The sequence below is a fragment of the Epinephelus fuscoguttatus genome, linkage group LG5, assembly GCF_011397635.1.
Source record: "Epinephelus fuscoguttatus linkage group LG5, E.fuscoguttatus.final_Chr_v1".
Classification (NCBI taxonomy): Eukaryota; Metazoa; Chordata; class Actinopteri; order Perciformes; family Serranidae; genus Epinephelus; species Epinephelus fuscoguttatus.
Window position 1 is genome coordinate 19,477,557 of NC_064756.1, and position 72,089 is coordinate 19,549,645.

The 72,089-nt window shown below is 41.1% G+C and overlaps 1 protein-coding gene and 1 long non-coding RNA gene across 2 annotated transcripts in view; both read left to right on the top strand.

The window, feature by feature from the left end:
- Nucleotides 1-19,002: 19,002 nt before the first annotated feature.
- LOC125888947 (uncharacterized) lies at nt 19,003-55,933 on the top strand. The gene is made up of 3 exons (XR_007449383.1): nt 19,003-19,181; nt 37,494-37,656; nt 55,535-55,933. It is a non-coding gene; the product is annotated as an uncharacterized LOC125888947 (long non-coding RNA).
- A 12,623-nt stretch (nt 55,934-68,556) lies between these two features.
- The window catches only part of vps53 (VPS53 subunit of GARP complex), a 34,009-nt gene continuing 30,476 nt past the window's right edge, over nt 68,557-72,089 (top strand). Inside the window, 4 exon segments of the mRNA XM_049575906.1 lie at nt 68,557-68,713; nt 69,224-69,304; nt 71,561-71,610; nt 71,701-71,767. Of these exon segments, the coding sequence (XP_049431863.1) occupies nt 68,627-68,713; nt 69,224-69,304; nt 71,561-71,610; nt 71,701-71,767 (285 nt within the window). The 5' untranslated portion in view covers nt 68,557-68,626.

The following is a 72,089-nucleotide window of genomic DNA, read 5'->3' on the forward strand; positions in this document are numbered from 1 at the left end:
ACTGGCTGTGGATCTAAGGAGGACCAAGACACCGGTGACCCCTGTTTCCATCCAGGGGGTCAGTGTGGACATTGTAGAGGACTATAAGTACCTGGGGGTACACATTGACAATAAACTGGACTGGGTTAAGAACACTAACGCTCTCTACAGGAAGGGCCAGAGCCGTCTCTATTTTCTGAGGCGACTGAGGTCCTTCAACATCTGCCAGACTATGCTCAGGATTTTCTATGAGTCTGTGGTGGCCAGTGCTATCCTCTATGCTGTTGTGTGCTGGGGCAGCAGGCTGAGGGTGGCGGATGCCAACAGACTCAACAAACTGATCCGCAAGGCCAGTGACGTTGTGGGAACGGAGTGTGACTCTCTGATGATGGTGTCAGAGAGGAGGATGCTGTCTAAGCTACGAACTATCTTGGACAATGTCTCACACCCACTCCACCATGTGCTGGTCAGGCACAAGAGTACTTTCAGTGGGAGACTCATACGACCAAGATGTACCACTGAGCGTCACAGGAAATCATTCCTGCCTGTGGCCATCAAACTGTACAACTCCTCCCTCTGAGTGTCCCTGAGACTTTTTCCACACACTGCAATAATCTAATTTAACTTGTGCAATAACCCCATTTCACCCTGACTGTATATATTCTGTTTGTGTAAATAATCTTGTTCAGTTTACAATATATATATGTATATATATATATATTTACGTTTATGTTTGTTAATAATTCCTGTTTATTTAACTATATATTTGTAAATACCATTGTTTAAATTTCTTATATTTTCACGTATCTTTCCTCTCTTGCAAGGAGCACCTGTAACATAAATAATTTCCCCTCGGGGATCAATAAAGTATTTCTGATTCTGATTCTGTATAAACTTCAGTCAGAAATACACTTGGCGGTATGGCTCTGTTCTGGGGCCCCTCTGTTCTTCCTTTGGCCTAAGCAGAAAGACTCTTCCGCACACCTACATGGAAGGCCTTAAGGCAGAGAGAGCACACCTCTCTGCCCTTCCACGTGCAAACAAGGAAAGCCTGAGGCAAAGAGAGCAAACATTCCTGCCCTTCCATGCGCCTACATGGAAAGCCTAAGGCAGGGAGAGCAGCGGCAAAGACCCTCTGGGAACAGAATAGAGCAAGCATCAATGAAAAACAGAAATAACATTGATAAGTCAGACACAGCATAAAAAGGAGGAGCTTTTTTTACATCATAATTTTGGCTTTGGTCATAGATAGAGGGATAGTCTTTAATTTCCATGAGGGAGATTTGTTTTTACATTCTAGACACCTCTCATATGCAACATATTATTTCACACTTTAAACACTGAAGTCCTGCCATAGCAGTCCCTTCATGTGATTTTTATTTAAACATTCATTAACATTGACACGTTTGTCCAAGAGATGTACATTTGCACTAATTTACTGGCCAATGAAATAGGGTTTAATGCCATTCCCCAGTGCAATGCAGTTATTTCAACATTTCCTCTGTCAGAGGAGGAAAGACTTTTATCTGCATGTATCAGGATCAGGCAAATTTACTACCTGCACTAAACTTCGGTGGATAATTCAAATAACTTAAAACACTCAGCTCTTACTATCTATTCACCCACTCTTTTACAGAGCGTTTAATTTCCAGGTTATGTTCAAATGTTGACATACAATTCCCATACGTTTTAATGACATGGGTATAGGCTCGTGATTCCATTACAGGAGAGGTCAGCTCTGAACTCACCAGTGCTTTGGGGGATCACATTTCCTTTTAATTGTCCCTGCTTTCTCTCCTATCTTTCCCCTATTCCCTGTACTGACTCCTTTGACTAAGTCTTTTCCTCTCCCTAATCAGTCTCTTCCCCCAGTTTTTTCTACCCCTACCACTTCTCTCTCTCTCTCTCTCTCTCTCTCTCTCACTCTCTCACTCACTCACTCCTTCTGTTTGCTCTCACTCTTGCTCATTTAAATGTCACACTTTCATTTTAAGTTGGATCATTTTCTCTGCCAGAGGGGGTAAGAGAAGAGAAGAGGAGGAAGACGGAGACACGCATAAAGGAGAAGGCGAGGCAGAACATAGCGGCTGCAAATGTAGGAGTTCACACCTAAATTACAGAGAGGGGAAGGAGAGAAGGAGAGATTTGATGCCGTAAGTGAGCAATATTAGAGAAGAAGGCATGACTCAAGTGAGAAACCTTGCAGTCTTCCCTTATCTCAATGTTAAAGCTGAACCTGACAAGCACAGCCGAGTGGGATAGCGGTTCGGGCATGGTGTGGAATAGTCCAGCATATTAATGACTAGGTTTGACAGCTTTTTTAAAATATGTATATGATGTGTTGGAGCATGGAGCATGGTGACAGCTGCAGTTCAACCAGATGTTATTTTTCTTTTCCAGACATACGCCAGCAGCCCTAAATTTAGTCCTACTGCTCAGTTCTGGCACTGTTGAGGTGCCCTTGAGCAAGGCTCTGAACCCCTGGCATCTTCACAATTACTGCATGTGCATGTGTTTTCCTTTGTGTGTGTGTAATAAAATAACAATAGAGTGAAAGGGCTGAATTTCCCCAGGAGGGATTAGTAAAGTACCTCTTCTTTTTATTCGTTTTCTTCTTCTTAATATCAAATTTTAATGATCCCAGGGGGGAAACTGGGTCATTGCAGCAGCAACAAAATAGATATACAATACTGTCTATAAGAGAGCTAGAAACATACACTGTTCAGAATAACGTTTGAATTTAATTCAGGGTTGGGCACAGGGAGCACTCCTTCACAGAGCACCAAAATGAGAAATTCATGAGACCTTGGGTATCATTAGTATGGCACATTCTGCTACTGCCCTATATTTACATTTGAGTACACTCAAATTCAACAGAACTTATCATATAAGGGAACGGTTCAGCATTTTGTTTTCAACACAAACATCTATCCTTTCCTCGAAAATACCCCTTAGGTACCCAATACTTAAAGTATAAGTAATTTATATTTTCTTGTAAAATATGCAGTGGGTACACAGTCCTTTTGCTAGTTTTCTCTAAAAGTTATTTGTCCCTTCCACTAAAATTCCCAATGGTAGCTCCCTGGTTCCACTGTACCTTCACTCTAAGGTTCTGTACGCGACCTTCAGAGCATTAATATAGCAGCAACCACTATTTGCTACATAAAGATATGGTGCAGTCATACTGTCCTGGGCGGAAAAAGAAGTCAAGCTTCATCTGTAATTGTTACCCATTGTTTTTGTCTGAAGTGGCCTGTGGCCTAGAGGTAGAGCGGGTCATCCATTAATTGGAAGATTGGCGGTTCGATCCTCGGCTCCTCCAGTCCACGTCGAAGTATCCTTGGGCAAGATGGTGGTTCCATTGGTGTGTGAATGCAAGTGAATGGTTACTGAGTTGCAGGTGGCCCCTTGTATGGTAGCCTCGGCTATCAGTGTGTGACTGTGTATATGAATTGGTGAATGTGAGAGCTTTGAGTGGTCGGAAGACTAGAAAAGCACTGTACAAGTGCAGTCCATTTGTTGTGGTTAGCCGTTCCGGCTGTGCGTGCATGTTGGAGGTCATCACCGCCACTTTGTGCTGCGTTTATACGGTAGATACCACTGACATCAGGACAGCGGTTGTCTCAGATTAAGTATGTTTGCTGTAACAGCACTCTTAGTGCTTTTAATAGAATTAGCACAGTTAGCAGCTAGCTGCAGGCTCAGCAATCTCCATGTTGAGAATTACATCTGACAGCTCATATACTTTGAATTTCACATGGAGCCCCTTTAAGTACCAGTGGGAGCCAGTGAGTCTTTTACATGTACTCATTCATATTAGGGGTGAGTTCGTGTACAAAAATCTCTAAACATTTAGAGAGGGTAACTTTTTTCATGTAAACGTGTACACGGGTTTCACCGCTGGGTAGTACTATTGTATTATACCAGTAAAGCCCCAGTTATCCGAATACCAACCGAACGAGCCATTTAACCAACGCGCCGTTTTAATAGAACGGAACACGTAGGCTACTGACCTGTTGTCAAACCCGGTCTCACACCATTTCTTGTCATATTCACAGTTGTTACCGGCCAGCCCTTCGCTTTAAGACGGTGGCCGTGTGGGTGTAACATAGTAGATGTGGGAAGTAAAGCGGCGTATAGAGTGTACAGACGGGAATGCACCGTGAAAATATTACTGTTCATGCTACGGGTGGTTGCAGTCTGTTTACAGTCTTTTTACAGTGTTTAGATAGGCTTCAGTTACAGCATAGTCTCTGTGAGAAGGCCCTGCATTATGTTATGTTATGTTTTCCTGCTGTAGAGGAGAAATAAATGTGCTTCTGCACGGACGTCAGTTCTGCATCCTCATTCTTCAAGCAGAGTTGGTCTGGACTCCTAGAGCTAGTTACCAGCAACGAGCCAAGTTGTAAAGATAACCTACAGAAAAGCAGTGTCTCCCAACTACGGTTCAGAGCGCCAGACTGGAGAAGGTAACACAGTCTATCACAGTTAGTCAACAATTAGTATCACCCCCCTCCCCCCTAAAAAAAAAAAAAAATAAATGTTTTTCGTGTACTAATTTTTCATAACCGTTCATGATCTCAAACACGTGTACACAGACTCACCCCTAATTCATGTGATGATATTACAGGAAGTTAAGAGAAATTATGCTACATGGTAAGTGTCAGGAAACTACACTATATGTCGCGGGCTGTGTTATACAGTAGTGTTACCGAAACTAATTGGTTTATTGTGAGACCAAGGCATTTTTTGGGTCATTCTGTGAAGTTGTTCTTGATTCTATAAGTGTTGCTAGAGTTTGACCTCTTCTGTCATTTTCTGTTTTCCAGGTATTGTACAGTTTGTTTACAGGTTGCCTAATATCAGACAGAACTGGCAACTCGTTAAACTCCCTTTCCATCTTGAGTTTGACATTGCATCCACTCTAACATTTCTCTGTGGGGGAGGGGATTCAGTTTTCCCTAACCATTAGAGACTAAGGTATCCACTTGAACCTAATGTCATTTGGTCCACTCTGATATGTAGCCATGCCAATACATCTGAGGTGAAGATGGGCCTCCATAGCAGCGTCTGTCTTGTCTACAGTGCTTGCCATTGTTGTTATTACTCCTCATTGGCTCTTGCGCATCACTTCACAACAGCTCAACAACAGCATTAGCCCCACCTGTGGCACTGATTGGCTAATGAGTCACCCCGCGGCACTCACTGGTCCCTGGTTCTTTATTTTAACTGAGAAATTGTTGTTTCATGTCATGATGCCTAACAGATCAGTCAGCTGAAACTCGGTGGAGTGGGTGGACTCAAAGGTCTGGACCCAGGCAAGTTTATAGGAGCTTCAGATGGCTGCTCTTTGACTGGAAGCCAGGTAAATAAAGAGTGAAGCCAAATCAAAGAGCCAAAAAATTCTGAAAATGCTTTGTAGAGCTGAGGGGAGCTGCAGAGTCAGGTAATAAGTCTCTTTGGGTTTGTCACTAGCAGCGATGCCATCCTTATTACACGCAGTCATTTCATCCACTGTTAATATAAACATATATGAGTGCAGCCTGTTTTGCCTGGCTTAGCACAAAGACTAAAGGTAGAGGGAAATGGTTAGACTGGCTCCCTCCCCTGAGTTGAAAAAAAAAAAAATACACCTACAAAAACTACAATTCCAAAAGTGTTTAACATTGTCAAACCAGTACTCAGAAATGTATCAATTTATGGATTTAAGGAGATTGATGGGCTGTTACTATTTCTTGGTAAACAACAGCTGGGTGCAGTGACTATTTGTCTCAGTGAGACTGGCAGGTTTTGTACCTTCTTACCTGTACAAAGACCAAAACCTGTGCTCACTAATCTTAATCTGGCAGCCCACGCTACTGTTAGCGATGCTGCCCAGAAGTGAGAAATAGCTCCAAACCAAATAGTTGTTTTTCCATTTCTATTTGTGTTCATCTGAGCCTTGAAGAGGCATTTGCTCCATGGTTTCTGGTGGAGGAAGATTGGTGTTAAGAAATACTGAATGAACCATCCCAACATAGGATTCACATATGTGAATTCGGGTCTAGCATGGCAAAAGTAGATTTGCCTGAACTAGAGCCAGTAACAGATGTCAATGCTCTCCCTCACTTTTTCTTTCGGTGTGTGTGTGCGCGTCTGTGTGTAAGCACTCAAAAGCCGCATGCTGCTTCTCCCTGGCTCCTGATGGCACTCAGCCGGCATGCCTGGGTAAGCACTGGATTGCTTGGCTCTATGTCTGTGTCTGTAAGCATGTGTGTGCATGAGTGTGTCTGATGACAGAAAAGTAAAGTAGAGCAGTACCGTCATAAGATGCTGAGTGAATATTTCTCCCATCTCCATTCCTCTTCCTCTCTGCGCCAGTGTGTCTTTCATTGTGCCTGTTTGCTTACTTGTCTGTGTATCTGCCTTTTCATTTCAAAGTTTGCTCGCCTCTCTGTTTGTTTGTGTGTCTGCCCACCCAGAGGCCTGCATATTTGCACACCTCCGAGCCTGTCTGCCAAACCTATCAGCCCGACTGACTGTTCACACGTTCTGCGTTCCTGTCTCTCTTCCCTCACTGAGTACAATTTCCCATCTGTATTCTTAAGCATCTGCTTATTTGCCGATCAGAATACAATATAGCAGCTTGCTTGTCTGCCTGCCTTACGTGGACTAACATTGTAATGTACATTAACAGTGTCCTGTACAGATGACCTTTTCTTGCCAGTTTCTGAATAAACAATTCCAGGTCATGATAAAAATTTCTGTGTGTGTCATCTTCAGTTCCCCCTCTTCCATTCTCAACCAAGTAAGGGAACTCCACACCATTTGCTCCTGTGAGATTTCAATAAGTTTGTGAGGTGCGCCCACAGCACTTGAGAATGGAGGGAGGAGAGGATCCAGTCCCAACTGCAGCTTAAGACGCGAGATGACTAGAGGAGCGAAATGTACATTTCAACTTAATTTAAGCTTCTCACAGTACTGTAGTCTGCATGAAATGATTATTATTTTATCACATGTTTTTAAATATATTACCTTTTGTTAAATAAATGCTTTGAAATGGCCATTTTTGCCGCTTGGCAGCACTATCAGACTGCAGCTGCATAGTTTGGGTTCTTTTTACTAGTTTTGTTTTACTCAACTTTATTAAGACAATTGTACAACAAGTCTCCAAACCTACACTGCAGCTTCAAGTCTGCTAAATGAAAATTATGCTTCATTTAAATTGAATAATAAGATAATATTTCATGCATTCTGTGACATTTTTCCTGTTGAAATCATGTTATACGTGTATGTATGGGTATGGGATACCGATTAGCCTCTGATGTCACAAAGAGGCAGAGGCATTACTTTTCCCCACTTTTCTCAAAAAGTATTAGTCCAAAACACATCAGTCTATGTGTGAAATGTCCTGTGGATATTCCCAAACATGCTTGTCTGGCTCTTAACAACAGGGGAGTTCTCGCTGTTGTGCCCCGAAGGGCAAAAACTGTCTGGTACATCGTTAGTCGACATTATCTGTCTTTGACCTTCACGTCCTTCTCTCTATACCCTCCTGAGGCCCCAGCTTTTGCTTGTTATGCATCTTTAATTCCTCCTAGCTATATGGAATAAGTAGGACCTGATGAGTATAAAAAGCTAAGTATTGTCTTTGCACAGTAAGTAGTTTTTAAAACAGGGATGGTGGCTTTAATTTTAATAGTCACAAAAGTGTATTAAAGTAAAAGCAAAGGTTTATTTCAATACCCAAATATTGTTATGCTAAAATAAAAATGCAATATTTGCTCAGTGTTTTGTCACCATATGGGTTAGGGGTCACTGTTCAAGTCTAAAACTGTTCAAAAGTGTTTATTTCAATGCCTGAACATGGCCGTGCAAAAGCAAGTAATCCAACATACCTAAAAGCCCTGTTGTTTGTTTGTTTGTTTTGTAACTCTGTAGGAATTTTCTTTAGTCTGTATCACAAGCTATAGCTATAGCTAAGCTAAAGGGACAGTGCACCCAAAAATGAAAATTCAGCCATTATCTACTCAACCATATGCCAATGGGGGCTCAGGTGAAGTTTTAGAGTCCTCACAACACTTGTGGAGATCCTAGGGGAGAGGGAGTAGTAACACAACTCCACCTAATGGAGGCTTACTGTGCCCCAGATTCAAACATCCAAAAACACATAATTGAAACCACAAAATATCTCCATACTGCTCGTCAGTAGTGATCCAAGTGTCCTGAAGCCCCATCAGGAACAGTCTGTCACACTTAATTGGCCTGTGTGAAATGGTGCAATGACACAAAAATAAAGTCCCAGTGTCCTCAAATAAGTACTTCATTATAATAGCATCAGAGTTCGTTCCTGATGCTAACATTTGTCAAATATGTATGCCATATCAAACTAAAAACATTATTAAGCATAAATAAACACATTTCAACCAAACCATTTGATCAGGTTTTGTACTTTGTCCACTTTTGTGTAGGAATCGTCTGTAAACCAAGACGGCTGCCATCTTGTTTTTACATGGATTAGTGTATTGTTGTTCTTGCTACCACTAGAAGGTGTCCACAAACAAGGACAGCAGGTCTAAGTTAAGCAAATGAAGTAAGGTGTAACAAACCCGAAATGCAATATCCTCATATGGGGACGCAGAGTTGCCAAAGGTTACATTTGGATGTTTTGTTGGGGCTTTTTCTACTATTACAGTCACTTTAAGTCCCCCAGCTGTGTCTAAAATGTAAAACTGCACATTTAAAAATGTCCTTCTGCCACTTCCACGTTTCTCTGCCAGCCTCCACCCTATAGTTTATAATTGCCTATGTCTGCATCTGCTTGTAACTGTCATCCTCTCAGGGTTTTGTTTGGTCTGACTACTTGTCTGCATTTGACTTTGTTGATCCTGGTTATCATGTCAATTTCCATGTCAGTGTCTGCACAGTTTGATTTTTGTGTCTTTCCTCTGTCCATTCATCAGTAACCACTTTCTTCTCTTTTTCCCCTTCTCTGCCTTTTCTCTCACTCTCTCTGTCTTTGGCTCCCTCACTCATTCCCTCTGCTCAGCTGTTATTTGAAATATCATGCTTTCCTTCTGAGTCAGGATTTTCTCAGTACGGCGGCGGAGGGGTGAGGGAAGGACAAAGGTGGAGAGGAGCAGCTGCTAATCAGCTAGCATGGGAGGGAAGGGTGATAGGGAGACAGCAGCGGAGAAGAGCTGCTTCTTAACTTCGGGAAGTTTCACCTGAATTTTACAGGGAGGAAAGGATTGGGGAGAGACGGGGAGGGCCAGGGAGGAAAGAGAGAAACAGAAAGGGGAGACTAAGTGGATTAGAATAAAGGACAGAAGGGAAGAGTGGAGAAGAGAAACATCAAAGCTGTTGAGGGAAAATGGTGTCTGGCATTGGAGAGAGAGGGGAAAAGAGACGCAAAATGAGGCTAAAAAAGAACTCAGGGTACTATTACTTATCAAAAAGCTGACAGCAGGCTTAAGTTAGCTGTCTGACAGCCCTACCTAGAGATCTGAACCTACCATCAGTCTCTGTGGTCCATCATAAAACTCAAGTCAAAGTAGGTCCTGAATTCATTTGGGCGCTTAATAACAAGAACGTGCTTGAGTTTCATCATTAATTTGATTTTAAGAAACCGTGCTTGCACAAAGCTCGGTACCTTGGGTTCATGTGCGTGTCATGAATCACATTCTCAATCTTTATTTCAGCATGGTGGAACAATTTCACATTATGCTTTGAGTGCCCTCTATTAGTCACTGCCAAAGACTGGAGTTAAGAAAGAGGGTTTGGCATAACAATCACTTACAAAAAAAAAAATAGACCACAAGGGTGTGTATTGGCTAACATGGACATAAATTCTCTCACAGGCCAGAAATACTTTGGCACTGCCATCAAAAAGTGTCTTTAAAGGAGGCAACTTGGCCCACATTGGAAGACCAAATTTCCTGGCTTCTCAAGAACACACACACACACACACACACACACACACACACACACACACACACACACATAAATGTAGATGTTGTTGAGCTTTTCATCAAACAGGAATATGTAGTTGCACCAAACAGCTGTATTTTGCCATTATAAAAGCAAAGAAGCTGTGACGCAGAAGCAGACCTCAAATCTATGTACTGCCCTTCACCACGTTGGTGGCTTGGGGTTAAAAATGAGAAATACATGTTTCAGGACCTGGAGCAAATCCTGGCCAATAGAACAACTTATTTTCCTGGACGTTATACCTGTAGAACCTGAAGCGACTTCCACTGATGGATTTTTCCACCCTCAAGCTGGCAGACTACATGTAGTGAATGGGCCAAGGTGGAGGATATAGTTTTCTTTATGTCAGCCTGCAGCTTCAACTGTATTTTTAGCATTATGTCACCTGTGGGTCTTAAGCTTTATGATTAGGCTATAATCCCAAGTGCAGAATTTTGTCATGTCTGTACGTTACAAAGTATTCTAGATGCACTCGGTTTCATTTCACTCGTCATATGGACTGTGGTTAATCACCTCATTTTGTCGGAGAGGATAAGCCCATGTTTACCCACCTAAACGGAGAAAAGGTAGAATAATACATCATGTTCATATATATATATATAGAGAGAGAGAGAGAGACAGAGAGAGGAAAAAAAGCATTTTCAAAACGAAATTAATTTACATTTAATTTTACATTAACTCATTTCACACAAAAATACTTGAAATAACCATGTAAACACTCAATCATATCTATAGTTATTACACTAATTAAAAGGAGCAGTGTGTAGGATTTAGTGGCATCTAGTGGTGAGGATTGCAAATTGCAACCAGCTGGTTAAATTTCCTTTAATGTTCATTTTCCAGGAGGTTTTTACCAGGAGCCAAATTATACACAGAGGTCTCTTCTTCTCCCAAACAAACGGACCAGGTCATTAAAACCTGTAATAACACTAAATAAAGAAGTTTCACATTACAAATCAGTGTCCAATGCTGTTCCGCTTGTCGCAGCTTGAGGTTTTTGAGGTTTTTACCAGGAAGCCAAGTTATCTGCAGAGGTCTCTTAGGATGCTTTCAGACCTAGAGTTGTCTTGCTTTATCTGAATCAGGGACTCATTTTGTTACAAAGTTGCATAGTTGCCTAAAGTTGGCTCATGTTCCCACGGCAGCATTTACAAGCGGACCAGATCACATGCCTTGCATAAGAAAGCTGCTCTTGATTGGTCAGAATTTCCATACAGGAAAAATCCAAGAGGTAAACAAAACGTTGAAGAAGAGTACACTTGCAAGTTAAATGTGACACTTTCTAATGTCACAATGGAGGGACAACTATGCAGGTTGATTTTAGCACTGGTCATCGTGGACTATATTGCTGTCATTGTTCATTTTAGTCAAACCATACAGTTTGAAAACGAGGCGCAGCTCCAACTAGAAAACAATGTTTTGATGCATTGGATGTGCTGAATGTGCATATTAAGGCAGTACAGGAGGAGGTGCACATTAATAATCCTCCAGGACTGTAACATGCTCATGTTTAACCCAAACAATGTGTCATGTGACTACAGTTGGTTCAGATCGGGGTGGGAACACATTCTCACCACAAACAAACCGCACCAGAGTTCGTTTGTAACCGGATCGAGACCACCTCTTCAAGAAGGTCTCGGTCCGAATGTGATTGCTGAGTTCACACCTGCCCAAACACACCGCACTTAGGGGCAAACAAACTTGGGTTCGATTGAACTGAACCAATCAGGGCAGGTGTGAAAGCACCCTTACTCTCCAAAACACATGGAACCAGTGATTTAAACCAGTAAAAACTCAGAATAAAGAGGCTGGTACAGAGGGCAGTGCACAATGCAATTGGCTCTATTTAGAGTCAATGTTTGGTTTGTCCATTCTGGGCTATTGTAGAAGCATGGCGGTGCAACAAGGTGAACTCCATAGACGAGTACCCAGCACCTATGTAGCTCTAAATGGCTCATCTACGGTAATGATTTTTATATTCAGGTGATTATTCACTAAAGAAAATATTAAAGTATATTTTATTTCTGCCAGTATATACCACTGAATCCTACTCACTGAACTTTTAAGTTACACAGACAACTGTGCCTTGCAGTCATAAATACACTTCCCTCTTTGTGCCCCAAACTCACAAAGCCAGTACACCCTGACCTGTAGGTTTAAGTGCACTTATGTTTTGGATTTAAGGGTGGATTTTGCTCAGTCATCCTCTTTCTCAGTCACATTTCTCACCAGGATGTGGCTGCCCACTTGAAGTGCAGAACTCTCATGTAATACTGTCAGTTTCCTGGATCTGCTGCTATAGGAGCCAGGGCAGTCTTCCTATTGATTTCTGAACAGAAGGTCTTTTAGAAGTGTGGGTAGCCTGCCAAAACTAAGAAGCATGGAAAGTAGCCTGTGGCGTCATTAGCTGGGCAATTATAGGCACCTATGACCTTGGGTGGCGGTGGGGAGGGAGGGCAGATTTTCAAGTCCTATTTCTGCTCATCTGTAAGTGTTGTTAACATAAAGAGAACAGTTCCATTAAAGCGCTCTCTTTGTCCCCTGACAGTGATCCATGCATGTCTGAGACCCACAGAAACTAAAGAGTGCTTTAAGTCCCATCCTGAGTTGTGGTGCAGCATTTCTGAAAAACAACACTTTGCTCATTAGCTGGTTCTTGTATTTTCTTAACCGTAACCTTGCATGACCAGAAATATGTGATGCCAGATGCACAGAGTCAAGTGAAACCAACTAGCATGGTTGGCTGGTTTCAATACTTATCATGGGGGCATGTGTCTGTCTGTTTCTTTGCCATTCTTGAGACACATGCACACAGTTTTCTATCTCTTTGCATTTGGAGCCAAAAGAAACACTCTCCAATCAACTTTAATGGCGTTTCCGTGCCCAAGTGACCCATTTTGTTTATTCGGCTTATTTAGGATGAGAGAGCGGTACACTTCTGAAAGCACAGGTTGCCATTTGGTTTGATCCTTCCACTGCATGCTCCCATCTGTGCTAATCACTCTGTGCCTCCCCAGCTTCTTTGACTGCGGCCTCATGACTCTGGCTTATCAGTTTGTGTGCAGCAGGTCTCTTAGGTCTCATTCTGTAGTGAAATATTTTGCTGGTCACCGAATCTTGTCGTCCTGCCTGCATCATCTTTGGGAAATGGCTGAACTGTGGTGATCATATCCTGTGTTTCCAACATACTCTCACACCAAACTCATCAGGAACAGCAGCTTGCTCAGTGGCCCTACACTTCAAACTATGATGCTGCAGGTACCCGTCTGTTTTGATTCTGCTTATTACATACTACATAGTCCTTTCAAAAAAAACTTCTGTGTTTATAGGAAACATAGGTTTCAGAAATGACTTAAGGTTTATGCAATGATTCTACTGGGTTAGATCTAGAAAAAAGACCATGTAACCTACATTTGGTATGTAAAAGAAGTTTTGTGAGTAAGTTAACAAGACAGTACTGTGACACACATGCTGCATGATGTTATTTAATGTAAATAACCAAAAAAAAAAAAAGTTGACTTTTGGTTCCACACAGGACAGGAGACGCACGGGGACAGGTCACACAGGCAGTGCCGTTTAGCCCTGTTTCTACCAAGCAGTACGGTACGGTACAGATCAGTTGGGTACACATTTTTTCCATTTCCTTTGTGAAAAGTTGTGGATGGTACCAATGGAACTGTTCTGTACTGTCCCCATTTTTGGTCACCCCTCTGTTGGGGTACCTAGCACACAGATCTGGTACTAAAAGGTGGAGCTGTCAACACTACAGTCCGTTGATTGGTCAATAGCAAATGGTCACTCTGCTCAGGGCTGAGCTGTGGCTGGTTTTGAGGCTCATGTAACCACTGTTCATACTGTGGAGAGTTTTACATACATTAGTAAACTATAATAAAAAAAATGAAAGGATGTTTTGCTGCCTCTCACAGCGAGGACTGAGAAACGGAAATAACTTAATTCAGTGGGCCGATTGCAGCCAACCTTTACGGTGGAACCTCTATTTGTAATGTTACTCAATGTATGAGTTGACGACATGAATCCATCAGCACACCTTGAATTTCAATATGACAACTTTGACCATTACTTTGGTTTTTATTGTCTCTCTTGGATGACATACACTTTTAGTAATGAGTGGATCTTCAAGCGTTTATATTTCGACAGGATTTTGTGAACAGCATATATTCTAATCTTCACTTGGAGAAAAAAAAAGCGTTGTGGAGCGTCGTTCTAAATGCACAATGCACAATGACTAAATGCACAAAGCTGCTTTTTTGTAAATATCCCATCAAGAGAGACTCTCACTGCAGCCTGTTCTATTTTGTTTTCATAATGTCGACGTGCAACCCCATTCTGTGGACAATGAACAAGGTGCAGACTTCCATCTGTGTCACCAGTGATGAGGAAATAACAGCAAGTGCTGGATGGAGCAGTGAGTGTAAACAACCCCGCCCACATTTAAGTACTGTTTGCGGTGAAAAAGCTAGAGGCTAGGTACCATGTCTGAAGGGTTACTTTTGGTTCCAAAGGTACCATACCGAAAGTGTTTGGTGGAAATGTGGCTATTGTTTGACCCATTTTTACGTTCAGGCTGTTCTAATGCACTGTTCATATGTATACCTATGAAAAGTAATGCACCAAAATTTTGTAATAATTTTTTAATTTTGTAAAGAATTTTGTAATTTGTGTATATCCCAGGTAATCCCAGGTTTACAGTGGAGTTAACTGAGTGCCCAGTGTACCTCATACAGACACCAAAAGGATGCCTTGTGCATTGGTACCAGATGCAAAGGGCCACTGACCGAGCTGCCATATTTGATGCCCTGGGGATGAGTGGGTTGGTATTTTGGTGTGTTTAACCTCACTATCGATAGTTCAGTTCTGAGTAAACAGGATTTAAAGATCAGGTTTGTCAAATTTGAAGAAAAAAGGAGCTGTGGTGTTTGTCAGTCTTTGAGATAAGGATTTGTCAGGTTGTCATTTTCTTTGTAATGTCTCTTGAATGTGTTTTCTAAAGCACAGGCCTTAGAAAATAGGACACACCCTTATCAAAGCCTTGATGGCCTCTGACTCTGACCTTTCAGAGTCCACTCTCTATCTGTTGCATCGTCTTGGTGTATGAGAGCTTGTCACACTATCTACCTTCAACTATACAGTAGAGCATAGATGTCGAACTTCCTCCGAATAGTCACTTCAGGCACCTTGGCTGGTAAAAGGTTCTGGGTAGGATTTACTGTGGCAATATCAGATTCATTCAGTTTGTTGCCAAGAGCTTTTATCTCTTCCTCTAAAGCTTTGTGGGACCGCTGCAGCTCTGCAGAATACTTTCATCTCTCGTAGGTGTAGACATTTCTGTTTCCTCCCTAACGGCTCCCCACTGCCTCGCTTTCCATGAAGGACAGCTCATCTCGAACCATTTGGGTTGCTTCCTCTACTTAGGCATTTTTGTTGATTCTCATCCAACTTCTTTTCTGCCAGTTTAATGACTTTTCCACCTTATCTGTGCATCAGATACTGAGAGACCTTCACTATCTGATCCCTGTGCAGCTGTTGAGTGTGGTTGTTACCCAGAAGATACATTGCAAAAATGCAATTCTGAGTTTGGATTGAAATTCACTGCCATGGTATTTTGTCAGGGATGATTTTTTTCAAGTTTATTAAGGTTTTTTGCTTCGTGTGGTTTTGCCAAAATATCACTGCAATATGTCAGCTCTAAAAAAAACAAGGAAAATCAATGAAATGAAAGAAAAGTTTTAAAAACAAGTCCAAATATTTAGTCTCAAAGAACCCACAGATATCTTAAAACTACTGCATCCAGACTAAAAATTTGTCTAAATACAACCAAAGATTCATTTTTTCTCTATATGGAGGAAAATGTGCTTAATTTAGCAAATGCACGCCCATAAAGTATACCCCCGCACCCCCTGCGAGGTGGGGGGGCCTCGGAGTCCAAGGGGCCCCTTCCCCACTCGGTCAACAACTACGTTTTTGTTTGCTTTTTTAGAATTACATAGGAGCACATTGTGATCCTTTTGTCTGTGTGTCCAAAGTAGATATTGGCCTAACAATAAAGCAAACATATATTTCAATCCTTTTATTTTTGTTTGTTTGTTTGTTTTCTAGGGACATAAAAACCACGACAGCTACACTTGAAACAAGTACATTTGTCTAGATACAAAGACATGTTTTGTTTTTGTTGTTGTTTTTAAACTATTATCAGCAGTGATAGGGTTTGCCTTGATGAGGTCTATTTTGATGTAAATTTTAATGAGAATCTCTTTGTAGCCCAACTGGGCTTAAACCAGCTGGCTTTCCAATAGGGATGCACCAAATATTCTGTAACCAAATATATTCGGCCGAATATTGCAAAAAAAACACAAATTCGGTATTCGGTGGAATAAGTTAAAAGCAAGGCCGAATAATAGCGGCGTGTTTTGATAATGCAATCAATCCCACCAATTGTGGGTTGAACGGAGGTCACAGACACAGACGGTAATGTTAATCTATTCCTGTCAAATACGGCGGCCATCGGCTTGCCGGGCAACGGAGAAGTCGGTTCCAATAATATCCTCTTCATTACTTATCAAGGGACTGTCAGGGGAGGAGGGTGGCTGGTTGATTTTTATTTTATTTATTTATTTTATTTTGATCCCCCCTATGTTAATCACTTATTGATGCTGTTTTTGAAGTATGAATAAGTCAATAAGTAATTTATTCCATTGAAATATCATTGATGTATTATAGAAAAGTGATTTATCTTTTCATAAATGACAAAAGGCACATCTGCCTCATTTTCACTGTGAAATCGTGATACTACTCAGAACCATGATATTTTCATTGGTATCACACAGTGGGTCCCAATATTTGTACCGTGACAACACTAATCTGGAGGGGGTTCATCTGCAAAAACTAATGAAAAACTAAACAATGATATTCGGTATTCGGTACTCGGTATTCGGCCAAGCGTTTAATATTATTCGGCTTCGGCCACAAATTTTCATTTCGGTGCATCCCTACTTTCCAAAGTCGGGATTCGACCAGCTATTGTTACTGACAGGACCATCGAAGTAGTCCTCGGAGACATGTCTGACCATGTGTCGGGGTTTGCAGTCCATGCTGTTAGGAGCGGTTGGACAAAGCAACACAATGGTGATGTTTTAGAAACATCATGTTTGCTGGAGGCCCGCCACGTATTGAGAAAGTTCACCTTGATGTGTGGGAACTGTAACTCTACGGCAGGCTCTGTTGTCAGCAGGGGATCTTGCTTTGGTAACCTTATCAAGCAGCCAACATGGGCAATGCATTCTCATCCCAGTTCCTCAAATATTGCCGCTTTGTCAGTGGCCACTAGGTAGCCTCCTGCGTCTGTTGTTGACGTTCCTGGATGTTGTGTCAATTTATGCTTGTTACATGCATTGTGTCTTTTTAAAATACATGTTCATTCTCACAGGAAATATATGATTCTATCTCACACAGGCTTGCCAGTTCCTTGCATTACGTTATTATTGCAGCACTTTAAACTGACACCATCTGGTGGTGTTTCAAACTGATGCTGTCCAGCAGTGTTTCAAACGGTAACCGTCCAGCAGTCTTACACAGTCCCGCCAGCCAGTGGCGTATCATACTGCTATGAAAGGTGCTTTTTTTGCATCTGTGTCTGATGCCGCAATCACTGACAAAGCAATGGTATTTGATGAGTTTGAAATGAGAATGAGCTGGCCCAGGGGGAAGCAGGGAAAGAGTCTTCAGACCCCACCTGAACACCAGCCAAGGGCAGCCAATGGAGGTCCTCTGATCACAGGTCACCATTGCCAAGTGGTCACTGTGTTGTACAATAACAAATCTACTTGTTTTTAGCTGTACTGGTTTATAATTTCTAAATATATAGAGACTAGAATTTCTTAAATTTAAGCACATTTTCCTTCATATTGAGAAATTCCTTCTTTGTATCCAGGCAAATGTACTTGGTTTTAGTGTAGCTGCACTAGCTTTAAGGTATCTGTGTGTTCTTTGAGACTAGATATTTTTGTTTCCAAAAAATATAGAATTGTACAACAGTTCAAATGACTCATCGTGCGTTCCTCAGATAAAAAAAGTGTCTTTGTTCTGTACTGTACTTTGTCGATAGGTATTATTCGGCCGAATGCTGTGCTGTGATGTAAGACTAACAGTAAAACAGTGAATTCCATTTGGTCATAATCTGTTTTAGGATGAGATACTTAAAATATGAAATTCTGACATCAACAAAGTAGTTTTGCAGTTGTCAGTATTGATCCAGCAGCTTTATAATTCTGTTAATTCTAGTTTCAGGCATTAAGTTTCTCAGTAATGAGTTTTAGTATCTTATTTAGTTAATTAAGGACAAATAAGCAAAATGCTTCAACATAAAAAATCTTGTCAGACAGTAAACAATATTATGCCTTGATTTGAGATATTTAATCTTACTTACTTTTCACTCTTTAGCCGTGTAGCCAGTGGCTTTGCCCTCAGTATATCATTGTATGCAGGTCATTACTATTGAGACCACTTGCATAAAGAATCGTTAGTTTTCTTTGTTTACAAGCAGCAAAATCAATGTAGTTTAATTTCAGGAGTGTAAAAACTGCATCGATGTAATGCCAGTGTTTAAATTTGTCTGGCCTAGTTTTCAACACCCACTTTAAAACCATATCTGCTGTATATTTGGATAAACTCCAATTAACATTTGTCGAGTCGACCAACACTTAATTAATATTAGGAAACCCAGATAAAGTTGCTTTTTATGGGTTTGATTAAGGGTCCATCGGAGATGTACTAACCAGAGCACTGACGAGAGGGTGGAGAGAAGAGAAAGATGGAAGAGAAGGGCAGCTGGGAGGGATAAGGGAGAGAAAGGCAGATAATCATGTGTTTGACATTTCAGTGTCTGGTGAAAGAGAGAGGATGGGAGAAAAGAAGATGAATAGACAAGGGATTACGGGTCTGAAAAGGAAGACAGCTTCTCTTAAGATGCTTTCCCTCTTAAATGCAAGTGGGAGGAAGTGAGAGGAGGGCCTGTGGTCAGAAAGAAAGACACGGAAAGTAAGAAAGAAAAAGATGTGAGAGGGGAAAAGAAAGGAAAAGTGAGAGAACCCTCCTACACTCACCAGTCTGTTATTTCTAAAAACGACCCTCCAGGCTCTCAGGATGGAGTGACGCATCTCTGGCTACCTTGGATTTACTTGTTTTCTGACACACACCACACACAGAGACACACACACGTAAGTACACAGAAAACAAAACACATCCATCTTCTGTCACTTCAGAAAACTAACTTGAACTCCCACCAGGCTGTCTATTTAAACACATATTATAGTGTTGACGTACATGTACTGTAACCACAGCGTTTGCAATCGCATGCAGAAGTTTTGTTTCATGTTTTCTGTGTATTTAGATCAAAATATTTTACCTATCATTTCGTTTTTTTGTTTTTTTTTTAGAGAATGTTTTGTTTGTTTCCATTTTCGTTCCCATTTCCCAAACAGAAAAACAAGCATAACATATCCACTTATCAGATTTCATTAGAACTGTCAAAAATGTTGCTTAATCTTTTCCATAATCTGGTTTGTTGGGACATGGCCATGAAGGGTTGTGTGAAAGCCAAGATATGACACAATGAGGCTGAACAGAGAGACAAGAGAATCCAGATCATCATGTTCCCAAAAAACTAAGGGCCTCTTTTAGATTCTGTGAACTAGATGTGGAATTATAAAGTGAGAGTTTGTTATTTGTTCTATCTTCCTGCCATACAATCACTCCCTGGCTGTCTCTTTCTCTCACTTTTAACTCAGCGAGATTACCGCACAGACAAGACAGGCAAAGTAACATGGCAGTTCAAAGAGTTTGGGTTCTTCAAAGAGAAGCTCGGGATAAGCCAAACTCATGTCTCGGTAAATAAACAGAATATTTGCAGGTGGGAGTTGAAATGATATGTATTATTAACTGAACAGTTTATATTTTAAATTATTTTTTTATGTTTTGTTTTTGTTTTTAGATGGTGGGTAAACTATTCCAAATGTTACAGGGTGAATTCTGCAGCAGAAACATGTGTAACACAGTCAAATATACATTTTTAATATTAACTTGCACACAAAATTTGTTTCAGTTGTTATTATCTGACTCAATAGAGTGTGCCAGTAAACCCGGAACTCCGTTTGCGCTTTTAGCACTTCCGGTTCTCTCGTCTAAAAGTCAATACGTTTTTTGAATGGGATTTTGGTAAAATGCCTCAAATAAGGGGGTCCGTGTCATTGGTCCGACCTCCCATTAGTTCGATGTCCCATTAGTTCAAACAGTCCGACCTGTTCGTACTAATGGGGGGGTCCCATAAGTCCGACTGTCCATTCTAACCGTTCACCTCCATTTCAGCCGCGGGAGTGAAAGGCATGCACCGTATCTACAGACTGTTACATATTATGCAACCAGCAATCTGATTTATTGAGAGTTTATACTGTAGTAGTCTCGCTCACCAGACCTTTCTCAAGAAAAGAAAGGTCTGGCTGGGCCGACTCTCACTTTAAGATTGGAGGAAAAAATGCCCCGGCTGCTTGTATTTATTTGAACCAATCACAATTGTTCTGTGTGGTGCCACAGCAACGGTGCGCTTGCAAAAATATTGCCGGGGGGAAACAGGTTTTGGTGTAACATGCCCACAAAAATATCGCCTACAGGACGCGAACCATGGCAGAAAAATGGCTACATCCCCGCAAGATCAAACACAGCAAAAGTTAGTAAAGGACGTGTTGAAAACTGCAACCGGAGGTGGTAGGGCGGGACTTCAGCGGGTGGCTCGTTCCGCCCAATGAGAGGCTGATCTTTGCAGCGAACTTCCACCCACTCAGACTAATACTGTAGTGCCGCATAGCCTAATTCCCGACAGCAAGATTGGTTTTTAAAATAATAAAAAGTCAGTTAACCCTCAGAACTCAGAGCGGTAGCTTTCATATTTTGCAGAATATCTCTAAAACCACGTGACGGAACTTAATGGGTTAAATTGTGCTCAGTAGTTTACGTATTGGTTGTTCAAAACTGAGCGATTATAACCTTTCCAGAAAGTTTTTAATCCAGCCGTGAAGTGCAGAGTTTTTTTTGATAACTTCATAAAGTAAAGCCACTGCGGTATCGCCGTGATACTGTGATTATTTTAATCTGAGGGCCTTTTCTGACAAAAGCAGTTAATTTGGTTGATTAATTACAGAAAAACAATTGACAGCAGTAGAAAGAATATGCAAGAATCAAAAACAATGCTTTGTCCCTGGCCAAGATGCGATTGGAGACAGCATTTCTAATGATCACGTGACAAAATATTGCAGCAATTGAAACATGAACTTTAATTGAACTTACAACTTTTTTCTTTTTTTTTTAAATTGTCAAATTATCCCTCCTTCTGTTTTCTTCTTCCTCCACACCCCCCCTCTCTCTCCCTCCCCTCCTCCCTCCTCCTGTCTTTCCTCCCTCCTCTCCACCCTGCCCCTCTTTCCCTCCTCCAGACTTCCCCCCTCTCTCTCTCTCCCTCCTCCTCCTCTCTCCTCCCTACTCCTCTCTCTCCTCTGTCCTCCTCTCTTTCCTCCTTCCTCTCCACCCTGCCCCTCTCTCCCTCCTCCACACTCCCCCCCTCTCTCTCCCTCCCCTCCTGCCTCCCTCCTCCTCCTCTCTCATCCCTTATCCTCTCTCCTACCTCCAATCCCACTCATAAAAAATTGTGTAGGGAATGCAGCACTGCATCCCAGTACTCCTGGATATTTCTGACCCCTTGATTGTAGTCTCTCTTGAGACGTGCCATCTTTTCCTCCAACCGTCGTCACTTTCTCCTCTGTGTTGGAGGAGCTTGTTCTTGTTGGGCAGCTGTGATGGCAACCTCCACAAGACACTGCTCATCTTTGAGGTGCCTCAAAAAAATCCACAGGCTTGGATGAAGCCTGTGGAGGGTATTGTTCCACCTGCGGTGAAAAGCTAAAACAGAAATAAAAACATTGATAATGACTAATAATACTTTCAGACAGTCATCCTCTCAATGAAAGGAAATCTTCTCTTGAATGCCCAATAGAAATCAAAACACAAACTGAGTTGATTACATTTAATGAAAAGGTGAAACTCTGGGTGACACAAAAGCAAACACGCAATGATCAAAGACAAACACCTATAGCCTTGGCACATTGTGTCACTGTCTAAGGCAGTGGTTCCCAACCTTTTTATATGCGAAAAATTAATTTGGTTTCAATCATCTAATTGTTTTTATTCATATTATGTTGAAAATAAACATTAGATTTATATCACATTTAGGCTATTTCATGTATGAAAATGTTTTAAATTATGTGTGGTGTTTTTATTGTATTTTATTTTATATTCTATTTATTTATTTTACATTTATTTTACAACTATTACTACAAATTTCCCTGCCTACCTATGATAAAATGTTTAATCTTCATTTTTCAAAACGCCCCATAGCAACAGACTCACCCATGGTTTCGTCCTACCGCCGCCATTTTTGACTGTCAGCAGATCACAGCAGACCCGCTTGCATACAAAAACACACAGACAAACTGAAGTAAATCACTATTAATTATGCTTACAGTGCTACTCACCTTGTGATAGCTTGGTCACAGCTGCTTTTTCACGTTTTTTTAAAGCAAAATATAGACTTTAAAAAGAAAAAACGAAGAAAAACGGCCAAGATGGCATCGTTACATATTACATCCACTTAGGGGAAGATTAATTTAATAAAGATAAGATAATAAATAAAGATTTATTTACAGTTTGTACAGTAAGGGGACAGTAATAATACTAATAATATGTAGGCCATTTTAATATGATATATTTTAATGTTAAAGCAGTAATCAATTCTGATATAAATGGTCCAAGCGGCTATATGTATATACATACATTACATAAATACCACACGCAAAATAACTGCGTGGGTCTTGCACAAAACTGCAAGGGATTGGAGTGAAGTGGATGTATATATATATACACACATATACATCCACTTCACTCCAATCCCTTGCAGTTTTGTGCAAGACCCACGCAGTTATTTTGCGTGTGGTATTTATGTAATTTCGTCTATTCTATTTTATTATTCCTGCATGTTGGGGTCCTTAAACAGTATTACAGTTGGATAAATTGGGGCTGACTGGAAAGCTGTGACTCTTGTGGAGTCAGTGAGCCCCTTGTATTCATGTGTGTGCCATGTGTTTACACTCTTGCCTCATAATAGGCATATCATTGCAGTAATTTTATTGTATGAGGTGAGCTGTTTTTAATATTATATACAGGTGAATCGAATGGAATCCCTGCTATTGACGACACAATAAAACATCCATCGGTTAAAAGTAATTAATATTCTGAGTAGTTTTTGAGAAGAGTACTTTGTACTTTTACTTAAGTATTTTTTAAACACCAGTACTTTTACTTGTAACTGAGTACAATTTAAGCAATGACAGTACTTGTAATTGAGTACAAATTTTCAGTACTCTTTCCACCTCTGCCAAAATGGCGGCAGCGCTACCGCAGCGCCCCTAGTGGCTGTTGTCAAAAATTCAACGGACCTTCGCCTCTTGGTATCCATGCTCTTTGTTTATACCTTCAACAAAATTGTTGGTCCTGTTGTCTGTGGTCCTCTCATACACGTTCCACAACGCCGGTGGAAACTGGCAGCCGTCCTCCACATAATTACGGCCAAGGTAGTGGATGAAGCCTGCCAGGTTGTGGAAGCGCTGCATCAGTCTCACTGTTGACCTCTTAGCAGCCAGAAGTCTAAAATTCTGGCGCACCAGTGCCAATGGCAGGTACAGTACCTGTAATGTTTTAGAATTATGAGGAAGTCTTTAAATTGAACATCTCTTAAAGGAATAGGTCACTGAAAAATGAAAATTCAGGCATTATCTACTCACCCCCATGCTGGTAAGTTGTCAGGAACAGTTTTGTGCAGCTCGGTGCATTGCTGGAGTCCCACGGGGAGCCAGCTTTCTGTATTGCTCCAAACAACGGACATTTATGGGGACCTCTGGCAAAACCGAATAAAAGTATCCCCAAAAATCCTTCAAAATGCTCCAAACCTCTTCTGAGCCGTGTTCGATATGTCTGGAAGCCGCGGTGTACATTATTATGTGGAGAAGACGGCATTTCATGTCTGTTTACAGGCTAAATGCTCAGTGTAGCTCATAGCGAGTTTGTGCATGCGCAGGACGTGACGCCCGCGGGTGCTCAGGCTTCAGTGAGCATTTAGCCTGTAAACACAGATGAAATATGGTTAACTTAAGCGAGTTTCAGGTTTTGTTCTACGACATAAAACACATCAGTAAATACCCTACTTGTGAATTTTGAAGCTTTTACGTGTCATAAAAAAGGCGGTTGCTAACAAGTTGCTCAATACGACTACAAACCCTGTCGGGGACATTAAACATCATCACCCCCGAACAGGCGAGAGTGCTGGCAGTCCACCATTACAGCTTCTTATTTAGCTTAAACAGTCCGATTTCCCCATTATACAATGTTTTTAAAATGAAGCGGCCGAAATCAGTTGAAAGCTTAGTGGCGGTGACGTCAGGAGTCACGCGACTGTGGAATAGTCATGTAGTCCGTTAAAGCCTAACGTTAGCTTTTTACTTCTGGCGATCGCATTTAAGCTTCAAATGCAGTATGAAAGGTGTTCATATGTGAAGATTATCTCGCTGAACAAAACCTGTAAGTATCATAAACTTGTGTTAGCCACAGAGATTTTCTGACATAATCCAAAACGCAATGCAAAAATCACATTCACTTTCTCTTCCGGGAACCAGCGCGATGCTAAACTTCCGGGTTTTGACGTCAGCCCTGGCACACTCTATAAACCTATGGCTAAGCCACGCCCCCCTCCACTCACTCAGACAAACTATCAACATTCAGTGACCGGCGCTATGGCAGGTGTCACAGTACATGACATTTTGCAGGAGGCAATTGATGATTTTTGGGGACATAACGATCAGATGTCATTGAGAAGTAACCAAAAGGGCCTAAAATGCGCAGTGGAGGGATATATTCATCATTTTATTGTTGAGAAGGTAGATGAAAAGCTTAAATTACAAGCCAAAATTTACAGGTCACAGCGTACGTTTGTGAACCGCATCTCATTGCCGTCACCATCAAAGACAACAAGTTAAAGTGCCACTCAAGTTAAGGTTTTTGGCTCAGAATATGAGAAAAGGATAACAGCCTTTTTACCATCTTTACCAAGAGTGTCTCTCCGTTAGTTTGGTGCTACAGTATTTACATTGAATCATTCAGCATAACGTTTGCCAACCTTTGTTATCTCTGCCATTACAGATAAGTTAATGAAGCTGAGCTCCAGAAGTTAACGTTAGCTTAACTGGAGCCCTTTGGACAACAGCTAACAATGATGTACGATCACCAAAGTACAAAACTAGAACAAAATAGGCTAATGAACTCCCAGCAAACAAGGTGACATGATGAACAACGCAGCTAAAAGCTAACGTCAGGCTAACTTTAGCTAACGTTAGCTAGAGATGTTAAAGATAACTTTATATTTCTTTCCAGCAAAGTGACAGTATGTTGCCTCAAACACAATGTTGACTTACCTTAAAACAGATGTAGACATCATTGTTAATCTTATTCACATTGAGCTGATATTGTGGTCTAATGTTACCACAAAACTTTATCCAAAGGAGACACTTTTCTCGGTTGAGATGTGGTTTAGGAAAGGGTAAAAAACACACCTCGTCGCCCAGCCACTCAGGATACCTCGTGTTGGAGTTGCATGTACCCCATGCACACCGTTTGACCATTTTTTAAACTTCAAATCTCTTCAAAAGCTCATAAAACCGAACAAAACTGACTTTCTGTAATGCATTTCAATGAACGTCCAGGCAGAGAATGTCCGAGTGTATGAGAATGGCTATAGACACTGTGATTGGCTAATCGCGTTTTAGGCCTACATACATAGACATCGGAACTAGGGGTGCGGGGGGTGCGGCCGCAGCCCCTCCCATCCGCACCCCCACACCCCAGCCTCCCTACCCACTGCATTACGCTTTAAAAAAATAAAGAATCTGAATTTAAACTCAATTTGTCTGACTTACATTTATCTCTTTCATATCATTAATGCATAGATCTATGTTTTTGATGTGATATGCAGCCTGCCTGACTACATACAGTAGCCTTGGCATCCAGGATGTTGTGTCCATCCTGCAAACCTTGCAGCCCCAAACCCGCTCCATGCTGTCGGAGGTGGAGAAGCTCATTAAGCTCTGTCTGGCCCTGCCCATATCTGTTGCGGCATCCGAGCGCTCTTTCTCAGCCTTGCGCATTCTGAAAACCTGGCTGCGCAACACCATGACGCAGGAGAGACTAACACATCTGGCCATTATGAACGCTTATGACCTCATGGATGAAAGCGATGTCTCGACCCTGCTTAAAATCTTCATCAGTAGGTCAGCTGAGAGAAGGTCCACTTTTGGAAATGCATGAAAGCCCTGAGTCAGGAGCGCAGACTTTTCTTTTTTTCATACAAGGTTACAAATAATGTTGTGTTCCTTAAATGGCTTGATTTAGTTGTCAAAGTTTCATTTTCTTAACAGTAAAGATGCCGTGTTCATCCATTCTAGTTCTCTTATAACTGCATGTTATTATAAAATAACTTCAAATCAAATCCTTAATCATTGGTAAGTGTGCGTACTTCCCCCGCCCCTCCCAACAAAAATCCCGCCCCCCCCTCAGATAATAGTTCCAACGTCCATGCCTCCATAGTCAATATGTGGAACATTTCATACTCAGTTTCTGTACCCCTACGTTTACCTTTGGGGGTATCCCACCTATAAAGGGGTGTCTCTCACCTTACCTCTCCCCTTTTGCTGTTGTGCTCCCTGGGAGAGGTGAGCAGCATTGCTCTTGTAGTAATTTCCGTGTTTTAGCCCTGTTAAGCTGTTTAAAAATTAATTTTAGGTTAAGATATTCCTGTGTCACTTAAGTTGTGTAGGGGCTCGAGTTTGTATGGTTGTGTTTGATGGAGGATTTTGTTTTTGCCACTTACTGTCAGGATTTAATGGAGATCACCTCCAAAGATATCCCCAGTCTGGGCCTCTTCATACTAACACAATGCAGACAACACTGGAGTCCAAAATAATGCAGAGGTGAAACACCTCCACCACCTCCCTCCTTTTTCCTTATCCGCTGTGAGGTTTCAAATGACAGAGGGATGTTGTATGCTGGTATGCTGTAAAGCCCTCTGAGGCAAATTGTTATTTGTGATACTGGGCTGTATAAATAAAATTGATCGATTGATTGATTGATTTGTCTGAGTTGACTTGTCATAATTGGGGGGAACCAGTGAGGGCTCATGTGTGTGTTAAACCCACTCTCACGCTGAAGCTGTCAAAATCTGGCGCTTGGGCAGTGACTTGCGGCTTCAAACACTGACGCTGATACTGACACTGACTGACACCTTCAGTGTCGGCATAGTTATAGTTAACGGCAGCTGGCGGCATCAGGGGAAAACCCAGCAGGACGAGAACAAAAGTTAAGGCGGCGAAAGTCCAAGTAGGGTGGGCAGGAGGGATGGTGGATGGATCCAACTAACAGCCAGGAGAGAGGCCTTAACCCAGGCAACCTGTAAGATTTTAAAGCCAAACCCTGTTCTTTTTTCCTGAACCCAACCACGTGTTTTTGTGTTGGCTAAACGTAACTATGTGTGTTTGTTGTTGAAGAAAAAATAAAGTTGATTCACGTTGTTGTACTGACGTAGTGTGTTTATTTTGAAATAGACTGTCTGTAAACGGTAAATTCCCTGTGAATACATTAGTGTATCTTGAAAGAAGACAATGCATCTAACAGGCAGAACTTGACACTGTGTCCCAGAACATCAACCTATGGTATGTGGTTGTGGAAAGTCCATGACCAAACATCAATATGTGATGAGGTCGGAGTGAGAATGTGTTGCTTCGTTGCTGCCATAGTGACCCCTACTGATTGGTCTGGGCACCGTTGTACGTAACCTGTGTTGCCAGTTTTATGATGAAAACTGTAAAAAGGCAATAATTTGACCATTCTGTGACACTTACAGTTAGTCCGCACTCTTATTTTAATGTATTTCCCAACATAAACAGATGATTCATGATTCATGAACACGGCTGTTGTTCTGAAGCTTGAACTTTGTCACTAAGTTCTGCTGTGTTCAAGTCGAGTTGTTTTGAATGCATCACTGGCCCTCTTTTATTTATTTAACTAGCTTAGCTTATGGCCTGAAGTGTTTACATGCAGAATATTAACAGGCTTACAAGACATCATGTCTTGTAATTTAATTTTGTAATAGTAGGCTATTACAAAAGGTGACAGACTGATGGACTCATGGACTCATCCCCCCTTCCACGCATCAGTGCTACGTCAGCGAGGGTAGATTGCAAAGGCTGTCAAAAAGTTTAAACAATTTCCCTCAGAATGTTTTAATTGTAAGCATCTGGTACCATAGTTGAACATTTTTTGATCTGGCAACACTGTACGCAACTCACATAGTGCTTGATTCAGTGTGGCAACCTCCTAATGCTTGACCAAAACACTTCCCTTTTCCATGAAAATAAACTCTTCTATTAATGACTTTGGCCTCCACAACCAAGCAACACAAACAATCTAGAAAAGTATTTTTCTAAGTGTTTTTATCCATTGTTGCACAAAAACAAGGTCAAGGATAACTCACTCAGCAGCTAGGAACTATCTCCATCCACCTATCTGAAAACATCATGCTGTACAGAGGTGAGCAAAATCTTCATATTATCCATTGAAAATTAACTTTTCTGACTCAATGTCAGAAGTTCTGTGGTGGGAGTTCTGCACAGAGGGTTTCCAGGTGCTACATGACAGCCTGGAATTCAGTCAAGAACAAACAGAGTCACTCAGCAGGGAGAATAAAACACTGCATCATACTATAAACAATCTCACATCCTAACTCACCTCTGTCTCAATGAAAAAAAAGGTAATGAACTGACAGCATGAGGGACAATTTTACAGCATAAAACAAAGACATGTATCTATCGTATTCAACAAAAATATCTCATTTGTCTGTAACGACACAGTTGCAAATGCTGAAAAGATGCAGATATGGTGCATATTTATGGCGCAAACACAGATGTCCCATCCTTTTTTTATAACTTTTTCTCCAGCATCTGCAACTGCCCAACTGAAGGTGACTTTAATACAGTTATTGATCCATAAAACACAAGCAATAAACGTACCTGACAAGCCACATAATTCAGTTCATTAGGGAGAGAGAGTAATCATTCTTCCCACCAGTTCAACACTCATATTCATGAATTGAATTCTGAACCAGCAACATATTAATATCAAATATCTCATACTCAAAGATTCACCTATGACTGACCATGCTCCTGTGTCACTAATAAGGAGCTGAAACAGCCAATAGAAACCCATCATTAGAAGGCACTTTAACACATCACTCCTACAAGACCCTGCATTTGACATATAGGAATATTAAAAGGAGGTGTTCATTCTCCCCAGTAAATTATTCTCTTGAGCAGTGGTTCCCAACTGGTGGGTCGTGATCCGAAAGTTGGTTGCAGATCCATTCTGAATGGACCACAAGTGACTCGCAAATGTGTCAATCATGGCGGCTGCTGGTCTTTCAAACAGGGGAAGCTCACTTTAAGTTTACATCATAAAATTTGTCATATTGTAGCGAGGCAGTAACTTACGAAAGGAACATTTAATTGAAGCCGTTTTTCAACCACACTTATGCCATAGAACCACAGCAAAACACACCTCAAAGATTTTCAGATGGGTTTACGAATGGTGAAAAAGCGCTGTCAGTCACAAAGAGGTTCAGCCTTTTAGACAGTTCCTCCAATCATCATGCATACACTGAGCGTCGTCTCCCGTCTACCGCTCCATTAGGTCCCAGGGAAGCTGAGCCTCCAAGGAAAGGAAAGTTTTTGTCGCATTTATCCAATGACCGTCTCGCTTTGCTGCATGAAAAAAACCTGCTCAGCGCTGTCTCATAGGAATGCTTGGAGGCTCCGCATCCACTGTGCTGACACAAGAATGTATGACAGGGAGGTCACGTTTCAAAACTGTTGATAAACAGACGTTTGAACATCATAGTCATGATGTTAAATGCATCCTAGTGCACATTTAATGCAATGTAAATTTTTATTTTAATGTTAATTCAATAGTACATATTTGACCATTTCTTCTATGAAATTCTAGGGGAAGTTCAGCTTCCCTTGTTGTCTCAGAGCAATTGCCCCTGGTGTCAACACACTTTATTTTGAAGTACAGTCAATTTTCAGTAGACATGAAGTGTTTGAGTGCAGTAATAAATCTAAGAAATATCAGGCACATCAAACGGAAATAAATCAAAAACAAATAATGAAAGACTCAGCAGGGAAGCCCACACAGTCTCCTGAAGAAATACATATCTTTTATGAAACTTCACTGCAAACCTGCGTTCAGCAGAATACAGGTTTGTATTCAGCAGTGTTTTACAAATGCTCTTACAAACACATGGACCATCTAAGCACCCCTTTTCACCAACTGACAACTGAAATAAAACAGAACACTTTTGGCAGGCCAAACAAAAGTCACCACCTTGTGGACTCTGCATAGTTACTAAAGCCCCATGCACGCCACTTCCAAATCCAAAGCTTGAAAGGCTTACCGGTGCCTAATTACAGTTACTAAGCTATGATTGGAAAAGTGCTGTTTGGCGGAAGCTTTAGTAAACAGTCAATTAAGATTAAATACTGTAGTTTAAGTTTATAAAAACTACATACCTGAAATATTTCTTGTATTGCTATTCTAGACACTTTATTGATCACTTAATATTTTCCAGGCATCCCCAGACCAACAGGAAAGTTTGCAGTGACAGACAATTTCTCAGCCTGTAACGCAGACCTAGACTGGCCATCTGGAGCCCCAAGAGAATTCCCAATGGCAGGCCAGGAGTGTTAGGCCAGAGTTATAAATGCAAAATGAAATGGGCAAATCAAAGCCAAAACAACACAGGAAGGATACAGTTACTCACTCTGCAGTCTCTGATCCTGGTGAGAGAAGCACCACCACATCAAAAGCACATGAATTCAGCATAGATCAGTGTCAACACTGAAGATATCAGCTGTAATCTGTCTTTTTATTAGTTTGAGCAGTTGATAAGCAGATGTATTTTATCTTGTTTGAGCACAAACACTCCAAATTGAATGACTCCTCTGTGAGTCCTTGAAGTGTTTCCCCCACAGCCTCAGTGCCAACATGCAGATAGCAGAGGTAGAGGTGCATTTTCTTTTTCTTTAAACTAAACCACAGCTGGACATTTTGATATAGGCTGTATCTTCTGTCAAGTTTGGCCAGCTGGCTGTCAATTACAAGTGTGAACACTTCACACTCTAAATCCAGACAGTTGTTTTTTGTCTTGTCACTCGCTGTGTGTCTCCTTCATACATTTCACAAACCATCGGGGACATCTTCTTTGCACCTGCTTCGAAACTGTCAAATTGACCACAGAGACCTGACAGTTAGTCTCTCAGTCAATGGACAAGGTCTGCAAGGTTACATGGGTCAATTTCAATTGCTTGTAGTGCAGCACTCACCCAAATTTTGAGAGAGGTTTTCACAGTTTACCCAGAAATTCAGCTTCAAGCTTGCACAGTTGTGTTTAGAGTCCAAAATGAATGCCAGATATTGGCATAGTTTTGTATGTGCTGACAACAGACTGTATAAAATAATGTAGTTACGATGATGTCACCCATTGGTTTGTGGCCCCGCTCTTAAATATGCATAACTTTAAGCCTTAATAAAATGTAAATGGGTGAGTTATATGACATTCACACACCCACAGTTGTCATGAATGTTAAAATTAGCAACAGAGATGAAATTCATTTTTTTGTACCAGGTTGTGAACATGTTTAATGAATAAAGGTACTTATACGGTTAATGGATTTGCCACTATCTAGCAATTTCTCTGTATATTTAACAAGCAAATGTAGCTGTGCACATATGTGATATATTGGCAGAAATGGAATATAATATGATATAATGTAATTTAGTATACTATAATATATTTTTTTTAGTCTATAATCACCTGAAAATAAGAATCATCATCTTTTAATTACCCTAGAGCAGTGGTTCCTCAAATCCAGGTGTGCCTTGGAATTTTGTGATCATATTTTCAATATTCAACTGGGCCTATACACAACATTATGGATGGATTTTTAATTGACTGTATCAGTATGTTGTGCGCATCCATTTCCTAATAAGGAGACAAACTCTAGCCAAAAATGTAATTTAATTTAATTTAATTTAATATAAAAAAACTTTCACGGGAAACTGTAAACGGATAGGTTATATAAATTCGTTGCGCATGGGAATTCTAAGTGTGTGACACCTCAAAAGTTCTGATTGGCAGCCAGTGTGAGGGATGGTAACATTTACAAGAAGAAAGCCGTGAGTGGGACAATGGATCACTTTACTGTACCAAGCAAATTACAGCAAAGCACAAGCGAAAACGACCTTCAGTTGAAAGAAAAAAATCTGTCGGTAGACAGTATCACGAAAGCTACCTGTCTTTATCTTTTTATTATTTTTATTGTCTTATGTCGTGATAAGAGCGATAACACGCGTTAGCTATTGTGCGCTAATGTAAACACAGGTGTGCCTTGAGATCTTGGCTTGCCCTTTGGTGTACTTTGGGCACAAAAAGTTTGAAAACCACTCCCTAGAACGAGCTGTTTGTATGTACATCAGGCATGAGTCTGCCATGTTGCACTGCCATGTTTCTACAGTAGCCCAGAATGGACAAACCAAACACTGGCTCTAGATAGGACCATTCACATTTTCACACCAGCCCCTCGCAATGAGCCGAACAGCGTCAGAAAAACATTAAATTGTCTACATGAAATTGCTTTGTCCCATGTTTTTTTTTACCAGTTTAAATCACTGGGCCCATTTGTTTTGGAGAGGAAGAGACCTCTGGAGACAATTCAGCCCAGTAAAAGAAATCCTGAACAATTAACAATGAAGGAATACTAACTGCGAGTTAATGCTTGGCACATGGGAGAAGTTTAAGATGGTTGCAATCTGCAGTCCTCACTGGTATGGATGCCACTAAATCCTACACAATGCTCCTTTAAGTACATTTTTTTTTATTATTATTAATATAAAGTGCAAGTAAGTACAAAAAGTACATTAAGTTCTGTATATTAATGCATCCATAAAATCCAGGATATTTGGTATATTATTTGGCATGGTAGTCAGAATATGGAGGTCCTGAGCCACGAACATGAGGGTGACGATATTATTACCTTCACAAAAGTCATATTTTTCGCAGGCCTTTTGAACTGGATCGCATTACACTGTAGAGGTGCTCAGATTATGGTCTCCAGCCCCTCTGTATCAGCGGCTGTAAGTCTCAGCAACTGAGGTTATCACAGTGAGATTTAGAGAGAGGCAGGGAGAGGGAATCAGAGGAGGAGCAATTCATGTCACTACAGTGGCAGTAATAAGTCTCTGCAGTGTGTGCTAGTGTGCGTGTGCTGCGTGTGCACGCGCTTTACAGTAATAAGCTTGTTGGTGTCTCCAGTTCATTTATCTGCCTCCATTCAGAGTGACCTTCAGCTGCACGGCCTGCACTCAGATATTATCTACGCACATGCTGTCTCTCTCACACACACACACACACACACACACAGATGAAAAAAGTCGTAGACATACACAGGCAAGAACACGCACACTCACACTTTAAGTTGCTAATAATCTCAACCACAATAAGCGAGTTAAATGACATTTTCATTAGGTTTCTGAATACACGTAAACCTCATTACATGGCACTTAGTCAATCTGCAGTCTCTGCTGGAAATATATAGATGATCGATGCTCAGTTGATGGATGAAAATTGTCGTCCTGGAGATCTTTTAGTCCTCTGCTCTTTTTTCCTTTCCTCTTTGTAACTGAGATAATAACTATTATATTAGTCCTGCAAGTTTGCGCTGATAAATGGCCTGTTTTCAAGATGAAACATGATTAGAGTTATGAGACCTGATTTATGAGCTTGGCTTGAGTTCGTGGGTAGGTTGTTCAGCAAATTTACATTATGAGATACAGAGCTTTAGCACTGAACACTGACGCTAGTAAATCTTTGGTAATATAAGACAACAAAACTTGCACCAGCCCAAAAACAAATGCTGTTTGAAGGGTTCCACTCTTAGTTCAAGGAGCTGTATACACCATCAAAGATATAGTGTAGTAATGGCGTCCTGAGCAGAGAATGAAGTCACGCTACCTCTGTGTGTGTTCCAGGTGTCTCTGTATCTTGTTGTAGCAGATATACCAGCCATACATGCATGTTAGTGTGTATCACTGTATTCCACTCGGTAGCTCATTGTTGCTACTCTGCACTGCGCTCATACAGTGCCTGGGCCTAGCGCTGATATTGAAAAGGTGTAGTTGTGAAAGCATAGCGCCCCTGGATGTATCTAGAGACCTGGATACAGCGTTGTAGGCGGGACACGCTTCATTCCTATGAAAGTAGGAGTGCTCAGTGGTGCATGAAGCCAAAAAGGTTCAGCTGCCATGTATGATGATCGTTACCGCTTTCTCATTATCAGGCTCATACAGCATGCCGAACCCATCTACTTCCATTCTAGTTCTCCACCAACTTGAATTGAGATAAAGTTGTTTAATCTGGCTGCTCCTCTCAACTTTCCAAATGTTATCAAACGAACGAATAGATCAAGCCCTGATAGTGAAACGAGTCATTATTCACTGATTTACAAATGTCTCTTTAACAATGTAAGTCAATGGGAAACAGTCTTTTTGGGCCCAACAGCATCACATGAAAGGCTCAGAAGTTGTAATTCCACTCTTTTGCCACTATAAAGATTGATTTCAAAGCCAGGCACACTTCCTGGGAGCCTGACAGCGCCCACTCCCTGATTTTTCTCTGATAATGTTAGCTCTGTCAGCACTGTTTCCGTTGTTAGCCCTGTTAGCTGCTAGCCGGTGTAGCCACTTCCATGTTAAGGGCCATGTGCAGACTTTCCCACCACGGACTCTGGATCATAGATATGCTCTAAATGTCGCATACAGCTTCTTTAAGGGTGTACTGCGCAGGAATTGTTGGTTACTGTTTGTAAACGAGAGGCACGGTGGTGTAGTGGTTGGCATTATCGCTTCACAACAAGTTCGAATCCAAGGTGAGGGGTTGGAATCCCAGGGTGGGGGAGCCCCCCTGTGCAGAATTTGCATGTTCTCCCCATGGCAGTGTGGGTTTTATCTGGGTACTCCGGCTTCCTCCCACAGTCCAAAGACATGCAGGTTAATTGGTGACTCTAAATTGCCTGTAGGTGTGAATGTGAGCATGAATGGTTGTCTGTCTCTATGTGTCAGCCCTGTGATAGTCTGGTGACCTGTCCAGGGTGTACCCTGCCAGCTGGGATAGGCTCCAGCCCCCCTGCAACCCTCAACAGGATAAGCAGTTACGCAAAATGAATGAATGAATGATTGTCTGTAAACAGTATCATCAGCAAAAGTGACAGCAAATCACAGTCATTTGTTGTACTGTATGTACATTTTTTTTCAGCGCTGTTACTGCAATTTCATAGCTTCTTCTTGGATGTGCACTGCTTACGGTCTGGTACCGGGTTACTACCTTTTTATACAGTCCCAACCTCACCTGCGTGCTGTGTCCAGGAACATCCAGAATACAGCAACCAGAGGAAAATGAGAAAAACAACTGTGGAGGACCCCCAACTCCATTTATGCCCCCTCAATGTTGAAACAAAACCTTCACCCTGATAATAGGCTTTCAATGTGTTTTCCAGTCATGCACTCACACACTCTCCCATCAAGCTCTTGGACGTGGGTCATTTTGGGGCCACAGATACATTCCCTCTGACTGTAACCATGTTTAATACTGTTTGGCCATCAACCAGACAGCCCATGACACCATATTTCTCGGCTGCTTGACAGATGGCTCTGGTCCAATTTTTGTAATAAAGATGCCTTCCACTCCTCTGGAATTTATTTAGCTGCTCTGTTACATAAGCCTGCAGAAAATCCTTTAAGGTTAAACTAGGCGAATGTTTTGGACCCGTGGCAGGCCCACTACAGACAGACAGGTAGAAACCATCCATTATACATGACTCGATTATGGTCTGTTATTTTGTTTCTTTGAAGTGAAATCATGTAACAATAGCAGCATGATAACAGATGAAGGGGGCCACAGGAAGACACAGTGGATGAATGATACAGGTTTGTAGAGTCTTTTGTATTTGCATAAACTAAACAAAGTTGGGAAACAACCTCAAAAACATAGGTTTCTGCCCATGCACCAAATCAGAGGTAGAAACCATCCATTATACATGACTCGATTATGGTCTGTTATTTTGTTTCTTTGAAGTGAAATCATGTAACAATAGCAGCATGATAACAGATGAAGGGGGCCACAGGAAGACACGGTGGATGAATGATACAGGTTTGTAGAGTCTTTTGTATTTGCATAAACTAAACAAAGTTGGGAAACAACCTCAAAAACATGGGTTTCTGCCCATGCACCAAATCAGATATACTAGCTTCTCACTAGGTGGATTTCTTGATTTCTTACGTCTGTAGAGGAAGCCTCTACTGACTGGCAGATTTGAATTCGTACAGTATTTATTTGTTTAGTTCATAGTTTCAACCTAAAAACAGTTTTTACAGTCAATAAGTGAAGAAGGTTATAAAGTGTGGAGAATGTTTCCAAGTAATAGGCTTATGCAAAAAAGGAAAAAGTCTTAAATAACTGATAGCAGTGACTTGCCAACCATTTGAAGTTATAAGCCAATAAGCCAGTGTAGTTTAGATAACAAGGCTTTAAATTCTAAAACATATATTGTATGAATTATTAATTATGCTGATGAAACATCTACTGTAAACTACAGAACTACAGTGTGAAAGAAATCACAACACATTTCCTTTCGTTCAGTACCTGTTCATGTGAGTTAGGGAACAGGTGTCACATGTCATATTTCTGAAGATTGTCAAGTAACTCCTGAAGCAACACACACAGCAGTCCCATGTATTGTGCATTGTAACAGGAAATCATGCAGTAAACACTGGGGGAAAAGGTCATTGTTTGTGATGATGTACTTTCAATTTTGGGTTGATTCTGTGAACCTCATACTGAGCCCCTCGCATATGTCTGTTTGTAAATGTCACATATGTTTGATCATCAGAACAGCTCAGACAAGTCTAGAGGTCTGTCACAGAATCTGTATAATCTGGGCCCAATCATGGCATGTTAATACGCTCTTTTCAACACTTTGTTTAGGCAACAGATGTAAAATACTCCTTTCAATGCTGATTTAACAGGATGATTCAAAAGCTTTTTGCTTTTGGTTACCAGTTTAAAAGCAGTGCTTTGACTGGTGGTTTATTTTCGTTCTATCTTTCTTTTTTAGTCCCAGGATAAACATTATGTTGATCTCTCTCTCTCTCTCACTCTCTCTCTGTCTTTAGCTTGAGTCCATGGCTTCATTGTCTGTTGTCTGAAATTGTTTCTTTAGAAACCGAGTGTGCCTCCAGGGAAAGGACCAACTGACAGCCAGGGAGGAAGACGGGAGGAGGTGAAGAGGATGACTGACAGGAGAGGAAGATGGAGAAATCACCATTGACAGAGAGGAGGATGAGGGGAAAGAAGATGGAGAGAGAAGGAAAACAGTGAAAAAAGTAAGACGCACACAGTTACACTTTAAAGGGAATTACACCATTTTTAATAAGTAGTTCTTCTGCTCTTTGACCTGTGACGGCAGTGCCTCCATGTACCAGGATGCACTAAAGCACAAATCGCCGGCGGCTGATTTTAGAATGTAAAGACCGTCACCTGTTTTTACAGCCAATAGTCTTGCAGTGAAGTCTACTGGTCAAGTCAAAATGACTGCAGACAGCGTGTTCACTTGCTACTGCACAAGGGCTCTCTCTGGGCCCTCCCAGGGTCAGTAACAACATCCAACAAAAACTGCCCACACTAAAATTCAGAATGATTCAGTTGCTGTTGGCTTCAGAAGGTAATTTGAGTAAAGGTACCAACAGTCGGTGTTTGCCATCAGCAGGTCAGGTTCTGGAGGGTCCCCACTAGTCATATCCTCTTGCAGGGCTGCAGCTATGTCCTCTGCCACTCTCTGTGGCATTTCTTTAGCCTAAGCATCATACTCCGATATACGGCTGAATATTCTAGTCAGCCAAAACACTGTAGAATGTTTCCTCATCCATAACATCATTTGCACTTATTTTTTGGGATGCCATTTTCCTGTTGGAAACATAGCTAGGTATCCCATTCATGCAAAAAGAACAATTAAGTTTATGCGTAGCATCTAGAACCTGTAGTTCTCCCTCACCTTCAACTGTGCCATTGTCACGTCAAATGATGCTGGATGCAGGATGAACTACAGCTGCAGCGCTCTTAGTCAATATAGCACATACTGAGTAATGTATTGCTTCATTCAACTACATTTACCTTCAACACTGATTGGACAGCCACATAAAAGCTTCCCTTTAAGTCCACAGGTACTGACATCCACAGGGGTTTATTTAGGTATGAAAGGTTTGGGATGTTTGAATAATGCATGCCAATAATTGATGGATCAGGCACCCCTTTTCCCCGAGTAACTGCTGCAGCCAGCAGAACCTCATCGCTGTGAGTCTAAATGCTGATCAGGGATTTGAAATCAGTTAAAAGATATGCCCTGTGGACATGTAGTACCAACACTGTATGTGTGTATGGTGTGTAATTCATCTCATCAACAAAGTATACTTCTCTTTAAATGTAACATTGTTATTTCAACCAGTTTTCTGTCTAAAGCAGGATTTATACTTGCCTGTGTGTGTCTGTGCCACTCTGCAGTTAGACCTCGGAAACAGTAGTTGGCGCCAGGGTTTCTGTGAAGTGCTGCAAAGTTTAGCTGATTCAAAACACACCCAAAACACACATTAAACACACATTAAACATGACTTAATAGAGACAATTTCAAACACAAGTACACAAATCAGCTTCACTGTAACTTGCAGCATTCACAGACAAAGCCCTTGTCTTTATCTGGACACATTTTCCCCACAAATACAACATGCTAATGTTTTTAGCACAAGCCTATAGCATTTTACATTGTATAAATTAGCCTAGCAGCTAGTGAACTTTTCCTTTGCTTGTGTGAGGCCAGGGACAAAAACAACATTTAACAATGGTTACGTTATAAAATTGGGCTTCATAACAACTCACAAGGTTCACTGACAAAACAACTGTCTTATACTAAACACGATTTCGAAACAAATATAACATGCTAACATTATTAGCACAAGCCTATGGCATTTTACATTGTGTAAATTACCCTAGCCACAAATGGAGCATTCCTCTACTATGAAGCCAGGATAAATCCAAAAGTATAAATCCCTTAGGATAAATCACACACAAGACTTAAAATGCTATTTTGTGGAGGCTTTATTGTCTTCACAATTTATTGTTTGTTGTCTGTCAAATTAAAGTAAATAAAAGCTTTGTTTCCACTGAGGGAAATGGTTTCAGCCTACAGAAATAGACAGAGGGTCTGCCTCGCCGCGACGTGTAGGCGTAGGGTACAACATAGGCTCTATGTCGACGCAGAGACTATGCTGTGGGTACGGTGTCAATTCAATGCAAAAGTATAAATTCCACATAAGGGGTATTACAGCGATTTAGTATTGCACTCCCAGAAGTCCTCAATTTGTGGACTGTTTCGGCTGCTGTTCTTCTTGAGTTAGCTGCTAACTGCTGCTAGCTGCTTTTTAAATCTCCCAGCGGTGGGTTGTACACATAAAATTTCATCAGATCACACCTCTCCTGCCGACTGTCTCTTTTACACAGATGTTGTTTCGGAGGCGTTACTACATCTGTTACTGGCTTGAAGGCAAGACAACTCTGTCTTCCCCATCCCGCAATTGTACCTTAGTTAAAGAGCAGTGTGGCAGAATAACAGCTCAACATTTCCACAGTGAACAGGCAGTGTAAAAGTGAGTAATAAATAATTTATTTTTCCAAATAAATGAAGAGTCTGCATTTTCATGTGGGGCCTGCACGCAGTGTAACGTGGCCTTAGTCATTTTTCTTTAACATGAAATTTACCGTGCCTTCTTTGATGTTACAGAACTACATGGATAAGCAGACTGCTAATGAAGGCTAGTTTTAGGTTTAGGACACAGGCAATGAGCTGTAGATTGTACTTTGTGGACTAATGTTCTTTTCCAGCAGATGATTGTCTAAATCGAGTGTATACTTAAATGCCTATTCTGTGGAAGGGGCTCATGAGGTTGCCATTAAAGAAACATCTTACCAAGGTTTTCTTATGTCTTCCTTGTAACAGAAACCAGTGCCATAATTTGGGTCTCTCGAGTGTTTAAAGAGCTTCTTATTACAGACCCACTAGTGCATTCTATTTGAAGGGCCTCCTCTGCCATATCTACTGAACGCACAGCTGCTCGTCTTAGTTATTTGTTTGAAGACTCATTGGCAGTAGTATCAAATGCAAACATAAGAGTGTTTTGTTTGCCCACATATGAGGGAAACAATCTTTACAAACCTGCGTTACTCATTTGTGCATTCACCAGACAAAACAAACAGCTTTGTCATAAAGGATTCTGTAAAAAAAATAAATAAATAAAAAAAAAAGAACATTGTAAATAATAGATGTTTTAATGGTGTAATTACTGTATGTACTGAAAATTTTACATTTTGATGTGACATCTGCTCTCTTTCTGTAACAGAAACAAGAAACAGTGCTGATGAATATATGCATAGATTGAGGGGTTTTTTTGTCTTTTTGTTCACAAATATTTCAAAGGTCCAACATTAAGTTTTTAATAGTCATTAAACATAAAAAAATATATACTTTGTTCTGTGGGAAATGCACTTAACATGCTTAATGAAGCCTAATGACACATTTCTCACAAAACCATCGAGTGGAAATATTGAATATAAACATGAATCATTAATGGGATGAAGCAGGGGATCTTGAAGCACACATCTTTTGAACATTCCTCCTCTGATAGTTTTAAATAATTCTCAAAGTAACTCTATGCAATATCATTATCCAAAACCAGCCATTTGTTCTGTTGTTTGAAGAACAGAACAGAGAACATAGAAGCAAACACCCCAAAAAAACACACAGCAGAGCACACCACAACAAAATAACAAAAGATCCAATATGAAACACAGAAAACATCAAAACTAACCAAAACAGAGAGCAGAACAGACAGAGGACAGAGGGACGGCCACACCAGACCAGAATAAAACAGGAAAGGACAGAACAGAGGAGAGAGAAGGGCACCGTGTTTTATCTGGTGCAGAGCTGGAGGGTAAATCACACCAGGGAACTCTTGTCAATAACAGCTCTAAGTGTGTGTGTGTGTGTGTGTGTGTGTGTGTTAGAGAGTTTCAGATGGGACCACACTCCCCTGTGTGTGTTTGTGCACACCTCTGTGTGTGTGTGTGTGTGTGTGTGTGTGTGTACAGATTCTTTAAAGAATTAAATCATCTCTGGTATGGAACCATTATGTGAATGCACTTATGTATCTGTGCTGTCAGATCTGTGTGTGTGTGTGTGTGTGTGTGTGTGTGTGTCTTTGAGAGATAGAGAGAGACTATGAACTCTAAAAATGCTGCATTACTGAGATCACTTGGTGCATCTCTGGCCTAGAAAGTGCCAGAGAACTACTTCCTCAGCACACTCAGCACAGGAAATATGAGGCCAACACTGCAAACACACACACACACACACACACACACACACACACACACACACACACTGCCTGGGTCGTAAAAGTGCCAACATTAGTCTTTTTTTGTCACCTTTATGGATCAGATAAACAACATTGTTGTTCAAATTAAACATCAGCCTATAAGAACGCTGTACTGTTTCTGTCCGCACTAAGATCTTAACACTTTATTACTGGGCTCATTTCTGGCCTGTAAAGTACACCGCAACCCCCACGAGACAGGGTCCCAACAGACCTGCTCCCGTCTGCCATCAACTATGATGTATACTTTTAAAAAAACCAATTACATTGGGTGCACAGAATGGTATTGTCAACATTTTTAGAGACAATGTTGGCTGAAGATAAAACAAATATCTAAAAAAAAAAAAAAAAAAAAATTTCAGTCAATATTTTTCTTTGTTATATTTGTAAGAATCAGTCGGTAAGGTTTAGAAGGCAGGGGCGAGGTCCACTAGGATGAAACAGGCCTACCTGATTGGAAAGACAGTAATCAGGAAGAATGCATTACAGATGAGGGAAACACTCCAATAGTGTTAGCGTCAGATGACAGAGGCCACCATGCACCCTGCGGCATCAGCATCAGGAGAGGGAGACAACAGTTTGACAGTGGTTGTGACCCTTTGTAGTTGGTAATGTTAGCTCCAACTCAATTAACTCCATAATCCCTGTCCAGTGTTTTAAAGTGGGCTGCTAAGTTCTGTTGTGCATTTAATATTATAAGTATCCTCACTATGAAAGATGATAAAATTCACTTGCCCTGTGCCGCAGGAAAGAGCCCACTCAGGGTTAGCTGTGTGGGGACCTCACATGTTTATGTTACGGGGCTGACTCATTTGAATCTGTAACACCATTTGTAGGGCTGTACCTGACTCAGAAGTGTGTCTGTAGAGTCTGAGTTGGGTGTTCAATACAAGAATTTGACTATTTATTCCTCTTTCTCCATATAGAGTTTGAAGAGTTTGAACAGAGTTCAGTGGGACTTTCAGGGTGGCATGACATTCATCTAATATAGTAAACAAGCTAACTGTGCTAACAACAGATCGGAAATGTGCAACAACATTTTTGCTGATGCTAGTTTTTAGGGGTGTAACGATCCACTGATTTTGATCAATGTATCGATTTAATGATGAATAATCGAATATCATCAATACAAAGTGAAAACATCGATCCATATTGCCATCTTTAGGATACACTTTTATTTTGAAAGGTTGCATCACCATCCAACAGCAGCAGGCAGATGGCAAAAAGCCAAGAGAAAGACGATAAGGATTATATTATTTACTTGGGAATAAATCAGCAGTGTGGAAATATTTTTGATTTTGGACAAAATACAGGTCAACGTACAGAGCACATGGCATACATCACCTGCCTGTACAGCAACTTCTCACTACAGCAACATTAGCTGCTCAGTTTCAACAGTGTTTGGCTGAAAAATCGTGTATGCATGCTGAAATTCAATCGTGCTGTTCTGTCGAGAGATGCAGTGAGTTGAAGCAACTGTGAGTAAGAACAATAATAATGTTACATGTAATCTGTTAACTTATGAATCGAGGAAAAAAAGTCCGCTAGCCGCTAGGCTAATTTCTGCAATGTTAACAATGCATACACTAATAATGGGTGACTAGCAAAAAACAGTTGTTTTGTTTATGAACCCTGACAATTATTTCTGAGCTGAATTTGATACTTATGGTCAGTGATGATGTTGTTATTCCATGTTTTATGGCTGTTTAGAGAAGTTTGCCTTCAGGGCTTTAAGCAAGATAACCCTGAAGTTTAAGGGAAAAACATGATGGTTTGGGTTCAAGTAAAAATATTTCTTTCAGAAAAGGCTTTCTGACAGAAAGCTCTGAAGGTTAACGTATGACGTGCTGTTTATGTTAGTGGAGTTACTTTAAAGTAAACTTAACTGCACTTAAGAGTTTACAATTACTTACATTATATCTGTGTTGTTTTTATCTTTAATGGACAAAAGCAAAAGAGAAAGGGGTGGTAGCTTCTTCTGTAACTGATTTTGTTATATGGTTATAACATTGTCTTATATCAGTTGCAGGCCCCTAAATCCCATCGAATCAAAATTGAATTGTGAGGTATCAGTGGCTTAGTGGATCGAGCAGGCGCCCCATGTACAAAGGCCCAGTCTTTGTCACGGCATACCAGGTTCAATTCCAGCCTGTGGCCCTTTACTGCATGTCGCTCCCACTCTCTCTCTCTCCCGTTCACACCTAGCTGTCCTATCAATTAAAGGCAAAACACCCAAAAAAATTAAAAAAAAATGTATTGTGACAGACTTTGTAATATCGGCAAATATTGTATTGCTGTCCAATGAATCAATATATCATATGAATCTGGTGATTTATACTCCTACTAGTTATCAAATAAAAGCTAAAGGCTTTGTCATATTTAGTTGACGTAAGCTGTAAATTCAGCACTTCTGCACAGGAGGTAGGAGATAACATTTTCTCTGAGCATTATGGGGCAAAGCTTCTCTGGGCAACTGCCTCTGTGTCCTCAGCTGTCTGTACCAAAGAGCAGCATGCACTCCACTCTGCAGCAAAATCTGGGGACCAAACCATCCCCAGAAGAACACTGCACACTGACTGACAAAAGAAATAGTGAAATAAAAACTGCTTGACTTGAAGGAATCTCAGTCGACTGAGGGGTCTCCGACTGATGATTGTAATCTCTGACTTTAAGGGAGCAGCTCTACTGGTATGTGTCAATAAGGGAATTACAGCCTTTTGAATTAAGTTTGTGTTCCTTTTGTTAACAAATAGCTTTTCATATTTTTTTTACCGAACAGGTTTGTATTCAGATTCTGTGAGAAGTGTGTAGTTGTAGAGCTAAACCTATTCAACAAGCTGAACCTTGAGCGAGATGCCTCCACAACAGTTTTCATTAAGCGTCATAAAACAACACATTCCCTGACATCACTTGTAATTTTTTAATCATCTGATATCTGCTCTGGGAAACACCAGCAGTCACTGTGTGGCGTTGTTAAACACAGCTGTGAGCAAAGTAATTTGTAAAGAGTTTTCAAGAGAGGGTACAATTAGTGCCACTTGAGTAGGCTTACTTCATAATCCTGCATCTTAAATTTGAAAAAGATATTTCACTCAGGATAGATCAATTTAAGACTAACAATATTAACAATGTATTCATGGTGGTAATTAACCTCTATTAAACATCTTACTGAAATACATGCTTGTGAAAATTTGGGGGGAAAGAAAATGCTTGATTGCGCCCTTAGACTCAAGGAACTGGTGGTGCTGAAGAGACTGCAGACAGTGATGGAAACTCCCACTTGGGTGACTCTCACGGGATAATACAAAGATCTTATCAGGGACGAGGTGGGTTGTGCAGCACTCGGCCTGAAAGACAGAGTGACAGATTCAGCAATGACATTTAAAGTTCAGCATTCAACCGGCCGATTGATTTGTTGAATGCAAGGAGAAAGATGATTTGTCAGATATTGTGACACCTGGAATTTGTGGATGTGAAGCTTCGTGCTTTAATGGTACGGGGAGTGAGGGTGACATTGTAAATGAAGTTTGATGGCGAGGAAATGTAAAAATTATACAGTAGAAAGACACAGTTGGATAAATGCTACAAATAAAAATGTGAGGTGATTTTCCTTATTAGAAAAACTGCTATGTTTGATGCAGGCTTGCATTCAATTCAAATCAAGGAGGAGGGTCAAAACTTTTCAAGACAGGAATTAAGCATAGTGTTTAGAAAGCATGGTACTGGCTTCTACCATCCAGGCATGTATCCACCCTGCAATGCTATACTATATAAAAACAGAAACGCATCAGTGCCATCCGTAGCTCAAATAGAGTCGATTCTGAAAGGGCAATTTGGCTCTTGAAAGTGGTCAACAGAGGACTAAAAAAGGAACCTGCAGTCAGTTTCAATAGGCTCCTCAACAGTCTGCCTCTGCGGGGCAATTGTTTCTGATAACTACACATGTGCTCCCTGGCATTTTCCCCAAACCAGTGTGGAGACTCAGACCTTTTTCTCCTTCTTACCTTCTCCTTACTTGCAAAAGGTCTGCACCAACTCTGAAAATGATCTGAGACTCAGCACTGCATTCACTCCTTTCTTCCAAAGACATATCAGACACCACCAACGCGCCTGCATCGAAACAAGCTTGATTAATACGAATGTTTTCAGTGAATTAAAAAAATAATTTGCAAGTCATGTATAAGATAATCACCAATCATGCCATACCTGACAACAAGGTGCCCAAAGTGAGTTTGATTCCCTGTTGTTCTTAAGATCAGCCATCTGCCTGCACAGCTGTGCATCATTGGTTACTCATATAGAAGTCGTTTTCCAGTGGCTGCACTCCATGTTGCTGTGCCAGTGTGCTGCATGTTTCAAGGGCAGGGAAACCCTTATACATAGATTGTGGACAAGTTGTCACGTTGCAGTCCAGGCTGTTTACATGCAATGTCATATACAATCCATGTAATCATGAAGGCTGTGATCACATGATAAATGCACTGAAAAGGCTCAAGACAGCACTGTAAAGGAAGAAATAGTAGTATAAGAAGTGGTCTGTGTAGGAAGGCAGGTTGGGGTGGTGGATGATGTAAACACACAACTTTCACACATGAGACTGGTATTCGTGTCCCGTGTGAAACCAAATGAACTTTGAGTTATTTATTTATTTATTTATCTCTATTATGCGTTATGTATTGTCTATCTACCAGTATATTTCTATTCTAAGTTGGAAAATGACCAAAATAAACTAAAATAAAACTAAACTAAATGTTTGTTGTCGGGATTTACAGCAAAGCGCAGGACTGTGACACCAGAATCTATCATTCTCATACAGACTGTCTTTGGTTTTGTTTAGGTTACAAAAGCACTTTGGTTAAGTTTAGGGAAAGATTGTGATTTTGGTTCAATTCCAACTAAAAAGGTGGCACGGTGGCACAGTGCTTAGCATTGTCACCTCACATCAAGAGGGTTCCTGGTTCAAACCAGTGGTGGGGGAGCACTTCTGTGTGGAGTCTGCGTGTTCTCCCCATGTCAGCGTGGGTTTTCTCCAGGTACCTCCCACAGTCCAAAGACATGCAGGTTAATTGGTGACTCTAAATTAGCCGTAGGTGTGAATGTGAGTGTGAATGGTTGTCTGTCTCTGTAGCTCTTTTTAGATAGGAATTGTGCAAATTTGCAGGAAAGCCAAATCAGTGTTTTTTCAGCATTGGCAGTATAAAAACAAAATCAGGGAGTGCGGCAAAATGCCGCCTACCTACTTTTGTTTATACAGAATGCGCCTTTTTTGGGTCAATGGGGGGCGTGAGCAAGTAACAAAATGTGTAGCTCAGCGTGTGACGTAAACAGTGACATGTGAGGGAAGCAGCAGCTAGTCAGTCCTTCGGCGATTCTCTCATAAGTCGGCCCGTTCTTCACCGTCCCCGTCATCTGACGGTTAATGGCCTCTTTGTTTGCGAGGGCAAGGAGGGCGCGCAATTCCTTGTCTCCCCAGTTGCTCATCTTTACAGTGTCTGTCAGGTTTTCCCCTCTTGCTACTAGCTACTCATTCCTGCTATCAGCTGTTTCCTGTTTATCCACCACCAGTGGGTCGCACATGTGGCGTCATCAACAGCTCCTCCCACAAGTCATCAACAGCCCCTCCCGTTGCGGAAGGCCACCTCTATCTTCTTAAACTAAAAGGGTTCCGCCAATATGTCTACCCTACGAGGCGGAAAATTGGGCACCTCAGATCAACTCGCCAATCCGGCTCTTTGCGTCTAAACTGGCAGCTTGCCAGCTAAACAGCCCAACATTCGCGGAAAATCTGGCAGTGTAAAAGGGGCTTATGTGTCAGCCCTGTGATAGTCTGGCGACCTGTCCAGGGTGTACCCAGCCTCTCACCCAGTGTCAGCTGGGATAGGCTCCAGCCCCCAAGTGACACCCAGCAGAATAAGCAGTTGAAGAAAATGAATGATTAATAATCCTGTAGTCACTATGAGTGGATAGTGTATTACAAGATTGCCTATTTTGGCAGAAAACAAATGAAATACATTGTCAGTGAACATTTTGCCGATACGTTCAGTATCAACATTTTTGTGACTTGTCAGGTACGTTAATTAGAATCATGGCCTCATCAAGTTAACAAAAAACATAATTTGCTCTTCATTATGTTTCCCTCAAAACGTATTTGCTCTTTCAAATTAGTTTCTACTAATTTCTGAGAGACAAGGCTATTTGCTTCAGAGATTACACATCCCAAATACCGTGCTCTGACTTCCGCTTCTGTCTATACACTATCCAGCATGTGCTACAGGTGGCATGTGATGTGACACTGTGTGAAACAGCAGGTGTTGACGTCATCCTGCATAATAGTAAGAGCTGCGCAAAAACCTGAATTACCTGAATCAGATGTCACACTTTCATCTGTGCTGCCTCTACAAACACATACCAACAAACTATGGGAGAAGGGGCATAAACACAACACTAGAAAAAAAATGGGAAAGGTGTGAAGGATGTAAAGGAAGGGGAGAGGTGTTGGTGTCAAGTAGAGCGATCGGGGCCAGTACGGTGGGAAAAAAGAAAGATGATGAGATTGGAAAGAGACAAGACAAAGGACCAGAGGTGAAGGGGTGGAGAGGCATCTTAAGAGGAGGTGAAAAACCCAGATAAAAACAAAAGTCGGGTTCGGTAGAAGGAGGGAAAAGATCAAGGGGAGCTTGAAAATGAAGGCAGAATGGAGAGGAAATGGAGGCGACCTTATTATCTAACAGGATGACTCAATTAACTCTGAGGTCTAATAACCTGACTTAATGAGACACATTGACTATCAGCATGCATGCTGGTGCGAATGTACATTAAGTATTGTTACGTGATGTCGTATGTGACACACGAGCAGGAGTTTTTACACAGGCAGTTGTTATGGGTATCCAGTTGTTCAGTGTTTAATCATTTTGTGTCGTTGCTTCTCGTTTCATGCATTTTTCTTGGTGTTGTTGCCAGGTTGACAGAACAATGAATGAAGCACTTATGGCGAAGACTGCTGTGTGAGTTGGGATAGCTGAGCACAAGCGTCGCTTTTATGGAGCGTTCAAATTCTACCACCCTGCAGACAGGAACCACAACAAACACTACGGGGATTATACACCCCTTTAAAACTCTCCCTCAGCCTTCATGTTCCTCTGTCTCACTCTCACTCTTCTGTCTTTCTTTTCCGGTCTTTCTTTTTTGTCTGGCTTGGTATCCCTCTTCCTTTCACGCTCTCTTTCTTCCTCTGTCGCAATTTCTCTCTGTCTCCCTCTGATTTAATAAAAGTGGCAGAATAAAGGGTTTACACTCAAAAGGAAATCATTCAGGGAGCCAGGAAAATAGAAATAGCCTGTCTTAATCACCGCATGCACACTCACAATCACACACACGCATACACACATGTATACGAGGTTTCAGAAGCACCCACACAGAAACGCATTCTCCATATATCATTATCACGGGGTTCCAGGCAGCAGATAATCCGGTAACAGTTGACATTTAGCAGTCTGTTGTTCGCACAGACACATTCAGCAGAAGCCCTGATTAACACTGGGCATTAACACATTTTATGAAGGCAAGATTAACACCAACTAGCGGCAGATACGTACCCTCGAAAGCTGCAACAACACGGGGCACCACACAACAAAACAAAAGCGTTTTCCTTTGTTTGCTTTACATTATTTTGAAGGTATTTGTACTTTGTGCAAAAGAGACAAAGAGTTGGAAAGAGGAGGAGGCAGCAAAAGTGTTGATGGGATGACACAAATCCAGAGTTGAAGTCATGTCAGCATGCTGTGTACATTTGGATCTACAGGTGGGTAGCAAGGAATTGAAACTCATGCAGTAGCATGACATAACTATACAATAGGATAGCGTTTATCAAGGCTAGGCTCTAAAATCATAAACGGTGGTAGGGATTATAATGCGAAATGGCCTGCTGCTGCATAGAACTACAGCATGGTCTTTGATATTAAATGCAGATTAGATGGAGTATTATGAGGACAAAAAGAAGTGCCCAGGTGAAGTTGAACAGAACTGAAAAGAATAAGAACACATGCATTTGGCACCCTGGTGAAAAGTCCACTTTTCGCAGCCAGGGACCTTTGTTGAATGTCAATCCAAATCTCTCTCTCTGCTAAGTTCTTGTCCCTTGTGTGGGCAAAAAAAAGCCCAAAAATATTTTAAAGAAAGAACATTCAGATCTCTCCCAACTTTAAAAACTAAATGTTGAATAATGTTTTACCTCTGGTGTACAGTTTCAACTTTGTAGATGACTTTTAATGCCTTTCCAGTAGTCTGTAGTTGATTAGATGTTTGAGTCTATATTACAAATGATATTCATTCACACTGTTTGTAGAGTGTGTAGATTCCTTTTCTTTATTAAATCCGAAGTCCTCATAAAGCAACAGGCATGTATGCTGCATTTGCTGCCTCTAATTTTGCACTTGCACTGTGTGATATTTACACACAGCTGGCACAGCGGTGGGTATGTGCACTGATTATTTATATCTTTCAACATGCCACCGTGTAAGCACACAAAAAAAGATTAAACAGCGACTGTAGCAGCCGACCTTTTTTACTGAAGTGACAAGACTGGTTGTTTGGATTGCTGACATTATGCTGGCAAAGTTGGGCATAAATTAGCTTTTTGTTTTCCTTTCTCTTGTTTATGTCACCTGCAGCCTGCATGCATCTACCCTTACCTGTCAATAGTTAATATATTTATTACCCGGAACAAGCACTTTCTGCTGATTGCCCATGTGGGTACACAGGACTGTGGTAAGACTCAGCAGTTCAGCTAATGTCTGCTCTTACTGCACATTAACAACACAACAGCCAAGAGTTTCATTTGTAAACTGGCCAATTACAAATGTTGGTCAGTAACAGATGATTAGAATCTGCACCAGCAGTTATCCGTTCAGCTGACAAACTAATGATCATTAGCTAAAAGTTTTGCCTCTTAACAGGTTTAATCCCAATTTTTTCCCAGACATAAAACTATCCAAATCATCTGTCACTGATAACTCTTTGAAATACTCAATCATTACTAAAATTTTCATGGAATAGTAGGTAAAAAGTGTGTTTTATTGTGACCGGTGGCATAATGTGTTGTATTCATATTATTTATTTGCACAGTATTAAAACAATTGGTTTTAAAAAAACAACAACAACAACAACAACAACAACAACGACAAAAAACAGATTGTGCAGGCGAGATGAAAAACTCCTTAAAGGGTTATAAGTTATCTCACCTAAATATTCAATAAAACAAAAAGACAAAGATTTAAAATTGCCTATCTACTATTTATTAACCAAATTAGCATAACCTCCTATGCAGTCATCAAAACACTTATACATCCTAGCTCAGTTATTAAAACATTTAAAACTCTGGCAGTCCTAAGCATTGCCACTAGAACACTCTGTCATATTCTAGGGGGACTACTTTACATATCAGAAACCCTTACATACATGTGTCATCACTTTGACAATAGCCTTTTACATTCACATGTTGTGGTAGGTATCCTTCTGTGTCTGCTGGACACGCTACCAATACCGTGACATCAATAAAAGTATGTGGTCATAGGTTTAAAAAAAAAAACATCTTGGTTTGGCATTTGGGAAGGGGATCACTTGGCTCCTGGGTGAAAGTCCAGGGTTTGTTGGACCCATCCACCACCCTTCCTGTTCAACCTATCCAGACTTTCTTGCTCCTTATGTTGTTACCAACAGCATTTCAACCTGACTACGTAAAGCTGCGTATCATACCACCCTGATAGGTGCCGTCCAGCCGACCAGCGGCATATCATACCAACGCCAAAGGTTACATCCAGCCACATTACATACTGCTTTTTTTTTGATTGATTGATTGATTGATTTCTGGAAGACGATAAGACAGTAATCCAAAGGATGACATGCTAAAGTAAAATACTTATTTCCAGCATGGTCCTTGGTGTTTACACACAAGAAACAAATAAACAAGAAGCAGACAAACTCAGACTAAAAACACTGCTATGAAAGGTGGCTTTTGGCATCAGGTGTCTGATGCTGAAATCACTGACAAAGCAGCAGTATTCAACAACTTAGGAATGAGAATGGGCTGTAGGAGTAGGTCATAACCACTGATAAAGTTGTTCCTGTCATGATCTGTTTGCATAAGTTCAGCAAATGAATTCAACACCCTGCTTCCCCCTCAAAGTCTATATCTGTACTAGAGATGCGCTGATCCAGCTTTTTCACTTTCAATACCGATCCCGATGCTGTGACTTTGAGTATCAGCCGATAACCGATACCGATCCGATACCATGGTTCACCTAAAAAGCTATACACCTTTACATGTAGAACAGAAAAGACTAGAGGCATTGATGACTACACAGTTCTTCCCTAAGATAAAATGAAACAAGATGAAACAAATTTATGCAATGATGAACTATTTTTTTTTAAAAATAAACAATTGTACAACAGCAGTTGAAATAGTGTGAAATACCTCCACACAGTAGATTCTCTCCTTCGCTCCATGACATATGACATGGCTCGCGTCGCAAAAGATTTAAAGGGAAAGGATCACCTCAGGTATAGGTTGCATTTTCCGATACCCGATCCATCTGTTTTGATGATATCAGGGCAGATATTAGTTCCAGATACTGAATCGGCGCATCCCTAATCTGAACCATCACTATCACATTAACTGAAGACAGCATTTCTCTGATATTGACAGACAACTGTAAGGTTGTATGCATTGTCTGGGTTGTCACCTAGATCCCACATCTCCAAAACCTCACTCACAGTGAACCTAAAAAAACAGAAGAGTAGACAGTTAAGTAGAATAAGAGGTATGTATGTGTATAAGTACGTGTACATTTAGATGCACTGTGTTATCCCACTGGTCACTTTTGTTGCTGTCAACATATTCACTAATTCTGTGACCCCACTAAAAAAAAAGTTGAGTGACTGCAAAAGCACATATCAATACAAGACACCTTAAAGATAATGTGTACCAAAAATGTCTGTCCTGTCTAAAGCTTATTAACATTACTCAATGATATTGGACTACATTGAGGAACTGATTGTATAATGAACTGTTGACTTAGTCCATGAGGTGCTCATTATGTGCAGATAGCAAACTGAATGCAAAGCACACTGCAAATTTGCCTTGTGCAGGTACTTATTATAGTCTTCATTGAGGAGTTTCTATACAGTTAATTGGTCCATGTTGTGGCTTTTGACTTTCAGAACTATATGTTTTGCCAGAATAAAGTAGCAGTATACAGTGGAAGTAGCAATGGATTGACCAGGACAAGATAAAGTGTACAGGGCACAGTTCAATAGTTTAATGATCGTAATATTTGAAACACATTATAAGTGGTTAAAACTCACCAGAACTTATTCAGCTCATTTGCCGTTAATTCCAGCAGTGGATTTTCTTTAAGATCCCAGAAATCCGTTCTTATGAAGTACGTGTTTGCCTGTGCATCTGTGCGCTTGTGTGTCAACGCAACAGCTTGAGGGCACCTTTATCTGGCAGCGGAAATGGATGAGTCCAGTGAACTAATTACACAGCTGTAATGTACTCATCAATATTTAGGGGTAATCATGGTCTTAACAGGTACTGATTACGCCTGAGAAGAGAAGAAGAGAGAAAAGAAGCATGACCCTGTAACAACCATACAAACGATGCTTATACAACGTTGGCCTTAACAACATTATAACAACACAGTAAGTTTTAAAGTGGCTCCTCTAGGACTCTACAAACATAAAGTGTTTTTCTTTAGGGTCAAGAACAATCAAACTAATGTTTGAACATGAGCAAATGCCTCTCAAAGCAAGAAATCCAAGTGCTAAATCTGGAATCCGCTCTATGTATGTACACATAGAGACATTTACACCTGGTATTAACATGCGTTTTGGAGATCCTATGACAAGTGGACAGCCGAGATACATCATTGTTCACACCTGTGTCTATCATATGTGTCCAGGTGACCAGTTGTGTTCAGATTTTGGTGCTGTCAAAGGGCCCCGCACACAGTTAACACACTCTCACTAGCTGCTTGCCAGAATGCTTGCTAGACATATTAGCAATTGTGTTAGTACAGCTGGAGATATGGCTGTCAGCAGAATTCAACACATCTCCTTCCATAGGGCAAAACAACTGACGGTAGCACAACTCAGCGTAAAGTGGGCAAATTAGAAGGTCTCCAAAATGTCCACCGCGTCCTACACTGATGATTTTTTTTTTCTGTTGCATCTTTTTGTCGGGGAGGCATCAGTGTTCTACAAAAGATCTGTGGTAAAGTGCATCCCAGACCACCTCAGCAAGTGGTTTGAGTGATCAGATCACAGTGCATCTTAGTGGTTTTTATGCCTTATGCTGGTGATAGCTGCATCCAGAGGCATTATGTTTCAGGTTGTCCATCCATCCGTACTTATGTATGTCCTTGTGAGCATGATATCTCAAGAACACCTCAAGGAATTTCTTCGAACATGTCACAAGTGTCAACTTGGACTCAGCAATGAATTAACTAGTTTTTGGTGGTCATAGGTCAAATGTCAAGATCACTGTGACCTTGTCTGTCTCATTCTCCTGAACATGATATTCGCCTTAAGGAAATTTCTTCAAATTTGGTACAAACATTTATTTGAACTCAACAATGAACTGGTGGCCATAGGTCAAATGTCAAGTATGTGTGACCTCATCTGTCTCATTCTTTTGAACATGATGATTCAAATTGGGCACAAATGTCCCCATCTATTGAACAATTGCCTGAATTGGTTTTGGCAGTCAAAGGTCAAGGTCAGTGTGACCTTGCATCTGTCCCATTCTCGTGTGCATGATATCTCGAGAATACCTTCATGGAATTTCTTTATATTTGACACAAACATCCACTTGGACTGAAGAACAAACTGATTAGAAGTTTGTTGTCAAAGGTCAAGGTCAGTGTGACCTCACAAAATATGTTTTTGGCCATAACTCCAGAATTCAGACTCTAATTATGACAAAACTTCACACAAATGTCTAATTGAATAAAATAATAAAGTCATGATGATTTATAGCCAAAAGCTCAAGGGTGAGCATCACTGTGACATCATAGTTTCTGCATAAAACACTTTTCTGGCCATCATTCAGTGTCATATCTCAGGAACAGAGGGGCAAATATTTGATGAGGTACTGAATTGGTGACACTAATCTTGGTTGCCCACCTTGAAACTGTGCTGATTGTGTAGATCTTCTGTGCTGTTGTTGGCACAATGGGTGTGAAGCATCCACGTTTTCACAGACATGGATCTAAACTGTAAGAGGATCTTGACAGGTGCAATGAGGCATACAACCCCGGGGCTGTAATTCTAGTTTACACTTGTAATTAGTCCTGTACACTTGTGATCGGATCACCCAAGACTTAAAGCCGAGGATAAACAGGCTCACAGACTAGGTTGCATTTGGAAAGATAGAGCTCTAAGCAACATTCAAATGCAATGTGCAGATGACATCAGTCACAAGCTGGAATGAGATAAAGTCAACCTCTCAGTGAAAATAGTTTTAAAAGTTCATATAATTGCTCGCACTCACAAAATACCCCGGGGGAGGCATGCAGAGAAAAACAGTTGGAACATTAAAAAAAGAACAGAAAGAAACACCCAGGGAGACAGAGTGACAGAGAGCGACAGCTTCATGCATGTAATTACCCTGTTGATTTCTCTGACAGACATTGAAATCAAGATTGAGAGAGGATGAGGGAGAGATGGAGAAAGTCATTACTGTACTCTGACATTACGTCTTCTGCTACTATTTCTGCCACTGCAGGGTCCAACGTGCTCTGACTGGTCCCACACATCCTGGCTCAGAAGATACACAGATACTCACATGGACACTCTCATGTACTCATGCTCCTGGGAACATGGAAGCGTGCAACCCACACTTGATCATACACACACCCCTTCACGGTCATTTGCACCCACACCTGCATGCATGCATGCAAACACTCCCCCCCACACATGGTAATTCTCTGGTTTGTCACAGTACTTCTCCTCTCAGTTACATGAAACAGAAAAAAGGACAGTTAAGGTGGAGGACAGAAAAAGATGAAAGTGAATGAAGCAAAAAGGAGGAATGTAAATTGACAGGAAGTGTGTTTTGGTTCCCTTTCAAATGTATGTCACACCAGGTTGTAAAGAGGCCGTCTCGCAGTGAAAACAGCATGACATGTGACATGTGAGGTGACATGTTCTCCCAAGTGCCGATTCACATTCCTGCGTAGTTTCTTCTCTAGCTTGTTCTTATTGTCCCCCGTGCACATTTTGATGCAGTGTTAGTAATGTCCTACATTTGTTTTTGTTGTTGTGTGTTTGTTTGCTTGCTGGTTTTGTTTCACTTTATTTTTTTCTCATGGCTTTGTGTGGGTTTCATGAATTTATTTATTTATTTATTATTACCTTTTTAAATTTCTTCTTCTAGTTTTAAGATTTTTGCTGGTAATGTTTCAAAGACACAACGAGAGAAGTTCAGAACAGATGTTTTGGTTGTGTGATACAAATGATACATCTTAAAGGAATAATTTCTCATTTTGTGAAATAGCTTACGCTTGTTTGTTTGTTTTTTTTCCCAAGAGGTAGTTGAGATGGTTGATACCATGCATGTCTTGTATGTACAGTAAATACAAAGCCACAGTAGGAGATGGTTGTAGCATAAACACTGGAAACAGGGAAAACCGTTTCTGGCACTGTTTGAATGTACAGCCCAGTCATAAGAAGAAAATTTTAGCATTATACGTTTCTGCAAACCATGAATTTGTTACATTTGCACCTTTCATGCATATGATATCAATGTTTCTAAAGTGACCCAATATATGAGCTGACTTTGTTGTGTTTTTTTGTTTGTGTTTTTCCAGGGACCTTTTAGGCCCTAATCACAGACGTTTTGTAGCAACCTCTCAGTGCATTTCCATCAGCTTTTAGGTTCTAGTCATGGGTGTTTTGTAGCAATCCATTGGTGTTTTTCCATCAGCTTTTAAGTCTCCAATCCTGAATGTTTTGTAGTGACCTGTCAGTGTGTCTGCATCAGCTTTTTAAGCTCCAGTGAGGGTAGTAGTGGAGGTAGAGGGGGTAGTGACCCATCAGTGTGTTTGCGTGAGCTTTTTGGCTCCAGTCAGGGGTGTTTTGTAGCTACTGGTCTGTGTCTTTCCATCACCTTTTGGCTCCAGTCATGGGTGTTTTATAGCAACCTGTCAGTGTTTTTACACTGGCTTTTTAGGCTCCAGTCCTGAATGTTTTGTAGTGACCTGTCAGTGTGTTTGCATTGGCTTTTTAGGCTCTACTGGGGGTAATAGTGAGGGCAGTGACCCATCAGTGTGTTTACATTGGCTTTTTAAGCTATAGATGTGGGTGTTATGTTATGACCCACTGATGGGGAGAGTGCTCTAAAAAAAGTGACAGAGACATTGCTGCTTTTCCTGCCAAGACTGTACCCCCAAACCGGGTATTTTAGCCAAGACATGATCTTTTGCTGACCATAACCACATGGTTTTTGTGCCTAAAACTAGCCCCAAGTTAATCACAGTGTTGTTGAAAAGATAAGTTTTAGTGCATCCACTACATAATAACATGCAAATTTAACAAATCTGTGGTTTGTAGAGACAAATGATGCCAACATTTTTTTGGTATTTGGGTTGTAATGTAACAAAATCCACCAACCATATCCTCCGCAGCTTACTAAACTAAAGTGATATATCTCATTTGTTAAATATGGACAAAAACTTGCTGTTCCTGGTCTGGCGCAGTAACTTCCTGGAGTCTTTGTAGACATCATTTTTACACTTTGGTTTTTGTAGGGATTAGATTAAACGAGACATGACATTTAAGTTTGTGTGGTGTAGAACTGCTGGTAGATGGATTTTGTTACTTTTGGACAAAGCCATGCTAGCTAGCTTTTCCACCTTTTTCCAGTCTTTATGCAAAGCTAAGCTGCTGGCTGTAGCCTAAATAGACAAACATGAGGGTGGTATCAGTCTTCGCAATGGAGCAAACAAGCATTTCTAAAATTTTCCCTGCCACTGTTTCAAGGACATAGTCTGAAAAAACTGCTCCTGCTACTGTTTCTCTTGTTCTCTCTGGCACTAACACAGCACTGTGGTGACAGGTCCGGCAACACAACTACTCTTGTTACATTACTGTTAATTCTCTTTCTTTTTTTAACCTTTGTAAAGTGGTTATCTGCTTTAAAACAAGCTTTGAGAAAGTGCAGAGAAGTATTGAACTTTGACCTTCAATCAACGGTCATGCCACACACACACACACACACACACACACACACAATAAACACTCCCAACAGGTTGCTCTCTGTGTGGTCATAAAAAAAACAAAAAAAACAAGGTCACTCCCCCCATCTTGGGCATGCCAACTCCGCAGGCGACCATGCAAGAAAGGTTATTAAATTGACCATCTGTCACTACACACGCATTCACACACACCCCAACACACTCACATGTGCCATATGCATAGACAAGCGTGTGTGTGAGGACACATGCACGTGCGTGAAAACAAATGCGCACACAAACAAATCAGTGCACACGGCCCACACGAGGAAGGTGCTCATTTGGGTCTTTAGGGTTCAGTGGATTTTCAATTTTATCTCTTTTTTTCGCCTCCAGCGTTGCAGAAAGATATGTGCATGCTCATGTGGCACTTTCACTGTCCAAGTGCATAGACCTACAGATGCAAGACTTTAGGTCAAGTATGATATTGCCCTTCAGTCACCATACACACACACACACACACACACACACACACATATGTTGGAGTGGCGTGCCATAGGGTACGAGATGTGTTAAATCAGCTGTACTTTGCAACACTTGATGATGAACATGATGCACAGAGGACTTGAACATTATCACACACATGCAGCATGAAGGGATGCTGCTGTCAGCCATTGCACTATAGCATCCAAAACTAGCATGCTAACCTTCCCCCTAGCAAGGCAGATGGCTTATTCTTTCCTTTCATTTCCCTGATGTTGTTAGCATGGTGCTAAGAAGGTGCTAAATCTCCTGAAGAAACCACTTTGTGAAAAAGTAGCTACAGTTAACTGTGTAATTCAACTCTATCAGCGTGTTAATTAGAAAAAAAAGTGTTAAATGAATCCGTAGTCGCGAGGCAAAACACTGACATCCTCATGTTCCTGATAAACCCACAATTTACATGAGTGATTAAATCATTTCTATCACACAGGGAGTCTTCCTCCTGCACCCCGTATCGGTAAATAAATGAATGCAATCATTTTGAATTTCTAGTGACAATTACAACACCGAAATCCCTGTGGCTGGATTCATTTAAGAGTTAAAATTAACCATCATTCTGTTTCCCGTTCCTCATCAGCTTCAAGACAAATAAGGCTCTAAATCCACCGTGGCAGATAATCTTGGCAAAATAAGATGATTGCAGTGCTCTTTAAATCTTCATATTAAATTTAACCTTGACATTTAAATCTGCATGTTAATTTTCACTGATTAGGGGAGGGCTGAAACCGTATGCTCCTATTATGCTTAGTGTCACAAAGAGCATGTACTGTACCACAAAGGACTAACGGTGGGATGTTCTATTTCAAGAAGACATTTAGCTTAGCCAAATCTTAGTTAAGCAGGATGCACACCAAGGCTGTCGTGATATGTTCGCTACCCGATTATCAAGCAATAAAGTAAGTGAATACTTTATGGCAACACATACAAGACAGAATGTCACATTTCCTTATACAGTTTTGATTTTCTTCAAACTTAAACTCTATCTTTAAGTAACTGTAGCATGGATAGCATTTCTAGATGAGTGCTGGAGACCAAGTGGGAAAAGAAGGAGCTCATATGGCAAGATCTGCATGTTCAGTTTTCAAGCTTGATCAGAAAGCTGTCTGGACGCTGCTTGAAAGCTGGCCGGAGTGCAAAGTGAATCTAGTTCTGCCAGCCTCGAGTGTCTGCCTTGTGAGTTTCTTTCCACAGCAGCAGCTCTTCACCTACAGTGATATTACTAGTGGATTGCTTGCAGATTGTTTGTCTCATGCTGTGTTCCACTTTTTCATTCATTGTGATTTATGCATTGTGATCATCTTGAAGAGGCCGGGCATGCTGTTTAGACACTGAGAGCTGGAAGCATCTCATCTGACTTTCAGCAGAAGCTCTCCACGAATCCAGGTCCAGAAAGTAAATTCAGATATAAAAACACCTTTGCAGATAAAAAAAAAGAGTGTCGAAGATGCATGTTTATCACTCTATGCATGCATCTTTGTACCGCTCGTACAGGTCTGTGTGGATGGATCATGCACAGAAAGATGTGAAGATGCAATAAATGCTTTTTATTCATTCACTGTCACTTTAACGTAATAGATGTACAAATTCTGAGCCAGTCAGAGATCATAGCCAATTCGTTCTCACACTTTTTGGAGAAGTTGTCTAATTAGCTGAACTTTAATTAACTTTTTTTTTTTCGTTCTAATTCCCCAAACTTTGGCATTTGCCACTAATTCAGTTTGCTTTTTCAAGACATTTCTTGCACATGTCGATTTTGGCATGGCGCAGCAAAGCACAGTGAGCTTGAGGGATTTAAACCAATGAAAATAATCTGGAAGCCTGACAAGGTTTGGACAGATCGCAGAAACACAACATGGCCAAGGTTCACTTCAGCGAGATCTCGCTTTGCTGTATTCGCTGACACACAACTTTGGTTAGGGTGGGATAACGTAGCCAAATTAATGGAGCTGAAAACTTTTTTGTACTTGCCAATTTACAGTAACTTAATCTTAGAAACAAGTTTGGGTCCTCCTCAGTTAGAATGACTCAGTGGGATGCTGAGGGACTCGCCCAAGGGCACAGATTGTGTAGCTGGTTTCAGCTGCCAAAGAAACATGAAAAGCTCTGTGAGACTTCAGCACATTACATGTTCTGAAGGGCTGAGATGTGGGGTCCCTTTTGTCGCCTTGAGGACTACATTAAATGCATTTTTTCCCACATTAATTGCACATCTATTCAGCATGCTTTTATTGTATCTTTTCAATGAAACAAAACATTCAGCGCACAAGACACTGATGTTTGACGAATGCAACAATGTTTGGAAATCTTGTCAAGCAGAACATCTCGTGGTTTTGGATGCTGAGGGAAATTTTGTCCCGCTTACATCGCTCCCTCCTTTTCTTCCAGGAGTAGTTAAACCCCTGGACCACACTCCATGACTGCTGCATCCACTTTGTAAATCCTCTATGCTTTTCCATTGCAAATTATGCAGAAAGCAGCTGATTTTGGGAGAAAGGCTTTCAACACAGCCGTGAAGGTGATAGTAAGTGAAGTTTTACATATTGATATGTTGGAATAATGTGATCCCGTCCTGACTTATTATATTTTACTGCTTGAGCAGAGGCCCCGGCGAAATCTAAAATGACTACAGGGGCAGCCTTTTGTGCTGGAAGTAGGGGTCAGCAGTTTGGATTGGGCAACAAAATTACTTGGTTATGGTAAGAAAAAAATCACGAAATCACTTTAGGTGGCACAAACGCTGCGATAGGAAGAGGCTGGCAGTTAGGTTTTGGCAACAAAACTGCGTAGTTAAAGGGGAACTAATGTATTTTTCAACCTGGGCCCTATTTTCTGATCTGCTTTTGTCTAAATGAGTGATAGGATGTTCAATATTTGACATTTCTCCAGTACAAAGCTAGGGCTGACCTGCCTGCAGCCTGTGAGCGCACACTATATTTAATAATAGTGCATTTTTTCCACACAGATAGGCTCGGATTGTCAGTATAATTATCCGACAACATAACGGAAAGGAGGAATGAACGTCTGTGTTTACCTTTAGCTGGATTCTGACATGTTCCTCTGCCTGTTGCAATTTTAGTATATGTGCTACTGAAGTAACACTGCTCCCTCTCTCTCCTCGTCTGCTCTTCAGTTTCAATGAGCTCTGCATCTGTCTACATCTGTGTACTCCGTGTTCACATAAATACAGTCCATCCAGATCCAGTTGGTCAAAATTGGGTAAAAATTTGTACGTGTTCGTTGTGGCAAGTCAAAACACTCGCTCGAGAGTGAAAGTCTGGCTCTGAAATCTCACGTCTCACAAACCAACACATTCTCACTCCGACCTCCATGACCACATATCGATGTTTGGTCATGGACCTCCAACGTCCAGATATGTGCAAGGTACCCTGGGTGATGTTCTAGGATGCCGTGTCAAGTTCTGCCTGTTACATGCATTGTCTTCTTCCAAAATACACTTCTGTTTTCACAGGAAATTTAACGTTTACATACAGTCTTTTTCAAAATAAACACACTACCTCAGTGTAACAGTGCAAATCGATGTTTCTTTTCCCCCAGCAACTAATGCACATGGTTGGAATCAGGCAACAAAAACATGTGGTTAGGTTCAGGAAAAAAGAACAGGGTTTGGCTTCTAATCTTACAGGACATGAACACCACTCTCCTGGATGAAAGTCAGTGTTTGTTTGACCCATTCACAACCCCTCCCGCACGCCCTACTTGGACTTTGGCCACCTTAACTTTCATTCTTGTCCCGCCCTGTTTCCCCCTGAAACAGCTGTGCACCATTAAACTATAATGGCAACCAGCAGCCGTATCAAGCCGATGTTCAAGGACGACTTTTTTCGTTTGCAAGTCACTGCCCAAGTGCCGGATTTAGACGACTTAAGAGTGAGACCAGGCTCCACTAGCACCACAATTGATGTTGTTTGCTGGTCTCTAACACCACTCCTCTGGGTCAAAGTCCAGTGTTTGTTGGACCCATTCACCCTGAGCAGACTTTCATGCTCTTTAAACTATGCCCGTTGCTCTGGGCATCTAATAATAACACAGATGGGTTTACATTTGAGTTGGTGGAAAGCCCAGTGCATCTCATACAGACTCTAAACGGTGCCCCTGGTGTCACTATAATGACGCCAGAGACACTACCCAAGCAACATGCTTTGATGCCCTGGGAATGAGACCAGGCTGTGAAATAAACTGTGTGGATGCAGTGATGCCAGACTAGTTCAAAACACATGTAGAGATTTGTAACTCAAACTTTACATGCAGGAACATATTAAGGGTCTCTTCCTCAGGACTTTGGAACAGCTGTTCTTGTAAATGCTCTAAATCTTGACCTCCTCACGACCCTGAAAGACATCATATCCATCGCCACAGATAAGCCCAAGACCTTGTGATGACTTCATCCTGACATGAACTAATCTCATCTGCCTTTCTTTTCCTCTCCAGAGACTCAAGTATGTTTCGCCTTGCTGAACCATTTGCTTTTGCTTGACCTGAAGTCTCTTGTTTCTTGAACGCTGCCCGGTCAATGGGGAAAAAAAGAAAAAAAAACGCTGTTAGCAACAACAGTTCAGCATTGTCAGCCGGGGCATTAGCAGTAAATGGCTTTCCACAAGCTATCAGAAACCGTCTGGCTAATTAAGTGCTATCATGAGTGTGGTTATCTACTCATTCTGTCCACCCAGCCTTTTCCAATCTGGCTTTGAAAGTGTTTATACCACTGGTGGGAAGTAACTAAGGGCATTTTCATATTCTGCATCTTTATACTTCTACTGCACTACAATTCAGTGACAGACATTGTAATTTTTACTCCACTACTTTTATCTGACAGCTATAGTTACTTGTTACTCTGCAGATTCAACATAAGAAAACACATGATACGTCTAAAAAGACATGCATTATTAGACATAAAACCAGTGGACTGTCTCTACCCTATTGGCTTCTGGCCCCTTATAAGAAAAAAAGCAACACTTGGCACACAGGCTTTAATTATTAGCATTTCCACCAAAGAGATTTCTCCTCTAAATTTCTCAGATGGTTTATTTAAGCAACTGTTTTTGCCTTGGACAGGTGAAATGGAGGGGTGAGAACGAGAAGGGCATATGTGACATTCGATCAACTTTACAGGACTGCCAAAATAAAATATAACCATAATTTGTCTCAACTTTGTTAAATGAATTTAATCTTTCAAATTAAAACTTTGTAACAGGTGATATACTTAATGAACAGTATTGTGACATGCATTTTAAGTAAGTAAGACCAATCTGTGCACCACCTGGATTGACTACAAGAAAGCCTACATCTCAATGCCACACACAGATGGATACTTGAATGCTTGGAAATGTGCAACATCAACAGGACACTAACGGCCTTCATCAAGAAGTCAATGGGGCTGTGGAAAACGTTTCTGGAGGCCAACTCAAAGGCAATTGCACAAGTTATTGTCAAGTTCGGTATATACCAAGGCAGTTGCTGATCCTGATATGGGCCCAGGGCGGCACTTTGTCACAACGTGTGGGGGGGCGGCAGGAGCGGCAAGTGCTGGAATTTGTAATTTACGTGACAACGCCTAAATGCAACACAGGCTCCACTCCAACTGACTGTGTGTCCAGTGCTGTGCTGCGGTGCTGTCTGAGCTGCGTGTTACACACTGTCCATAATAATAACTATGTCAGGGCGCCATTTAGGCTAGAACCGCCACTGTACCAAGGTGATGCACTGCCCCCACAACTGTTCTGCATAGGCCTGAAACCCTCAGCCGACTCATCACAAAGAGTGGCTACGGATACCGGTTCCGAAGTGGAGCGACCATCAGTCACCTTCTCTACATGGATGACATCAAGCTGTTTGCCAGGAGCAAGCGAGGCACTGATCCACCTCATCAGAATCTACAGCAATGACACTGGAATGTCATGCGGACTAGAGAGATGTGGTCGGAGAAGAGAGTGAAGACGATCAGAACCAAGGAGGTTGAACCACCAGAAGGTAGCATTGCAGATGTTCAGGACAGCTACAAATACCTTGGGGTCCCACAGGCAAATGGGAACCATGTGGAAGCCACAATGAAGTCAGCCACAGTACCTATAGAGAGTAAGGCAGGTCCCGAAAATCAGCCGAATGGAAAGACCAAGGTCCGAGCCATCAGCACGTACACCCTGCCAGTCATCAGGTACCCAGCTGGTATGATAAGCTGGCCAAAGGAGGGGATAGAGGCCTCTGATATCAAGACAATGCATGGAGGGTTTCATCCCAAGTCCAGCACCCTGAAACTTTACACTGACACCAGCTTCAGAACGTACAGGTGTGTGAGTGGTACTGATTGTCTCATTTGACTCTCAGTAAGACAGCCAATAAGTATAGGCTTAGATTCCTGGGGGGCAAAAGGGCATTTGAGCCCCCTCAGCAATAAAATCATAAAAGCAGCATGAAAGACTTAAATTTTAGTCTAAATTTAAGACATTTTCACCATAAATAGGTGAATTAGACACTCGCCAGAATGCAAGAAATGAAACTACCCCCCTTTGACATGTGCCACCGCCCTGATATCATCTTAGACTCGATATTACATCCCATTTTCATATCACAGTTGTCACAAAAGCTGTTACACCATCCTTACCACACTAATGTATTCACACACACACTGTTTGTCTGCAGTGTTGGTTGTGACCCCCTGTGTGCCGTGCAACATGATGTGCAGACAACTGTTCTGTCTCACACTCACACAGTACACCACAGCCCTCTTCACTCCTTCTACCTTCTTCCTCTCATTGATTTTCTTTCACCTCTTACTTGATCCAGTCTCATCCTCCTTTAACTTCCAGTTCATCCCTACATCCTTTCAAAATGTTTTTTTGCTAATGAATTGTGGCGATTTTGTCAAAAGCATTTTGCAACTTTGTCCTCAGAGTCGTTAATTAAATCTGTGCCTTGCTACATCAATTCTGTCTTTGCACAATGCGTACAATGAGGACCTGTTACACCTGATCATCTCGTGTCTTTTCCTCCGTCTCCTTTTTCTCCTCCTCTCTATGCTATTGATTTTCATCCCTATAAATAATATCCAGTTAAACCTGATAACGCCATTTCTGTCTTCTTCTCTCCTCAAAACGCCCTCTCTTTCTTTGATACTTTGTCCTCTACTCTTCTCAGTCCCCTATCTCCTTCTGCTCTTTCACCACTCCACTGCTTTCCTCCTCTCGTCTGCCTTGTTATGCTCCAGCTCGTCTCCTGTCTGCTCCTTTAAATAGCTGTACTAAAAGCTCTCTTATGGGTTTATATGTGTCTCTTTGGAATTAAACAGAACAGTGTAATGGGGGCTGGGGCTTGTGGGAGGATGTGTGTTTGTATGTTGCTTCTGACACCAGCAGGGGGCACTGCTGCTCCTAAAATGATAATGTGTGCACAGATGACAGCAATATGTTACTGTAGTAGGAGGCTGGATTCTTGACACAGTAGGAGTGGTGGAGACAATTTTAGTACATAAAATTGTCACTGCAGGGCACATTGTCAGTCGAATCCTGTTACAGGTTGGGACACCCCATGATGTATTAAGATCAGAGCAGAGCTCGGAGGAGATTTGTGGGCAGACGGTGGGGGTGGAGGTTGTAAGGCTGTGTAAAATGTAATTGAAATATTCTGAGCGGGGATTTTCTTCACCTCAGTTCTTGCGGGGCTTTAACGGATGAAGGTGGTAAAGACGTAAAGAGAGCACTTAATCTATCTGTATTTGATGTAATTTACCTGTAATTATTGGGAGCATTTGTTCTCATACACGCAGGCATTAATGCAGTCAGGAGAAGTGATGTGACATTTTGATGCCTCCGCATGCCACTAATGAGTTCCTCCCGCTAGCTGTGTGTGTGTATATTGGAGATCATGATCCTGTGAGGCCAGAGGGAAGGCATCATCTGCAAACAACAGCAATAGAGATATCAGCCTTACGTTGGTCTGTCAGTTGGGGTGCAAAATAACAAAGCTGAGAGGAAAAAAGATTTTTTTTAAATGTATAAATAAACAAATAAAAAGGAATAAATTACTAATATTTAAATGTCATTTTATAATGTGCTTTTATTGCACTTTATTTCTTCCAGGGTAAGGAGCATTTTGTTGTTGTACACCAGTAGGGCTGGGTATTGGTACTGGATACCTTTTGAAGTATGAACAAAAGTATCAAAATGTCTTCAGCCAGTTAAAACATACATTTAATCCTTTTTGCACCGAGGGTCTGATCCCGTATCGTCCTGACTCCTTGGTGGATCAGCCAACTTTCTGTCGTTTCCTCCCAGCAAACAGTATGTTCAACGTCTGCCCAGTTAGCATGAGCTAGCGCAGCAACAGCGGCTAGCATCCAACACCAAGCCATTAAACAGTCCTGAACACTGAAACTGCTTGATTCTGTCGTAAAACCCGTAAATAACTGTTGGGTAACTTTAGCCATGTGCTACAAGTTAAAACCAATCTATCTAACAAGTTATCTTTGATGTAGCTGCAAAATATCACTGTCGTGCAAAAAATAACTGTAGTAACTGTATGAGTGTATGATTCAACCATGGTCAAGGTTCAGTATTTTGAAAGGTCTCAGAGTCCTTCACTGTCTGCATGCAGGCATGTGAGGGGGCCCCATGGTGTCTGAAGGTTATAATACTGTAAGATGAAGACCTTGTAGATGTTCAGACTCCAGTGTTAAACAGGTTGGACGAAGGGTTACACATGTATCTGTATGATGTGTGAAATACACTGTGTAAGGCTGAATAATTATTCTACTAGTTTTTGGTATGTTTCCATGCATACATGTTGTACAAAGATCTATGACGTCACATTTGTGTTGTAAGAAACATACATTTAAGTAAGATAAGCTAAGGCTCATTGAATTCATTTTATTATTCATCGAAATGAAGACCAAGAGTACAACTTTTTCCACATCAACCACTTTTTGCAGTTGTGGCGAGACTCTTTTTTTTTATTTCGTAAAAGTGTAAAACCAACAATACAGACATATGAACAGCTGTTAACTTGTGTTCTCTGAATGTTAGGCTACAATATTCTACATAGCAGAGGCCTACATATGAATAATTAGAAATAATAACAGCCAGCTTATTGCTTGTTGACTTCATACCTCTAATTTCCACATATTGACAACCAATACTTTATCATAGGCACAATGTTGGATCATTCATGGGCACTTTCAAGAGGGAGGGAGGATCTGTCTAGAGATTAAATTTGCACCAAGGCTCAGGAAAGATATGCAGGACGAAGAGGAAGCAAGAGATGTGTGTTGGGGGGATGATTATAATCCAAGGTTTAAGTTTAATGTTGAAGAGGTGAAGAAAAGATATGTTTCATTTCCACTTCCTCCTCAGGTTAAAGAGGTGAACTTCAAAATTTTAAATGAGATTTATCCAGTGAACAAATTCTTAAGAATGAGATTCAATAATGATGTGAATGACTGTATATTTTGTGACAGGGGAACTGAAACTTTTATTGTTGTGATTTAGTGCAGCCCTTCTGGAGTGATATGCAGTAGGTACTGGCTGCAATCCAGGGATTTTGAGTTGTCACCCTTGGCAGTGAAGACAATCAAATTTGTTGTGTATGTGTTGATAGCAACGACTTTGTTCAAAATAATGTCTTCTTACTGGGGACGTTTTTCATACATATAAGCAGACACTTTAAGGCTAAAATTAGGTTGAAACTCCTTAGTAAGTCACAGAAACTTGTTAAAGACAAGAAAGCTCTTAAGTTGTTTTCATAACTAAATATGTTTAAATTAAATATATGTATGTTGTGTACATGTTTGAATCAATTTAAATGAGTTTTTTATTTTTATTTATTTGTTTCATTTGCATTTTTATGTTTTGTTATTATTAATAAAAATATTATTATATTATTTATAAAAATTTGACATGTATTTAAAAAAAAATCTCAATGAAGCCGGAAAAAAATAACATAAATAAATTAAAATGAACAAAATGAATGAGCCATAGTTTAAGTTAAAGTTCTGATTTCCGACAGCCCTGAAAGCACCGTTTCTCCGACGTCATCAGGTGTCCCAGAAGCCTCCTCACCAGGAAGTGGTATGCCGGAGAGGTTTTGTTTTGACAATGATGGAGGAGGAAGAATTTGAATTTGCTGAGGATTTGGAGGCTATTTTGCATCTGACTCCTGAGGTGCAGCTAGCCATTGAACAGGTGCCGTGTGACCTCGTTACTACTGCAGCTTTTTAAACACTGTTGCTGCGCGTGCTAACAAACCAGCTGTTAGCAGGCTAACTGGATGTGACACTGCTGTATGACGACAGCTAGCTATGAAACGATGATTTTCCTACTTTATAAACAGCATTTAGCTTCTAGACAAGTGTGTGAGGTTGTTTAAATGTCGGTAAAATGTTAAAATTATCTAGCAAATGTGTGACGTTAGTGTACGAAGCTGTGTTTAACGTTACTCTTCGGTGAAAGTCGTCGTGAATGTCAGGATACGATTGTATCTGTAACGTTGGTGACAAACGGCTCATTTGACAGCGTGTATGTGCAGGTTGTCAGCAATGACCCGGCCAAAGTTATGACAGGAAACTGCTGAATAACGTTACAAAGCATCACCTGTTTGCATGTTGAAGTCACCCCAGTACACCATCATATATGCAGTGTAGCACCGTCAGCCATGACTTTGTGACCGACCGTCGTTTGTCTTCTGTGTCCAAGGTTTTCCCCAGCCAGGACCCGCTGGACAGAGCAGACTTCAATGCTGTGGAGTACATCAACACACTGTTCCCCACAGAGCAGGTACAGTGATGTGACCCAGGCGGCAGCCAGACTGATGTGCATTGTGCATATTGATGTCTGCTTTAGTCTGGACCAGCTGATAGTCAACATATGACACAAGTGGATTGACAGTTTGTGTTTTTGGTCATCTGAGAAAATAAAAATAACTAGCCTTTTTTCAGTTGACATTTTGACTCATCAGAGTAGGAAAAAAAAAAAACAGGTGTCACCAACACTGATCAGCTGCAACATTAAAACCACTGACAAAGTAAGTGAATAATACTGATCATCTTGTTACAATATGATGTTCTGCTGGGAAACCTTTGGTCCTGGCATTCACGTGGATGCCACCTGACATGCACCCACCCAAGCACAGTTACAGACCAAGGACGCCCCCTCATGGCAGTGGCACTCCACAATGGCAGTAGCCCCACCACTGGGACAATGCATCATGCTACACTGCAACAAGTCCTCAGGAATGGCTCAAGGAATTTGACAAAGAGCCCAAAGTGTCCACCCAATCCCAATCTGGCTGATCATCTGTGGGACATGCTGATACCTCAGTTCACAACCCACAGGACTCAAAGGATTCTTCAACAACGCCCGGGTGCCAGACACCACAGGAAATTTGAGAGGTCCTGTGTCCATGCCACGAAAGGTCAAAGCCAAGTTCAGTCCAAGGAGGCCTGACCCTGGATTGGGGAACCTCTGGAGTAACATCACGTCCCAAGAATGCTCGATCAGGTTGGGGTCTGGGGAATTTTGAGGCCACGTCGATACCTTGAGTTCTTTGTTACATTCCCTTGGCCATTCCTGAGCAGTGTATGCCATTTAGCATGAGATGTTGTACTGCTGGGGTGAGGCACTGCCATCATGGAGAGCCATTGCCATGAGGGGGCATACTTGGTCTGCAGCTTTGTTTGGGTGGGGTGGAGCACATCAGGTGGCATCCAAATATATGCCAGGACACAAGGTTTCCCAGCAGAACATTGCATTGTAACAAATTTGTAATAAATATGATGTTATTCACTTCACCTGCCAGTGATGTTAATGTTTGGCTGATAGGTGTATATTGTAACATTAACAATGGTCCTGTTCTGTTCAGGTGACCCAGTAAGTCATGACAGTGTGACAGTGAGCCGGCAAGCACAATATCAGAACCCCAAAACTGAAGCAGCTAAATTAAATTCAACCATAACTAATTTCATTACTTACATTTGTATGTTTCCTACTGTGACATATCAGAAAATCTTACATGAAAAAGTATCTGTGTTGTGAATGCTAAATAACTGTGTTGCACTTTATCTTAAAACACTATACAGTATCATCCATATACTGTACATGTGTGTATACTCCATCTCCATGAGGGGTCACTGTAGACCTATGGTTAGTGCTAATATACATTGAGTGGTTCCTATTAGTATGCATGCATTTTCATCTAACTGGGTTTTGTACGCAATAAATCAGTAGGTAAGGAGTTACACCTGCCCTGCATTTGACATGAAGATGTAATGGAATTGATCTGTATAATTTAAAGCGAACTAATCTGCTTGTTTCCGCAAACTTGCATTAAGTTATATAAAGTATGTATTTCTGTACAGAGGTGTTTTTTTTTGTTCATGTAAAATAAAGGATCAGCAAGAAAACACATAAAAGCAATGCGTCACCCACAAAGGGACCATGTGTATATCAATTAGTCATGCTGCGTTGCCTTGAATTCATGAAGAAAATTTTGTTTACTGGCATGCCTCCATGGAAAGTGGCAAACATACTGATTTACTGATTGACTGGGGATGACTGGGTTTAACAACAACAAAACTATATCAAAACATCTGTTTACAAACTCTCACACAGCTTTGCAGTATAATCCAAGCCTCATTTATCCAGTGGGATGCTCAGGACTTTCCAAACACATGCATTTTTGCTAAAACCTCACTATCTAAAACTGAACTGAAAGTGGAACTTTTCTGTGTTCTCTTCAAAGCCAGACACCAGTACTAAGGTTTTATAGTGAAAATGCATGAGTTTGGGAAGCACTGAGCGTACGACTGGTTAGAAGAGGCTTGGATCATACTGCAGAGTTGTGTGAGAGTTTGTAAATGGATCTTTTGAAATAGTTTTGCTATTGTGAAACATGGTCCCCAGTCAGTTAATAAATCAGTTTGTTTGCTGTTTTCTGAGGAGGCTTGCAGAAAAACTAAATTTATTGAGGAATTCAAGCTAACACAGCAGTCGCCTCATGTTTTCCTGATTTCCTGTTTTTGCTTATCCCCTCAGTCTTTGGCTAACATTGACGATGTAGTAAACAAGATCCGTCTGAAGATCCGGTGAGTTTGTGTCAATGACTTGGTAACACTCTTGTTTGTGTTTGTGTTGTACCCTGTTGTAACGTTGTCATTTTGTGTCTAATATTATAGGCGCCTGGATGACAATATCAGGACGGTGGTCAGAGGCCAGACCAACGTGGGCCAGGATGGCAGACAGGTGAGTTGAGTTGCAGGTTGTAGAGGGACGCACTGCAGTGGGTAGACAAACTTTATAGACTTTGATTTTTTTTTTGCGATGAATTTGATCACTTTTCTGGCAGTATGACCAGAAAAAACTAGTCCTTTGAGTTTAGTTATATTTTTCATCAGCTGTCAGACTTATAGACGTGCTTGGATGACGTCATTGTGTTATGGTGATAGAGCCAGAGCTGTTTGCTAAGGGCGATTGGTACATGTGTCGGTCCCAGATAGAGGGAAAATCAAGAAACACAGTATGCAGACCTTGCATGCCCTAATGGGGGATATGGGGAAGATTAACA